This window comes from Theropithecus gelada, chromosome 10 (assembly GCF_003255815.1).
Source record: "Theropithecus gelada isolate Dixy chromosome 10, Tgel_1.0, whole genome shotgun sequence".
Classification (NCBI taxonomy): Eukaryota; Metazoa; Chordata; class Mammalia; order Primates; family Cercopithecidae; genus Theropithecus; species Theropithecus gelada.
In genome coordinates this window covers 48953931-49026019 of record NC_037678.1, presented here as the reverse complement: position 1 = coordinate 49026019, position 72089 = coordinate 48953931, and the positions used below count along the sequence as shown (strand labels likewise).

At 44.4% G+C, this 72089-nt stretch overlaps 1 protein-coding gene across 1 annotated transcript; it reads right to left on the bottom strand.

The window, feature by feature from the left end:
* Positions 1–15478: 15478 nt before the first annotated feature.
* ZNF217 (zinc finger protein 217) lies at positions 15479–42737 on the bottom strand. Its single transcript, XM_025400374.1, has 6 exons — positions 42635–42737; positions 30361–32072; positions 27234–27350; positions 24666–26219; positions 20399–20531; positions 15479–17672 (listed from the first exon to the last, which is right to left on the bottom strand). Exons 2-5 carry the CDS (start codon positions 31727–31729, stop codon positions 20422–20424), a joined length of 3150 nt encoding a protein of 1049 aa, XP_025256159.1. The 5' UTR covers positions 31730–32072; positions 42635–42737; the 3' UTR covers positions 15479–17672; positions 20399–20421.
* Positions 42738–72089: the final 29352 nt, after the last annotated feature.

The window sequence follows — 72089 nt, the reverse complement described above, 5'->3', positions numbered from 1 at the left end:
GTGTGTATATAGGCTGTGCACAGTGGCTCATGCCTATAATTCTAGCACTTTGGGAGGCCAAGGCAGGAGGATCACAAAGTCAGGAGTTCGAGACCAGCCTGGCCAACATGGTGAAACCCCGTCTCTACTAAAAATACAAAAATTAGCCAGGCATAGTGGCGGGCGCCTGTAATCCCAGCTACTTGGGAGGCTGAGGCAGGAGAATTGCTTGAACCCAAGAGGTAGAGGTTGCAGTGAGCCAAGATTGTGCCACTGCACTCCAGCCTGGGCGACAGATTCCATCTCGGGAGGATGGGGGCGGTGTTGGGGGAAAGTGTGTGTATAAAAACGTTTTGTGAGCTATAAAATGCAGCCGAGGTGACCTTCCTGTGGCCTCCTGGTCCTCTAATGACCTCTGGCCTGTTGCCACCTCTGCAGCCTGCCAATCCAATTTGCCTAAAGCTAATTCACTGAATAATCAAATATCAAATGATCATTTCACTGACTTTTCCAATTGTGTTTTTAACACCTTTCACAGCTTTTTTAAAAGCAAGAATATTTTAACAGCTTTAACAGAAAAGTACAATTTTGATTGCTGATTATGAAATGCAATTGTCTGAATAGTACCTAACCAAAGCTGATATGCTCTCTGAGAAGCTGCTGGAAGAATCCTGAACATGCTAGACAGTTGGCAAAATTGAAATCAATACAAACTAAAACATTCCCTTATGAAGTGTTACTTTTTCCAACCAAAATTCCAACTTTTTTAAATTTTATTTATTTATTTTTTTATTTTATTTATTATTTTTTTTTTTTTTAGACAGAGTCTTGCTCTGTCGCCAGTGGTGTGATCTCGGCTCATTGCAATCTCTGCCTCCCGGGTTCAAGCGATTCTCCTGCCTCCACCTCCCAAGTAGCTGGGACTACAGGCACCTGCCACCACACCCAGCTAATTTTTGTATTTTTAGTAGAGACAGGGTTTCACCATGTTATCCAGGATGGTCTCCATCTCTTGACCTTGTGATCCGCCTGCCTTGGCCTCCCAAAGTGCTGGGATTACAGGCGTGAGCCACCACACCCAGCCTTCAAATGCTATTGAATAACGTGTTATATTTCATTTATTAGGCAAATTTTAGTTCTTTTTTGTCAATTTCACCAATGGCCTATCAGCCTTGTTTTTGTTTTTCTAAAAATGAACATTTCTAATTAAGTTTAATTTACATAATTTGATTTATTACGCTATTTCTCCAGCTCCTACGACGTACTGGGCAGAATGTCGGGTGCTTGGCAGAGAGTTATGAACCAAACCGAAGTCATCCTTGACCTCCAGGAATTTGTGGTTTACCAAGGGCTGAGGGCAAATAAACGGGTGCTCACAACCCCGCAAGTACCAGGAAAGTGGGAGTGCTTCGGGATCAGGCAGGAGAGGAGGCCCTACATGTGCCAGCAGCCACAGCTAAAAAAGAACTGCCAGCTGAGATCTGAAAACTGAAGAGAAGTAACTTTTTTATTGTTATTTTTGACATGGAGTCTCATTTTGTCTGGTATCACTTGAGGTCAGGAGTCTGAAACCAGCCTGGCCAACATGGTGAAACCCTGTCTCTACTAAAAATACAAAAATTAGCCAGGCGTGGTGGCGCACGCCTGTAATCTCAGCTGCTCGGGAAGCTGAGACAGGAGAACCTCTTCAACCTGGGAGGCAGAGGTTGCAGTGAGCCAAGATCACACCACTGCACTCCAGCCTGGGTGACACAGTGAGACTCAGTCTCAAAAGAAAGAAAAAAAGAAAACCCAAAGCCCATCATTGTTTGAACCCACAAGATTCAAGTCTACTTTCAACAAGGAGGGGACCAGCCACCCTAAAATAAGATTTTTAGAGCATTTCTAATATTGTGGGATTCACATTATTGCAAATTGGGTACATACTGTGGAACTCTAACAAGCCTCTAATTCACAACTTCAGATTTGCACAATTCAGATTTGCAGAAAATAAGACCTCACCGTGTCAGCTAAAGTCCAAACAGACTGAATGCTACTTCTCAAGGTCTTTCAGCTTCTCAACTCCAGGTGTCTTCTGTATTGTAGATGAAACGAGGTCATTGCGCTGGTTACGACTTATGACTATTTGCTTTATATTAAGAATCAACAAAAATCAGGGCCGGGCACGGTGGCTCAAGCCTATAATCCCAGCACTTTGGGAGGCCGAGACGGGCAGGTCATGAGGTCAGGAGATCGAGACCATCTTGGCTAACACGGTGAAACCCCGTCTTTACTAAAAAAAATACAAAAAACTAGCTGGGCGTGATGGCGGGCGCCTGTAGTCCCAGCTACTCGGGAGGCTGAGGCAGGAGAATGGCGTAAACCCGGGAGGCGGAGCTTGCAGTAAGCTGAGATCCAGCCACTGCACTCCAGCCTGGGCAACAGAGCCAGACTCCATCTCAAAAAAAAAAAAAGAATCAACAAAAATCAGTAAGAGTCACTANACCATCTTGGCTAACACGGTGAAACCCCGTCTTTACTAAAAAAAATACAAAAAACTAGCTGGGCGTGATGGCGGGCGCCTGTAGTCCCAGCTACTCGGGAGGCTGAGGCAGGAGAATGGCGTAAACCCGGGAGGCGGAGCTTGCAGTAAGCTGAGATCCAGCCACTGCACTCCAGCCTGGGCAACAGAGCCAGACTCCATCTCAAAAAAAAAAAAGAATCAACAAAAATCAGTAAGAGTCACTAGAGTGTTTCACTCTTTTTTTTTTTTTTTTTTTTTTTGAGACGGAGTTTCACTCTTGTTGCCCAGGCTGGAATGCAATGGTGCGATCTCGGCTCACTGCAGCCTCTGCCTCCCAGGTTTATGTAATTCTCCTGCCTCCGTCTCCTGAATAGCTGGGATTACAGGCGCCCATCATCACCCCTGGCTAATTTTTGTATTTTTAGTAGAGATGGGGTTTCGCCATGTTGGTCAAGCTGGTCTCAAACTCCTGACCTCAGGTGATCTGCCCACCGTGGCCTCCCGAAGTGCTGGGATTCCAGGCGTGAGTCACCGCACCTGACTAAGGTTTCACTTTTCAATGCGCGCTGCACTCACCTGATCACCTTCAACTCTAACTGATAGTATCAAGGACAAACCAATAAAAGTTCAACCAAAAGTTTGTCTTGCATTTGATTTTAAATATTGCATGTCCACTTCCGGTCAATGAAATGGTAGATCTTGTCATTCTGCGACTTTGCACTCTTCATTGTCTTTTTTTCGTTTTTTTTTTTTCAGACAGGGTCTCACTCTGTTGTCCAAGCTGGAGTGTGGTGGCACAATCATGACTCACTGCAGCCTTGGCCTCCTGGGCTCAAGCGATCCTCCTGCCTCAGCCTCCAGAGTATCTGGGACTACAGGCACATGCCACCACCCCTGGCTAACTTTGTTGGTATTTTTTGTAGAGACAGGGTCTCACTGTGTTGCTTAGGCTGGTCTCAAACTCGTGGGCTCAAGCAATCCTCCCACTTCGGCCCCACAAAGTGCTGAGGTTACAGGCATGAGTCATCATGCCTGGCCTCTTCAGTGTCTTTTCATTGACCACAAGATAATGCCCAAACTTCCTTAACCAGCTCACCACCGCCTCTTCAGCCTCTTCATACCCTTTCCTGGCAGAAAACTCCCTACTCAACGGCATCCCCCTCCCCTCCTGATGATCCCCAGAACATGCCTTGTTGCCTTTAACCTCCTCCCAAAAGGGAAGTTGAGAGGAAACAGCAGGTGCAAACCCTCCCAGATCCTTGTGCAAGCCTGTGATTAGGCAGTTCTTCTTCCAGGAAGCCCTCCCAACCCTCCTCCTGGGGGTCAGGGGCACTGACAGATGAAGCGTTCCAGAAATGGCAATCAAGTTCAACGAGGTGGGAGGAGCAGCTCCGGTCAACCCCATTGGTGTCTCTGCTGTATAAATATTCAGCCTCATTTGGAGTTAACATCAATGATGAAATGACCCCCAGGTCAGACACCGTGATGGAAAACACAGCTGTGCTAAGTCCAGTCACTTAAATCCTCTGCTAAACCTCCCCACAACTCCCCATCACACTTAGAGCAAAAACTAAAAATTGGGCCGGGTATGGTGGCTCACGCCTGTAATCTCAGCACTTTGGGGGGCCAAGGTGGGCAGATCACCTGAGGTCAGGGGTTCAAGACCACCTGGTCAACATGGTGAAACCTCATTTCTACTAAAAATTACAAAAATTAGCCCAGCATGGCGGCACATGCTTGTAGTCCCAGCTACTTGGGAGGCTGAGGTGGAAGAATCGCTTGAAACTAGGAGGCGAAGGTTGCAATGAGCTGAGATCGCACCATTGCACTCCAGCCTAGGTGGCAAGAGAAAAATTCCGTCTCTAAAATAAAATAAAATAAAAACTGGGCTGGGTGTGGTGGCTCACGCCTGTAATCTAAGCACTTAGGGAGGCCGAGGTGGGCAAATCATCTGATGTCAGGAGTTCAAGACCACCTGGTCAACATGGCAAAACCCCATTTCTATTTAAAATTACGAAAATTAGCCGGGCCTGGTGATGCATGCCTATTTATATTAAGAATCAGCAAAAATCAGTAAGAGTCACTAGAGGGTTTCACCTCTAGTCCCGGTTTCTTGGGAGGCTGAGGCCAGAGAATCATTGAACCTGGGCGGCAGGGGGAGCGGCAGAGGTTGCAATGAGCTGAGATCATGCCACTGTACTCCAGCCTGGGTGACAGAGTAATACTCTGTTTCAAAAAAAAAAAGGAGGCGTATTGTGAGTCGTAACCTCAATTTGTTCATACTTCATTCTGCTACTTTTTCCTTTTTTAAATTGAAATATAATACAGCCAGGTATGGCGGCTCATGCCTGTAATCCCAGTACTGTGGGAGGCTGAGGCAGGAGGATTGTTTGAGGCTAGAAGTTCAAGACTAGCCTGGTCAACAGATCATCTTTACTAAAAAAAAATTTTTTAAAGATTTTTAAAAATTAGGCATGGTGGTGCATGCCTGTAGTCTAAGCTACTGAGGAGGCTGAGGCAGGAGGATCACTTGAGCTCAGGAGTTGGAGGCTGCAGTGAGCTATGATCACACCAGTGCACCCCAGCATCCCGGTGACAGAGTGAGACCCTGTCTGTAAAACAAACAAAAAAATTGAAGTATATATATACATATATATGTGTATATATATATACAAACACACACACACACACACACACACACACAGTGCCCAAATCATAAGTATAGACTTCAATTTATTTTCACATAGACCAGCACCCAGACCATGAAACAAAAGGTCTAGAATCCCAAGCGAGTCTGTACCCACTTTTGTTTGCCCACCACCACCCGCATAGCACACACCATCCTGACTTCCAGCAGCATAGGCTAGTGCCGCTCATTTTGGTCGTTTGCATGAGTGGAGTCAGACAGAACACACTTTTTTGTGTCTGGCGTCTTTTGCTCTGCATTATGTTTGCAAAGTTTCTCCATGTTACTTTATGATTGTAGATCATCTGTTCTTGTCACTGTGTACTGACCACTGCAAGGAGATGCCACAATTTACTCATCCATTCCATTCTTGGCAGGCTTTTGCACCTTTGCTATTTTTTACTTTGTTTGTTTGTTTTGTAGACATGAGGTCTCGCTATGTTGCCCGAGCTGTTCTTGAATTCCTGGGCTCAAGTGATCCTCCAACGTTGGCTTCCCAAAGTGCTGGGTTTACAGGCAAGAACCACCGCACCCAACCTATGCTATTTTAAAGTACTGAACTATCAGTATTATTGTTCATGTACTACCATTATTTTTGTACTTAACAAAATCTGTAACCAGAATAATTGGCATCACATGGCACACCCAAGGAGGTATTTGTGGCATTAAAGTTGCATCTGGGCTGGGCACAGCTGCTCACACCTGTAATCCCAGCATTTGGGAGGTCAAGGCGGGAGGCTCACTTGAGGCCAGGAGTTTGAGACTGGCCTGGCCATCATGGCGAAACCCACCTCTACTAAAAATACAAAAATTAGCCAGGTGTGGTGGCACACACCTGTAGTCCTAGCTACTCGGTAGGCTGAGGCACGAGAATCAATTGAACTTGGGAGGCAGAGGTTGCAGTGAGCTGAGATTGTGCCACTGCACTCCAGCCTGGGAGACAAAGTGAGACTCTGTCTCGAAACAAAACAAAAAACAAAACAAATAAAGTTGCATCTGAATAGAAGTTCCAGAAGCCTTGTGATCTCTGTCATCCTGAGTTTCATTCCCATTTGAGGCAAATGGTGAGTTGGATCAATTTTCCTTGCTAGTCATCTTTAAGTCCCACAAGCCACACTAAGCCTGGTCCATTTCCAGAAGTGTGTTTTTTTGTTTTGTTTTGTTTTGTTTTTGAGACGAAGTTTCTCTCTTGTTGCCCAGCCTGGAATGCAATGGCACAATCTCAGCTCATCACAACCTCCGCCTCCCAGATTCAAGTGATTCTCCTGCCTCAGCCAAACAAGTAGCTGGGATTAGAGGCATGCGCCACCACCCCCAGCTAATTTTGTATTTTTAGTAGAGACGGGGTTTCTCCATGTTGGTCAGGCTGATCTCGAACTCCCGACCTCAGGTGATCCGCCTGCCTCAGCCTCCCAAAGTGCTGGGATTACAGATGTGAGCCACTGCGTCTGGCCCAGAAGTTCTTGATGGATCCATTTGCAAATGAGGGATAGAGGAAAGAGAAGTGGGGAGACAAGAAGGCAGGAGGAAGGGGTGAGAGAACCAGGAGGAGAGGGGAACGGCTCCAGGCTCAACCCCACCCCGCCTGGAGCCTCAGCAACTCCTTCCCTTCCTTCAGGACTGGCTTTCTCCCTTTTCCCTCCAGGGCCAAATCCTGTCTCTGAGGACTTGACTCTTTCTTCCCAGGGTAATTTACTTTCCCCTGGGCTTTCTTGCCTTACAATACAAGCCCTGCCCCTGGGGCTCTCAGAGCCCAGCACCTGGGGCAAAGTGGAGAACACAACGGCAGTGAGGGTTCCTTTTTTCTTCTTCTTTTAATTAAATTGGGCTTTTGGGGCCAGGTGTGGTGGCTTACACCTGTAATCTCAGCACTTTGGGAGGCTGAGGCGGGCGGATCACTTAAAGTCAGGAGTTGGAGACCAGCCTGGCCAAGATGATGAAACCCTGTCTCTACTAAAAATACAAAAAGTAGCCAGGCGTGGTGGTGCATATCTATAATACCAGCTACTCAGGAGGCTGAGGCAGGAGAATCGAACCCCAGGAGGCAGAAATTGCAGTGAGCCGAGATCACTCCACTGCACTCCAGCCTGGGTGACAGCAGAGCAAGACTCTGTCAAAAACAAAAAAAGGAAGGAAGGAAGGAAGGAAGGAAGGAAGGAAGGAAGGAAGGAAGGAAGGAAGGAAGGAAGGAAGGAGAAAAGAAAGGAAAGGAAAAGAAAAGAAAACCCTGGGCTTTTGGCGTCACTGGAAATAAAAATCCAGATAATAGTGGCGTCATTTTGCTCTGCTGTTACAATCACTAAGCACAAGGACTACACTAGGTAATGAACATAGCTCGAGGAACTTTGAATTAAGAAAAATGTAAAGTTTATTAAAGGCATTACTAATAGAGTATCATATTTTCTGCAGCATTTGAAATAACACAGATGTTCCATCTTTGAAAAGTTGCTCCAACTATCAAAGTTGAATTTCAAAGCTGCTAGAACAAGGAACTGGCAAACTTAACACCCATTCCACCTGGAGGTGACACTTTATAGCACTAAGTAAAATGTCCCATCATTGGTCAGTTAGTTCCATTAAGAAAAATAGCCTTGAATAATTCAGGTGTTCAATTATTGATGGTCTTCAAGAATGCACTTCTCCCCTACGATTTGGTGGAAGTGTGTTGTGCTCATTGCATTCTTCATAACTAGAGACTGGTTTTGTTTCCAATGCAACCAAATCCTCATTACCGCTTTAGCTAAATTCACACAAATAACCATTTTGCAAAACTCGGGTAATGTAGCAAGACCCCATCTCTACAAAAAAAAACAAAACACACACACACAAAAATTAGGCGGGGTGCAGTGGCTCACAGCTGTAATTCCAGCACTTCGGGAGGCCGAGGCAGCAGAGCATTTGAGGTCAGGAGTTCGAGACCAGCCTAGCCAACACGGCAAAAACCTGTCTCTACTAAAAATATATAAATTAGTTGGGTGTGGTGGCATGTACCTGTACTCCCAGCTACTCAGGAGGCTGAGGTGGGAGGATCACTTGAACTGAGGAGGCAAAGACTGCAATCAGCCGAGATCACACCACTGTGCTCCAGCCTGGGTGACAAAGTGAATTCTGTCTCAAAAAAAAAAAAAAAAAAAAAAGATTAGCCAGGTATGGTGGCATATACCTGTAGTTCCAGCTACTGGAGAGGCAGAGGTGGGAGAATCCCTTAAACCCAGGTCAAGCCATGATCGTACCACTGTACTCCAGTCTGGGAGACAGAGTGAGACTCTGTCTCAAAACAAACAAACAAACAAAAAGTTATTATTATTTTTTCCATTGAGATGGTCTTGCTCTGCTGCCCAGACTGCATGGAGTGCAGTGGTACAATCATAGCTCACTGCAGCCTCCACCTCCTGGGCTCAAGTGATCCTCCCACCTCAGCCTCCTGAGTAGCTGGAACTACAGGTTTGCACCACCAGGCCCAGATAATTTTGTTATTTTATTTTATGTGCAGACAGAGGTCTCACTCTGTTGCCCAGGCTGGTCTTGAGCTCCTGGCCTCAAGCAATCCTCCCATCTCAGCCTTCCAAAGTGCTGGGACTACAGGCATGCACCACCATGGCCGGCTAATTTTTGTATTTGTTGTACAGATAAAGTCTCTCCATGTTCCCCAGGCTGGTCTAAAACTCCTGGGCTCAAGCGATTCACCCTCCTCGGCCTGCCAAAGTGCTGGGATTACTGGGATTATAGGTGAGTACCCCACACCTGGCTAATTTTTGGATTTTCAGTAGAGACGGGGTTTCACCATGTTGGCCAGGCTGGTCTCCCGACCTCAGATGATCTGCCCACCTCGGCCTCCCAAAAAGCTGGAATTACAGGAGTGAGCCACCGAGCCCAGCCAGATTTTCTTTATATTAACATGTAGTGGGATTATTGCTGTTCTTGAATTTGTAAATTATTTAATTGTTTTCCTTATCTAATAAGGTAAATATCAATAGCTATAACCTATATAAATAAAAACTTTTGAGGATCCTGAAAGCTTTTTAAGAGTGTAAGGGATTCTGAAACCAAAAATTTGGAGAATGGTCATTTTATGTTAACTTTTCCTACAATGAATGTTAATGGATTGGCATGAACCAAAGAATGTCTTTTCTGTGACTGATGAATGTCTCAGTTTCTCAAATGCACATAATGCCCTTTCCCCAAGGATCTGTAATCTTTGATGATCTGATTATGATACTCTGCCCTCCAGCCTCCTGTACTTCCTCCACCATCACTCACTCCCATCAAAAACAAAAACAAAAACCATTCAAATACTTCAGCTCTCTTGATCCCATCCACCTTTTATTCTTCTAAAATACTCGCCACACCCAACCATCATTCTTTCTCTAAAACTCCTTTGAGGGCCAGGTGCAGTGGCTCACGTCTGTAATCCCCGTACTTTGGGAGGCCGAGGTGGGTGGATCACCTGAGGACAAGAGTTCCAGACCGGCCTAGCCAATATGGAGAAACCCCGTCTCTACTAAAAATACAAAATTAGCCAGGCGTGGTGGCACACGCCTGTAATCCCAGCTACTAGGGAGGCTGAGGCAGGAGAATCACTTGAACCCTTTTTTTTTTAAGAAGGAGTTGCTCTGTCGCCCAGGCTGGAGTGCAATGGCACGATCTCACTACAACCTCCGCCTCCTGGGTTCAAACAATTCTCCCACCTCAGCCTCCTGAGTAGCTGGGATTACAGGCGTCCGCCACCACGCCCAGCTAATTTTTTGTATTTTTAGTAGAGACAGGGTTTCACCATGTTCGCCAGGCTAGTCTTGATCTCCTGACCTCAAGTGATCCGCCCACCTCAGCCTCCCAAAGTGCTGGAATTACAGGCATGAGCCACCACACACCACTAATTTTGAATTTAAGTTATAGGAGAAACTGTGTAAAAAAAAAATGGCTTGAATGCACAAAAGCAATATCCATGATTTTTCTGGTTTCTGTTTATCTCCAGTAATTAAGTACTAAGGAATTAGGATATTTAGCTCCACTCTGGCCCTCTAGAGTATTTCCCTACAGTATCCAGAGTAATCCTAAAACAGAAATCTGATCCCACCATCTGCCCAGATACATTCAAAGGCTGCCACTGTACTTAAACCCAGAAATAAAACAAAAAGCCCAAATCCCTACTGAGATTTAATGTGGCATTCTCCAAATTTCTCCAAACTTATCCAGGTCAGTCCTTCAGCAGGGACATTTTGCACACCCAAGGACATTGGGTTGCCTGATGACATTTTTAGTTGTCACCACTGGGGAGGGGCTGCTACTGGCATCTACTGGGTAGAGGCCAGAGATGCGGCTAAACATCCTGTGGTGTCCAGGACAGCTCCCTGCACCCAACACAAAGAATTATCTGGTCCCAAAATGTTAATAATACCAAGGTTAAGACCTCTGCTCTGTAGCCACGCTGGTCTCCATTCAGGTCTTCAAATCCATGCAGCTCTTTCTGACCTGAGTCAAGCCCTGTGCTTTCTTAAAGGGTGCCCTAGGCTGGGCACAGTGGCTCGCACCTGTAATCTCAGCACTTTGGGAGGCCAAGGCAGAAGGATCACTTGAGCCCAGGAGGTCGAGGCTGCAGTGAGCCATGACCTCCCCAGCCTAGGTGACAGAATGAGACACTGTCTCAAAAATAAAAAAAACGACAATTGCTTGAACCCGGGAAGTGGAGGCTGCAGTGAGCCGAGATAGCAACACTGTACTCCAGCCTGGGCAACAGAGTGAGACACCGTCTCAAAAACAAACAACAACAACAACAACAACAAATAATGAATGGAAAAACAAACAAAAAGATTTTTTTTTCTTTTTTGAGATGGAGTCTCGCTCTGTCGCCCAGGCTGGAGTGCAGTGGCGCGATCTCGGCTCACTGCAAGCTCCGCCTCCCGGGTTCACGCCATTCTCCTGCCTCAGCCTCCCGAGTAGCTGGGACTAAAAATTTTTTTGTATTTTTAGTAGAGACGGGGTTTCACCGTAGTCTCGATCTCCTGACCTCGTGATCGTCCCGCCTCAGGCTCCCAAAGTGCTGGGATTACAGGCGTGAGTCACCGCGCCCGGCCAAGATCCTTTACTAAGGCATTAATTACATGGCCACCTCCTTTCATCCTCTAGGACCTGTTAGGACCTGTCCTGACCACCCAGCTCTCATGGGTTCTCCTAATTATTCTTAGTCTCCTGCTGATTTCCTCCCCAGCCACTACAGCAGGGCCGTAACTGGTCTGTTGAACTCCCCTCCCCTCCCCGCCCCTCCCACTTTTCTTTTCTTTTGAGAGTCTTGCTGTGTCACCCAGGCTGGAGTGCAGTGGCACTCTGCAACCGCCTCCCACCAGGTTCAAGCAATTCTTGTGTCTCAGCCTCCCAAGTAGCTGGGATTACAGGCGCCCACCACAACACCCGACTAATTTTTGTAGTTTCAGTAGAGACAGGGTTTTGCCATGTTGGCCAGGCTGGTTTGGAACTCCTGACCTCAAGTGATCCACCCGCCTGGGTCTCCCAAAGTGCTGGGATTACAGGCATGAGCCACCGCACCCAGCCATGATGACCTGTTTTCAATATATCTTCCACCCCCAGCAACCCCACAAAGACAGCCCCAGAAGGGTAGGAAACGCTACCTGGTTCATGAGACACATGTCCCTGGCACCCAACCAGTACTAGCCTCGAGTGCCTGGTACTTAGTGAAAGCTCAATAAGGATGTACTGAGAAATAAAAGCAGGTGGAGAAAAGACCACCAACTTCAACCTCTCCAAAGTAGATTCCTTCGAGTCATTTGATGTTCAGCAGAAAACCGTGTTCTTTTTTAAACCAGAATTTTTTCAGCATTTGACTTTTCCTGACTCTGTGTGTGTGTGCGTCTGTGTGTGTGCGTCTGTGTGTGTGTCTGTGTGTGTGTGCGTCTGTGTGTCTGTGTGTGTGCGTCTGTGTGTCTGTGTCTGTGTGTGTGTGTGTGTGCGCGCATCTGTGTGTGCGCGTCTGTGTGTGCGTCTGTGTGTGTGTGTCTGTGTGTGTGTGTGCGCATCTGTGTGCATCTGTGTCTGTGTGTCTGTGTGTGTGCGTCTGTGTCTGTGTGTGTGTCTGTGTGTGTGCGTCTGTGTGTGTGCGTCTGTGTGTGTCTATGTGTGTGCGTCTGTGTGTGTGCGTCTGTGTGTGTCTGTGTGGTGTGGTGTGTGGTGTGTGTGTGCGTCTGTGTGTGTGTGTGTGTCTGTGTGTGTGTGTGTGTGTGTGGTGTGTGTGTGGTGTGTGTGCTGTTTCATTCTCCAGGAAAACAATGAAATAGTGCTAAAATCAGCCTGTGCTAGTGTAGACTGTAAACTCTTTTTTATATAAGAAAGGGAGATATAAATAGACCTGCAAATATGCCTGTATTTTCAAAAAGAAATAATGGAAAGATAAATCAAAAACTAATTTTTAGGCTGGGCGCAGTGGCTCACGCCTGTAATCCTAGCACTTTGGGAGGCTGAGGCAGGTGGATCACCTAAGCTCAGGAGTTCAAGACCAGCCTGACCGATATGGTGAAACCCTGTCTCTACTAAAAACACAAAACTTAGCCGGGCTTGGTGGCATGTGCCTACAATCCCAGCTACTCGGGAGGCTGAGGCGGGAGAATTGCTTGAGCCCGGGAAGGGGAAGTTGCAGTAAGCCGAGATCGTGCTACTGCACTCCAGCCTGGGCTACAGAGCAAGACTCGTTCTCAGAGAAAAAAAAAAATGATAATTTTAAAAAATGGTTACTTTAGGCTGGGCGCGGTAGCTCACGCCTGTAATCCCAGCACTTTAGGAGGCCGAGGGATCATGAGGTCAAGAGACGGAGACCATCCTGTCGAACACAGTGAAACCCCGTCTCTACTAAAAATACAAAAAATTAGCTGGGCGTGGTGGTGGGCGCCTGTAGTCCCAGCTACTCGGAGGCTGAGGCAGGAGAATGGCGCGAACCCGGGAGGCGGAGCTTGCAGTGAGCCGAGATGGCGCCACTGCACTCCAGCCTGGGCGGCAGAGCGAGACTCCGTCTCAAAAAAAAAAAAAAGGTTGCAAAAGAACAGAGTGAAAGGATGAAAAGCTAGATCTCTCTGAATATACCTGGTTTTCTAATTTTGACTTTGAAACTATGTAAATGTTTTGCATAACAAAACATGAAAAAGAGCACAGCAGTGTCTAAAGATGGAAAATGATGATTCTGCGTGTGAAGGGGTTGGCATAGCCACACACAGTTTCAACAGGCTCGGTGATGCCCACTCGGTATTCCTTGAGTGGAATCTGCCCAGTAGAAACCAGTGTCCACTGGAGGGCTTGACTGCTGGGCCCCACTTGCCGAGTTCCTGATGGAGAATGTCTAGGGCAAACCTAGTAATTTGCATTTCCAACAGTTTCTCAATGATTTTGCCAGTCAGGGACAACTTGAAAACTATAGGCAAACAGAACTCTAAAAAGAAATCTGAGGCCGGGTACAGTGGCTCACGCCTGTAATTTCAGCACTTTGGGAGGCCAAGGCAGGTGGATCACAAGTTCAAGAGATCGAGACGATCCTGGCTAACACGGTGAAACCCCATCTCTACTAAAAATACAAAAAATTATCCAGGTGTGGTGGCGGGCACCTGTAGTTCCAGTTACTCAGGAGGCTGAGGCAGAATGGTGTGAACCCGGGAGGTGGAGCTTGTCACTGCACTCCAGCCTGGGAGACACAGTGAGACTGTCTCAAAAAAAATCTGAAAAGTTCACTGGGCAGTGATGTGAGTAATAACATTGACATTGTTATATACAGGTTAAAGCCAGGTAACCCAGCTTTTCAGAAAATCAAAAAAACAAAAGAAAACTTAAAACAAAATGGCAGTATAATCCACGGAGGTTTCCTTTTTGATCATATTTCTTTTCCCTACATTAAAAAGGCCAGGAGCACAACCACCCAGGTAGGACTAAGCACCCCTTGCACCCAAATCACCCCGACCACCGCTTCCCATCAAAAGAATCCGGGATCCTCGGATAAACGACAGTTCCCAGGTGTGGGTCAGTACAGGTGGGATTTGGAACATCTTGGGTTTTGTTTTGGGGGTTTTTCTTGTCTGTTTTTAGAGACTGAGTCTCGCTCTGTCGCTCAGGCTGGAGTGCAGTGGTGCAGTCTCGGCTCACTGCAACCTCTGCCTCCTGGGTTCAAGCAACTGTCCTGTCTCAGCCTCCCTAGTAGCTGGGATTACAGGCGCCAGCCACCACACCCGGTTAATTTTTGTATTTTAGTAGAGATGGGGTTTCACCATGTTGGCCAGGCTGGTCTGAAACACATGACCTCAGGTGATCGGCCCACCTCAGCCTCCCAAAGAGCTGGGATTACAGATAACAAAAAGTTAAGCAGCCTTCAGGCTGTTGTCCTGCAAACATTGGGCCAACTTAAAACTCCCACTGACCAAAAATGAGAGACTCATCAAAATGATGACCACATGCTCTCAACGTATCAAGTGTATAAAGACTTGTGAGCTTGGGCAGGCGCGGTGGCTCACGCCTGTAATCCCAGCGCTTTGGGAGGCTGAAGTGGGCAGATCACTTGAGGTCAGTTCAAGGCCAGCCTGACCAACATGGCAAAACCCGTCTCTACTAAAAATACAAAAATTAGCGGGGTGTGGTGGCGCACGGCTGTAATCCCAGCTACTTTGGAAGCTGAGGCAGAATCTTTTGAATCCAGGAGGCAGAGGCGGCAGCAAGGTGAGATCGTGCCAGTGCACTCCAGCCTGGGCAATAAAGACCCTATCTCCAAAAAAAAAAAGTGTTTTTTTTTTGAGACAGAGTCTCACTCTTGTCGCCCAGGCTGGAGTGCACTGGCGCAATTTCAGCTCACTGCAACCTTTGCCTCCCAGGTTCAAGCAATTTCTCATGCTTTAGCCTCTTAACTAGGACCACAGGTGTTTACCACCACACCCAGCTAATTTTTATATTTTTAGTAGAGATGGGGTTTCACCATGTTGGCCAGGCTGGTCTCAAACTCTTGGTTTCAAGCGATCCACCTGCCTTGGCCTTCCGAAGTGCTGGGATTACAGGCTAAGTCACGTGCTGCCTTAAGATTGTGTTTATAAGCCAGGCATGATGGCTTGATACTCGGGAGGCTGAGAGCTGCAGGATCAGTTGAGCCCAGGGTTTCAAGGCTGCAGTGAGCCGTGATTGCACCACTGCACTCCAGCCTGGGTGAAAGAGTGAGAGCACATCTCAAAAAAAAAAAAAAAGAAAGAAAGAAAGAAAAAAGAAAGAAAGAAGACTAAAAAGTTAAACAAAACAAAATGAGAAACCAGAAACACAATAAACACTAAAACTCAAGATTGCAAAACACCAAATCTATATTTACACTTCCACATATAATAACATAACTTTAAGCTGAAATATATCATAAATAAAACAAGTAATGTCTACTGTTTGACAACTTAAGTATCAACAATTAAAATAAATCAAACTGGAATGAAATAAATACATAAACAAAATCCAACGAATTGTACCTCTATTATATGTACTGTTGTCTCAAAGAAAAAAAAAACATATAAAACCAGTAGTATACCAATAGTTAATACTGATGGACACAAAAACATATTTTGAAGTACAAAGGGCTGTAGGAAAATAATTGGTATTTTCATACATTCAGAAATGTGGTTAAAAAGAGAAATCTGAAAGCCCAAAAAATTCCAGCATAACACAAATTGACTTGTTTTCAAATAGATTTGGTGATTCTTTTTTTTAAATACAGGTTTAAATTCCAGCCCTCTATACATACCCCCTTTTAAGATTTATGGTTCTAGTTCAAGCTCTCTGTAACACTCATTGGATTAGGCAAAGATTGAGTCAATCATCTTGCAAATGTGTTAATCTTCAAAAATAGGCTATAAAAGTGCAAAACTATGAAAACAAAAATCTAGATTATGTACATATGGCTCAGCTTGTGAACAGGAAAAAAGGTCAATAGTGTACACTTTCCTGATACAAAGCACTTCATTGCAATGCCAGCAGACTGATCTCAAATTACTTCTCCCTTGTAACACAGGAGCTAAGACTTCTATCAAGGAGGACATCTTACGTTGCATAATTTAAAAAGAAAAAAAAATCTTCTAGGACTTTACCCTTGCTCTATGGAGAACAGCGAGGCCAGAAAAATGAACAGTGCAAATTTATTTTTGAAAAAGTTTCTTAATAAAATATTTTGTGGTCACTACGCCCATGTACTAATAAACTCAGCCATGGACAGCACATTAAAGAACAAAAGTTTAAAATATCTAGGAAGCCAGCTGGTGGCCATCTTCTCTAAAACCCAAATTGCATGTGCACTGAGAAAAATGCTACTGCTTCGTAACAACCAAAAATGGGAAGATAACTGAGGTCTAGAAACAGATTTCCTCTTTCTAGACTCCCAGGAGGCTCGGCCAGCAGTTCCTTATTCAGAATCAATGTGTCTATAATCAACTCTAGTTCGTATGTCCACAGTTCACCCAAATGCCAGATACATTAAGACTACCAAATACAAACCTAAAATGTTTCCCCAAAAATTTCCCTTAAAACTGTTCCCCAATATCTGCAATTCACAGGTATAATTTACCATTTTTGTTTTTATATACTAATTTAGGCCCCCCCCAATGAATCTTCCAACAAAAGTGATTAATTTGATAGAAACAAATATAAATAACTGCACATACAGTTTCTTATGTTTACACACTGTGTGGCTGTTCTACAGGGAAAACGCTTCTCTGTAGACACACACTCTTAAAAATCCTACGAGCCATCCCAAGCCCCTCAGTCAAGGATTCTGGAGGTTCCAGGACAACCGGAGAGGCGAGGAAGAAGGTGTCTTCCCCAGCTGAGATGCTGAAAGTTGCAATAAAATGCTGCCAACTTCCAAATGGCTGACTCAATATCTGCAGCACGTTATCATAGAGGGTCAATACTTCCATTAACAATTTTAAGACAACAATAGATTTCGGAGGATTCAACATAATACAAAATCATTGGCAGTTTAAAAAAAAAAAAAACATACATTTTAAATGAAAGAGCACAATAGCAGAAACTGCTCCAAGTGATGAGCTGTATTAGAGAAAAGGAATACACACAGTATTTGAACAAGCAGGTTTACAACTTAAGATATTTACAGATTTTTACCTGAGGTGCAAGCATTATATACTTTTCCCCCATCCCACCCCACCCCACCCAAATGATTTCTTTTCAGCAGCGCTCAAGTATGCAAAAATTCCACTTCTTATTTGGTCGATTCTAAAAAAAATATTATTCAGGGACAAAATAGAGATTTCCAGTCCCCATGTATGTAGGTTCCAACTGTTCCAACTAGTTTTTATTGCTATTTGGTACAAAAGTTAACAGAACAACTTTACAAAACTGTAGTGTTCCTTGCAGATTCCTTATATGTTTTATGTACAGTACAATCACAGCTTATTTCAGTAGCTTTCACCATTCGCTTCTCAAAGGATGAAGTAAAATTTAATTTCATGGAGAGTAAGCACTGACATCCACCAAGACCTAAGGAAAAAAAATTTTTTTAATGATTAAGATCAAAAATGAACACAGTTTAGAAAATTATTTCTTTAAAAAAGTATAATAAATAGAAACAAATTGGCATAGAAATGCAATGGGTTCTGTTTGTTTTTGAGATGGAGTCTCGCTCTGTTGCCCAGGCTGGAGTGCAGCGGCACAATCTTGGCTCACTGCAACCTCCACCTCCCAGGTTCAAGCAATTCTCCTGCCTCAGCCTCCAAAGCAGCTAGGACTACAAGCATGCGCCACCACACCCAGCTAATTTTTTTGTATTTTTAGTAGAGACGGGTTTCACCATGTTGGCCAGGCTGGTCTTGAACTCCTGACTTCAAGTGATCCGCCCACCTCGGCCTCCCAAAGTGCTGGGATTACAGGCATGAACCACTGCGCCCAACCCTGGGTTCTATTTAAGTTCAACTTTTGCCATGAAAGTATCAGGAGAATAACTAATTAAATAATGCTGCAAACTTTGGAGCTACTTTTAGTAATTTAACTGAGATGACTTAACCAAGAATCAGAATTGAGTAAAAGGCAATTGCCATGCACAAGAAAATCCCAGCTACTCAGGAGGCTGCGGTGGGAGGACTGCTTGAGCCCAGGAGTTTGAGGCTGCAGTGAGCCAAGATCGCACCACCGCACTCCAGACCCTGTCTCAAACAAACAAAACCAGTATGTGAGCTGGTCCTTAGGATCAGAAAGAAGAGGTTGAAAAGCAAAGACAGTGCAGGCAGGCAGTTCTCCAGATGAAGGAAACACAAGCAGAGAAGCTCAGAGTCCTAGAGAGACACCAGCTCCAGATAAAGGAGCATGGCCATTTGCTACTACTTATCAGTTGTAATGGATGTTGCAAGTAACCTGCTACTAAAATCTGCTCCTTATAATTCATAAGTTATTTTTATGTTTTAATATAGAGTGGACTGAATCTGAATCCTGTGATGACAAAGCTTTACTCCCTCGTGTTCTTCAGCTATTATCCTAAGTAGGAGAAAAGGCTGCAGAACTGTATAAGGCTCATGTTGCCCAGAGAGAACATCATCTCGGTTCCCATGTGAGTCCCAGTGAAAATATGACAGAAATTCCATCCTGGACCACGAGCATCCTTTCATCTTTGTATCCTAGCAGCCAGCAGGCACTCAGTAAAGAGGCTGCTCAATGAATATACAGTGATGGTTTTACGGGACAAGAGTTATCTGAGAGGCCGGGCGCGGTGGCTCAAGCCTGTAATCCCAGCACTTTGGGAGGCCGAGGCGGGCGGATCACGAGGTCAGGAGATCGAGACCATCCTGGCTAACATGGTGAAACCCCGTCTCTACTAAAAATACAAAAAACTAGCCGGGCGTGGTGGCGGGCGCCTGTAGTCCCAGCTACTCGGAGGCTGAGGCAGGAGAATGGCCTGAACCTGGGAGGCGGAGCTTGCAGTGAGCCGAGATCGCGCCACTGCACTCCAGCCTGGGTGACACAGCACGAGACTCCGTCTCAAAAAAAAAAAAAAAAAGAGTTATCTGAGAAACAACTAAATCTGCCCGTGAGCCCCAAGCTGTCCATTTAATCTTATTGTTGAATGAGTCATAGTATAACCTGTACACAGACATCACACCTTCTGCCCAAGCTAATTAACTAAATATAAACTAACAAAACAACACATGTAATTCTGATACTACTTGAGCCTTATGGGACGGGAGTGCACTACCATCAGACCGTTAACATGTGAACCGCATGCTCACATATACTTGCTCCTGTCCCAGTTCTCCTCCAACAGATAAGGACTTGCCAAGTCTTTGAACAAGCTCTTAACCTAGAACACTGGGCACAGAACCTGGATCTTTGCAGACCTAGGACAAAAACCAGGCTCCTGCCTCTCACAGGCAAGAGGGAGGCTTTGAGCAAACTGCATAATCCATGCCTTGGTCTCATCTGAAAAGCAGGCACAATACCTCCTAATGCTAGGCCACCAACTTTTTCTGTAAAGGGCCAGATGGTAAATAGTTTCAGCTTTGCAGCCACATGGTCTGTCACAGCTGCCCGAGTGCTGCTGCAGCAAGGAGGTAGCTACAGACCGTATGTTAACAGATGGGCATGGTCATGTTCCAATAAAACTTTATTGATGACGATGGGTGAAAAGCTAGTTTGCTCATCCCTTACCTAAGCCCTCTGCTGCAACTGAATTAAATGAAATCTTGATTATAAAACACCTCATTCAATGCCTAGCACAAAGTAAATGCTCAGTAAATTCCAGTCACCATGACTGTTTTTCCCATTATTCTCACTAATATCCAAAGATCCTGAGGACTCTAATTTTAAACACCTAAAAAAAATCAAAATCAAACTTAAAAACAATTTTGTTACATTAGACAAGTTAACTTTATTTCCAATCAAGTAAACAAACTCAATCCCCACCCCCCTCTTTTTTTTAAGACGGAGTCTTGCTCTGTCACCCAGGATAGACCGCAGTGGCACAATCTGCAATCTGCAACCTCCGCCTCCTGGGTTGTTCGAGTGATTCTCCTGCCTCAGCTTTCTGAGTAGCTGGGACTACAGGCACCCGCCACCACACCCGGCTAAATTTGTGTATTTTTAGTACAGACAGGGGTTTCAGCATGTTGGCCAAGCTTGTCTCAAATGCTTGACCTCAGGTGATCTGCCTGCCCTGACCTCCCAAATGGCCACCGCGCTCAGCCAATTCAGTGTTTTTAATTGAAACGTATGCTCACCTTTTTTCCCCCAAATTAGTGAATCAAGTTTTCTTGTCATTTGGTCGATAATGTGCATTCCCAATAAAATTCTCATAGTTTCTCTTTTGTACCATGCTGTTAGATAAGTGTTGATATGACACAGGCCTTTTTCCTGATTGGGAAAAAAAAAAAAAACTATTTAGAGTTAAGGTCAAACAATTAGGTAAGATATGTATAGGTTGTTAGAAGTCAATTTTCAAAATTCCTGACACTGATAATGTAATCACAACACATAAGTCACATAGTGGCATGCGCGTTTTCAGTTACAGCTGAATTGTGTTTATGACACTTGTTAGCACAAATGTGGTTGATGTCACTAAAACTAAAATTGTCTGTCACTAGAAAGAATTAAAAAGCCAGAAAAAAATTATATCACTAAATACTTGAAACCTATATGCATCATGAACCAAACTATGTAAGTGTTGCTTTTTTTTTTTTTTTTTTTAATTATTTAAAAGGGGATTTGTCAGCCTGGGCAACATGGTGAGACCTCTTTTCTACTAAAAATAAAAAAGTAGCTCGGTATGGTGGCATGCACCTTTAGTCCCAGCTACTCAGGAGGCTGAGACGGAAGGACGGAAGGATTGCTTGAGCCCCGGAGGTCAAGGCTGCAGGGAGCTATGATTGCACCACTGCACTCCAACCTGGGCAACAGAGTGTGACCCTGTCTCAAAGAGGGGGCGGGGGGAGAAAAAAAAGGAGGATCTGACTTGCAACACACAGAGCCTTTTCCCCCTTTAGGACAAAGTTTTGATTCCCGTCCATTTTAAGCACCATGGGGGGAAAATGAACCTTTTTAACCAAAAGGCAGTAAAAATTACTATTTCATCACAATTTTTATAAAATCTACTGAAGTGTGTGAAAGCAATTGTTTTTTAATTTGCTATCTCTACCGAACCAATCAGCATCAAGCAAATCTTGATAGAGTGTTGTCACCACACAGAAGCTGTCTCCTTGGGGAGCACAAACCAGTAGAGCCTCTATCTGATAAAGGCAGGCACTGTGGTTTGATCAAGTTTGCCAAAGGGAAGATGTCCCTGGGACACTGAGCTCCTTTTTTACACATACAGGTATGTGCCAGACACCTGTACGAAGTGACACCACCATGACACGTTTCCATGGGGAAAACCCCAGTCATCTACGAGGTCAACAATTTACCTACAGGGGAAATAAGGCTGGTTTTAAATTTATACAGTTGTCTCTAAGTATCCGAAGGGCACTGGCTCCAGGACCACCCCCCCTCCACCGCCCCTGCCGCACCGCCAACAGATACCAAAATCTATGGATGCTCACTCAGGTCCCGAATATAAAAGTGTCATATTTGCAGTATTCATAGTATTTATAGTACAATTTTTTTTTTTGAGATGCAGCCTCGCTCTGTCCCCCAGGCTGGAGTGCAATGGCACAACCTCAGCTCACCGAACCTCCGCCTCCTGGGTTTCAAGTGATTCTCCTGCCTCAGCCTCCCGAGTAGCTGGGATTCCAGGTATGTGCCACCACACCCATCTAATTTTGTATTTTTAGCAGAGATGAGCTCTCTCCATGTTGGTCAGGCTGGTTCCCAAAGTCCTGGGATTACAGGCGTGAGCCACCACGCCCGGCCTTGTAGTACTATTAATTTGTAGTATTCGTAGTGTAACCTATGCACATCCTCGCATGTACCTTTTTTTTTTTTTTTTTTTTTTTTTTTGAGACAGAGTCTCGCTCTTTAGCCCACGCTGGAGTGCAGTGGCACAATCTACACTTACTCACTGCAACCTCTGCATCCCTGGTTCCAAGCAACTCTCATGCCTAAGCCTCCCAAACAGCTCAGATTACAGGTGCCCACCACCACACCCAGCCAATTTTTGTATTTTTAGTAGAGACAGGTTTTCGCCAATGTTGGCCAGGCTGGTCTCAGATTCCTGGCCTCAACAGAGCTGCCTACCTCAGCCTCCCAAAGTGCTGGGATTACAGATGTGAGCCACCACATCCAGCCCCTCCCATATACTTTAAATCATCTCTACATTGCCGGGCATGGTGGCTCATACCTGTAATCCCAGCACTTTGTGAAGGTGAGACGGGTGGATCACCTAAGGTCGGGAATTCCAGACCAGCCTAACCAACATGGCGAAATGCCGTCTCTACTAAAAATACAAAACTCAGTCTGGCGTGGTGGCGGGTGCCTGTACCCAAACTACTTGGGAGGCCGAGGCCGGAGAACTGCTTGGACCCGGGAGGTGGAGGCTGCAGTGAACTGAGATCACGCCACTGCACTCCAGCCTGGGCAACAGAGCGAGACTCCATCTCAAAAAAAAAAAAAAAAATCATCTCCTTCATTATTTACAACACCTAATACGAAGTAAATGCTATGTAAATAGTTGTTACACTGTATTATCTAGGTAACGTGGACAAAAGAAGGAAATCCGCAGATGTTCAGTACAGATGCAACCATCCCAATTTCCCCTCCAATATTTCAGTCCCGCAGTTGGTTGAATCCACTGAGGCACAACCCAAGGATATGGAGGGCTGACGACATTTAACAGCATAACGGTTCACAAGACCATTTAACTGGAACTTCTTATGCTTTCTGCTCTTGCCAAGTGAAAGGTCCTCATGCGGTCCTTACTGGGCGCCCCCCCCCCCCCCCCTTCTGCCCCGTGTGGGGAGCATGTGGCTTGACGTGTACGTATAAAATGTGGTTTCTGCTCTTAAGAAGTTTACAGGCCAGCAGGGAATGGTAAAATACCCGAGGAAGAACTCCCAGGCTGGGCATGGTGGCTCACACCTGTAATCCCAGTACTTTGGGAGGCCGAGGCCGGCGCATCGCCTGAGGTCAGGAGATCAAGACCAGCCTGGCCCACACGCTGAGACTCTGTCTCTACTAAAAATGTAAGAATTAGCTGGGCATGGTGGCACGTACCTATAATCCCAGCTATTCAGGAGACTGAGGCTGGAGAATCGCTTGAACCCTGGAGGAGGAGGTTGCAGCGAACCGAGATCGCACCACTGCACTCCAGCCTGGGCAACAAGAGCGAAACTCGTCTCAAGAAAACAAAACAGGGGGCCGGGCGCAGTGGCTCAAGCCTGTAATCCCAGCACTTTGGGAGGCCGAGACGGGCGGATCATGAGGTCAGGAGATCGAGACCATCCTGGCTGACACGGTGAAACCCCATCTCTACTAAAAAATACAAAAAACTAGCCGGATGAGGTGGCGGGCGCCTGTAGTCCCAGCTACTCGGGAGGCTGAGGCAGGAGAATGGCGTGAACCCGGGAGGTGGAGCTTGCAGTGAGCCGAGATCGCGCCACTGCACTTCAGCCTGGGCGGCAGAGCGAGACTCCGTCTCAAAACAAAACAAAACAAAACAAAACAAAAAAACCCACAACTCCAGGTGGACTGGCAGTGACTACTGAGCACGCCAACAATGTGCAAAGGAAGAAAAAGGGCTGCGATGAAGTGAGGCAAGCTGGGGCCTAAATTGGCTGCATCTGGAATTTCAACAGCAAGACAAGAATGGACTAGATAGACCAGTGTTCTCACCCGCTGTTTCCATGATCACTCCCACAACAGAAAAATAAAATGAACAAGAAAAATTACTCAAGAATAAGGCTGGGTATGGTGGCTCATGCCTGTAATCCTGGCATTCTGGGAGGCTGAGGCAGGAGGATCACTTGAGGCCAGTGGTTTCAGACCAGCCTGGGCAACAAAGCAAATCCCTGTCTCACAAAAAAATAAATTTAAGTTAGCCAAGCGTGGTGGAGTACATCTAGCGTCTCAGATACTTGGAAGGCCAACACAGGAGGATCACCTGAGGCCAGGAGTTCAAGACCAGCCTGGGCAACTCCATCTCTACAAGAAAAATTTAACAATCAGCTGTGCATGGTAGCAGCACAGTCTCAACTACTTGGGAAGCTGAGGCAGGAGGATCTCTTGAATCCAGGAATTCCGGACTACAGTAAGCTATGATTACACCACTGCACTCCAACCTGGATGACGGAGCAAGACCCTTTCTCTAAAAATAAAATGAGACTAAACAAATAAAAAGAATAAAATATTCAGGGTGAGAGTTACACCCACAAAGTAAGCTTTGGAGGACCACAAACCACTGCCGTATCTAAGAATGCTTCTCTCCGTGACCCCCAAGAACTCTGTGCTGCCCACCCCCAACCCTTGGGAGTGGTACCATCTCCATTGAGAATGCATGGATTAGCTGTTAGTCACCGTAGGCATCAGTGCCATTTAAACACGACACCCCTCATGCAATACCTTCTAACGTCGAGCTGGATGCTGGACTACTAGCAGGCACACAAGTGTAAAGCGGCCCGGAGCCACCGTAGGGCTTCTGAACCGTCAGCACATTTGGAGAATCGACCTCGCTGGAGCTCAGGAACCTCGGTTTGGGAGGCAGCGCTGGCGACGGATACACGCAGTCCTGCGGTAACAGTGAGGTGATGCCTCTGACCATATGGTACTTGGGAAGGTCATAGCCTCTTCTGTAATTGGCCCCAGGCTGGTCAACGTCAAGGGCAACCACGGTGGACTTCAGTCTTTTTGGAAGGGGTTCACCAAATTCTGCTGCAGTGTTGCTGGCACTCCGATTACAGAAATAGTCTCTTCCTGGAGGTGTCCACGGGCTGTCATTCTTGGGAGGGTAGTCGATGGAACCATTGATGTTACTGCTGCCGAGGGTGGGCTGAGAAGGAGCTACTGGGAGAGCTTTCAATTTTGTCTCAGGTCTTTTTGTCTTATCCGGTGCAGGGGAAACACTGGTTTTAGGAAACATCTCAGATTGCTGTTGCCTGGTGGCGGCCCCTTGGACCCCCACATTCTGCTGTGGTCTGTGGGACTTCAGGTTACTTGGGGCTAAAGTGCTAGAGTCTATCCCTGAAGTCAGAGGGGCCTTGCCTGGCCCAGGAGGGCTCTGCTTCCCCTTCGCAGATGGCAGGGATTTGGACTGCGCTGGGAAAGCAGACTTCGGCTTGGGTTTACAGAAACTAGAGAGGGGAGGCACATCTTTTCCCAGCAACGCTGGCGGGCACCCGGTACGTCGACTTCTAAGTGAGGACTTGTTTCGACAGTTTTTATGAACGTCAGGATTGTATTTATGCTCCAGTCTCTGGTGCATCATTAAAACTTCTGGATAAAATGTCTTGAAGGTACAAAATGGACAGGTGATACTTGGAATTAAACTTTTGCCCAAAGAAATTGCCGGGCAATTGTGAAGAGCCCCCAGGGATAAATTTAAAGGTTTTTCGTGACAATCCACACTAGGCCTGTATCTGCAGTCAGCTGCAGTCTCCGTTTGCTTCTCTTTGGGGTTAACGTCAAGGTTATGGGTGGTACTGCCGTCCGGAGGAGGAGTAACATCCGCCTTGGTTCTACAGATGAGGTTATTTGCCTGAGTTTCAACTGCTGATCTCTTTTTTAACAGGTCCAGGTAAGCAGGGGTAGGGATTTTATTCACTTTATCAGCACTGTCATCAGCTGCATTTTTATGGAAATCCTGAGTATCTTTGTGTGCTGGTGAGAGGACAGCGCTGCCCAGAACATTCTGAAAAACAGAAGGCATCTCCTTAAGCTGCTTTGCAGGTGGACTGCCTGTAACATCTTTGGCACCATCAAAAAATCTTTTCAAATTTTTGGTTTGCGCACTGTCAGCGGTTAATAGTGCATCTTCAGTGTCCTGATTTTTACCATCGTTCTTGGCTTCAGCAGCAACATCGGTCTGTTTCTCCTTGTGGTGTCTCTCCAAGTGATACCTCAGAGACGTCTTCTGGGCTGCAGCATAGTCACAAAATTCACATTTGTACGGTTTTTCACCTAAGGCAAGAAATGGCACTTTATTATAGAAGTGTATGAAAAGCACTGAAATACAGCAAAGGGCTATTTACTGAGAAAACAGGCTTCTTTCCTCCGTTTGCTTTCTCTATCTGCTATCACCTAGTATTTCTCATCAGTTCTTTATCACCCTTACTGTAATGAATATTTGAAATTGTGAATACCTATCTTCAGTAGAAAAATTAACAGCAACACTTCTAACTCATTTAATCTTCCTAACAGCCCTAGGGAAATAGGTATTATACCACTTTTACAGTGAAGAAAACTAAAAGCACAAAAAGGTTAAATAACTTGCCCAAGGGTGCACAGATAGTAAGTGGAAGAGATGAAATTTCAAATCTACGCAGCCTCCTACACCATGATGTCATAGCTCCTTTCACAATCTCAAGACTACTAAATAGATTCTCATTTCATTCTCAATCATAAAGACGTAAGATGCAGCATTTTAAAATATTGTAGTTTTAGTAAGATGAGAGTCAGGATATAGCAGTCATAAACTAAACAAATGAACTTTGTCCAGGCACGGTGGCTCACACCTGTAATCCCAGTGGGTGGATCACTTGAGGTCAGGAGTTCAAAACCAGCCTGGCCAGCATGGTGAAACCCCATCTCTACTAAAAATACAGAAACTAGCCGGGTGTGGTGCCAGGCGCCTGTAATCCCAGCTACTGGGGAGACTGAGGCAGAAGTATTGCTTGAACCAGGGAGGCGGAGGCTGCAGTGAGCCGAGATTGCACCACTGCACTCCAGCCTAGGTGACAGAGCAAGACTCCATCTCAAAAGACAAAAAAGAAATGAACTTCAAATAAGAACAATGGCTCAAGTTACAATGGCACTAAAAAAATAGTAATAACCGCTGTAATCAACACGCTACATATTTATCCTTAAGCTAGTCCAAGGATCTGGCAGAGTATCTGAACACCACCACCAAAAAATCAGAGAGATAACTACATAATTTTTAACTAAATCATGGTTAAAAATATAAAAGTTCTTTACCTGTATGCGTTCTGAGATGAATATTGAGGTAATAATTTGAACGGAAAAACTTTCCACAATAACTACACTCTCTTGAAGATGTAAGATGCTTTATTTTTCCTCCATCATCATTTTTATCTTAAAGGAAAAACAGAAACATTTATATAAAAAGGTAGCTGAAGTACGGGAATAAGGCATGCTGACTTAAATGTTCTTGACAAACATTTTTGGAAAGCATGAAAAAATTCTTTAATATAATATCGGGTTAGAAAAGGCTAGACACACACCAAATGCTGTTTTGAGGTTGTCTGAAGTTTCAGAGTGTTGTAACGTGGTTTTGTTTTTTTTTTTTCTGGGTACAGCAGAGTACACTATTAAAGATCCAGTTCTTTGTTTGCCTTAATCACAAAAAAGATCATTTAATAGACCGAACTGCCCGGACAGCTTCCGGTTCTCAGTATCTCTGTGAGCAGGCAGGATCTGGCAAACTGAAGGTGGACACACATACTGGCGGGAAAAATGATCTTCTTCAGAATCATTTAGAAAAATGAGCCAATTACAAACCACCAACCACCATGGGAAAAAGAAGCCGTTTAAGGGTAAGATTAAACAAGTGACCACTAGAGGGCAGCAAGCACAACTTAATCTTCAACAGAAAAGAAAGTTTGGCATCGGGCAAGCACCTAGGAAAGTTTGTCAAAATTTAGCAAAGTTTTGGAAAGCAGGCTGTATTGTCCACAAACACTCATGTGGGCGAAACAGATCTGACGAATGAAAACCTGTCCCCAAATGACACAGTGTTTGGCTTCAGTCTCTGCAGGACAATAGGACAATGTGTCTCACGTGAGTGCATCAGTGAAGTCCACTCGAAGGAGGACAGAACTTCAAACACACACCAGCCCTCCCAAAGACTGAGAGGTGCCGCCTTTAAAATACCACCCCCAACACACATGAATGTTTAACTTTTAAATAAATGTCCCCTTACTGTAGATCATATGACTATCCACCTGTAAGACAGACACACCCTTGATCTATAGTCTAAAGAAAGACTTAAAAAAAATTTACCTGATCTTCTTAAATCTTAAAAAAGCCAAGGTGATAGTACAATATGATAAATCTAGACTACTAAGATAATATAAGTTTAGGAAAATCAATTCCCCAAAAACAGAATGGCCAGCTTTTTTTTCTTACAATCATACCCAAACTAGCTGGGTTTATAACTGGGTGTTGTTGCAATTTCCGACTCCCAACTATGTGTCAGGATTTATGGTATGTTGCGTCATATCCAAAAAGCTATGAAATGCCTTTTCTTTAGAACAAAGGACATGACATTTCCACATCTACCTGATTCCTGCTCTTTCAAGCATCACCTCTGACTTTACAGTTATATTTTTTAAAGGACTGTGATCTTTTTACAAATAGGCTGTTCAAATTGTCCTTGGGAGGTGGAAGACAAGGGTCAATGAACCATTTTGCAAACAGGGAAACAGTGGCAAAGAAAGGTTAAGCAACTCATAATTGGTCACAAAACAATGCAGTGGTAGAACGAGAATTCAGTGCCAAGCTGTGGTGCTTCCACCCACAGCCAGGCATTCGGTCCTGCCTGATGATCTAGCCCATGTTTTCCACACCACCTACCAGTAACCGGTCTTTTCCTTTCTTTCAGGGCACTGGGGCATCTCACAAGGCCACTACAACAGTACCGGCACTAGCAGAAACCACTTCGCTAACTGGAGTCTGTGTTTAAAGCCTCTTTTTATGATGCCAGTAAGACATCAGATTTGTAGTATGCTAAGTGCTAGGTTTCCTGTGTCCCAGGAAACTCAAAAACATTCTAAAGATGTGATATACAGACTACAGTTCTCATGTCAATCACATGATCAGAAAAGGAACTGGCACTGCCTGAAGAGCAGGTGAAGGACGAGTCTGATCAACTGTGTGGGCAAATTCACCGTGGGTCTCATATATACAGTTCTCCAAAGAATTCACACACACAGCCAAGTTACACTGAGAGGAGGAGGCACTTGTTTGAACCGAGGACCACTTTAATAAAGGCTTCCCCAAGACCAATTCATGTTCTCATCATTCACTTGTCAATTATGGCCTGCCCATCAGGGGTCTTTTCCAACTGTTTTAAGCAGCAGGATCCTCTATTCAAACAAAATATTAAACTCTGATAGGAGAAGCTCTGGCTACAATGAGGACGGGCACAACTCCAAACACAGGTGGAATCCTCTGCCCTAGATAACGCCCACCAAGGTTCAGGAATATTATGTGAGCATGCCTTCAGTGATCGCCTTCTGTTTCTATAAATGCCGTTAGTACACTGAAAATTTTGCTGAGCAAATGAGCTTTCTTAAAAATGTCTTGGTGTGCCCACATTCCTTGTATTTTTTGACAAATCATTCGGGTTCTTGAAGTACCAGCTTGCCAGACAGAATGGATAGGGTTTCGGACAGCACCAAATGGCTGCCCAAGTAATATTCCTGGCTCTAGTTGATCATCACTCCCAGTACCTTTTATGACCACTGGAAATTCACTACAGATAAGATCAGGAACACCAGAAAACCTTAGGTGAAGGCTAGGGTCTCTCAATGATGAAACTATTGATACTTGGGACCAGATAATTCTTTGATGATGGGGCTGTCCTGTGCATTGTACCATACTGAGCAGTGTCCCTGGCCTCTGCCCACTGGATGCCAGTAGGCACACAAGCACACGTGCATGCACACACCCCCACACACAGTATAACAACCAAAATGCCTCCAGACATTGCCAGATACTGACTGGGAGCAAAATCATCCCAGTTAAGAAGCAGTGCATTTGGACTGGATGCACAAGTTATTTAAAAAAAAAAAACACCATGTTTTGTGAGCAAAACGTTCAACGTTTAAAAAAAAAAACACACACAAGATTTTCAGAACAAGGAGACCTTTTAACTCAACCCTGTTATTACAGAAATGAGAAAATTAAGGCCCCGAGAAATTAAATGGCTTACACAGAGTGATACCAAAAAGAGCCTGGATTTGACTCTGGCTCTCCAAACTCCATTCCTGGCCAGCGTTGTCTAGAGATGGGAAGAGAGGGGGAGACAGACAGACAGACAGACACAGGCGGAAGAGCACGGGAGGGAGACAGGGCAGCTTACCCAGATGGATTCCTTCGGGAAGCCCATCCTCAGATCCGTCTTCAGAACCACCTTCCCCTCGATCCACGGCTCCATTTTCATCCAGAGGGGTGGCGAGGTCAGGAGAGCATGTCCCCGGCTGCCTCCCGTCCACAGACATGGTGGGCGACTCCGCGCCAGCCCTCCGGTCCTTCTTGTGGACCCTCGAGTGCAAGACCAGCTGGTGGTAGGTTCTGAAAGCTTTGCCGCACTCGGAGCAGTGCGTGGGCTTCTCCTTGCTGCTGGTGGGTAACTTGGGATCCGCGTCCACGGAGGGCGCGTCACCGTTGGAGTGTCTGCACTTCTCTTTCTCTTGCGAGACGCCTGTACAACTGCCCTTATTTTCTCCAAGCTCCTTCTCGGAACTCGAATCATCGTTGTCGGTGCTCCCTTCTTGTCCCGATTCCTTCACTTCTTCTTGGCAAATGGCAACTTTTCCTTTGGTAGCCAGATGCCAAGCCTGGAAGGTGGTGAACGGATCGAGCTGAGGTATGCATTTGACAAACTTCTTCCCCGTGTCAGTGTGAGATTTTGGTCTCAAGCTGAACAACCGCAGGAAGTCTTCCCTGGAGGACGGCATTCCTTCTTGTGGAGAGTCTGTCTGCGTGCTGCTGGTACCGGGAGCAGTTTTTTTGGTGTGCACCTTGCTGTGCTCAATTAGATTTTCTTTATTTGTAAATAGGAAGCCACAAACCATGCAGATTTTGTAAGGACAGGGGATGCGCTCAGCCGCGTGCACCTGGACGACCTCGTTGATCGTCGCGGGACAATCCAAGCCTTGCTGCAGTTTGCTCCTGGCCCCTGATTTGCCATTATGTGTCCGCATGTGATTTTTAAGAAACCAAGGCTCCTTGAATCTTCTTCCGCACATGTTACACCCGTAAGTGAAAGAATCTTTGTGTGTCCTCATGTGGATCTCAACATCAAAAGCCACTCTAAATGTCTGCCCGCATACCTCACAGCTAAATTCTTCATTTTCCTTGCAATTCTTTTCCTTGGGAGGTTCTGTTCGTACTTGACTTTTATCAAGCGGACTAAGATACTCTGCTTCAACCCGCAGAACTGCTGGTTCACAAAGGGTAGGCCGGTGTTGCATTAAGACGTGTTTATTAAGGTCTTCCGAATGTGTGAAGCTCTGGCTGCAGAACATGCAATCCAAGGGCATATACCCCTCTATTTGGATGACATTTTTCTCTTGCGTAGCTCGGAATGGAACAACAGCGGTCCCTTTCATTGACATGGCGTCCTCCATCTCCATCTGACTGCCAAGAGAGCTGCCAATCACTTCTGGCCCATCCATGTACATCAAGAGGGATTGAGTTGGCATGTTTCCTGTCACTTTCGATTGCATATAATCTCAAAGTTCCCTTGGGGAATTTCTGGAGTTGGAATAAGGCCACTTGTAAGACTTGTCACTCACCCCTCTAACAGCCCTGGGCTTCAAAAACCAGAACAAATATTTATTATAAAAGTTCAAAAGAAAGTGTCTAGTCCTCTAACTTCTTCGGAACTTTTAGGAAGCTCAGTGGTGGTGTCACTGGTTCTTTCCACAAACAAGGCATACAGACTCCCCAATGCTTTGATTCAAATATGAATCAGCACAAAGCATGAGTTCTCTTTGTCTCCATTGAATGAGTGTTTCAATTGAGCAAGAAGTCAATCCCAGCAACCTGGAGACAAGGGATTTCCAAACCCTAGAGGAAAAAAACAGAAACGGTTAGCTACACTCAGAGCAGAGAGAAGGCTGGTGTGGGTGAGTCAGACGGTCTTTTCCGTGCAGCAGAGAAGATACCTAATTCAATTGCCTCACTTTTAACTAATATATACAGCATCCTGTTAAACATGCTTGTTAATTAAATCACTGGCATTTTATCCAGTCAGTACACTTATTAAATCAGAATTCCATCCAGTTAAAATCCAGTTTAAATCAGTGCTTTACTGACTTAAATCTAAAATGTCAAGTTTTAGGTCAGAAATGGTTAAATTCAGCTGAATACATTTTAAATGTCACTAAGATGCACATGTGGATGCCATCAACAGCCTTCCTAAATCTAAAGACTGTAAGAACTGTGAAAATTAAGATGAAAAAATTTAGTAAACTAAAAAATTTTAAATCCAGGGTATATAAAACAATTTAAAATGTTTTGTATACAAGCAAATCTGCATTCAAGAAATCTAAGTGCCCAAACACACCCTCAGAGATTGCACATACAGAGATCAACAAAATGAGCACAGAAATACAGAAACTTTTCCTAAAATCCCCATTCAAGAAATATGAAACACCTCAGAACGGTCACTCATCTTGGGCAGGGGAACCCTGATATATTTTGGTTCACTGTATATTCCAAACCTCAATCCACTGTTCAAATCCCGGCTTGCTTTCAACAACTTTCTGCCTTCAACAAGCACTGGGTGGGGCTTCCTAGTCCAAACAACAAATAGGGAAAGACATACACAAAGCTCCTTTGTGAATGTATAGATTTAAAATAAAATCCTCAAACAGGGCTGTTTCAACAGGGCTTACATCAGAAAATGGGTCCTCTCGTTTTTTAATCTACCTTTCACATCATGCACTGGCCAGGTGGAAAATTACTTTATTTAGCTCTGCTGCTTCTGGTTTAGAAGCTAATTTTTCACTCCTGGAGAAGAATTAACTTCTAAAGCCAATACCCTCGGCCTTTACGGCAAACATTGGATAGGCATTGTTTTTAAATAGTCCCAACTACTTAAAACTTAAGTCAGTTAATTCCACCCAAGAAAATCAAAAGGGATGCAAACTACTCCCAGCAAAGTAACCATAAAAAACAAAAACATACTTTATTTTCCTCCCTCTCTCTACTTCCTTAAAGAGTAAGGAGGGCCTGTAGGCTCAGAGAAGGCAAGGAAACATCTCCTTTACACTCTGAAATAAATTCTCATACTCCTTGTTATCTTTAGTTTTGAATAAACTAGATCTTTAACATTAAGCTTTTCTAAATAAGACTGCAGATCAAGGATTAGGGTAAAAGAATGAATGTCCTGAAGTCTTTTCTTTGTTGCAATCACAATGGAGGATCAACACATGGGCTGGTGACCAGCTTGGTGTGATATAATAGAACACACCAGAGACCCGAGTTCTAGTCACAACCTTCAAGCTGTCACTGCCACATACCACCTCCTTCTATTATGTATTTAATGCAGTTGGTTGAACTATAGGATGGCCTTTACAGTTCCAATATTCTGTGATTCTGGGGATAGATCTACACACTGAAAAGAATATTCAATTACTCTGCTAATCAGAATGTGAAGTGGTATTTGGACATGAGTCTGACAACTTAGGTTTCTATACATAGAAGTTTAAGTTTTATTTGCTTATTCAACAAGTATTTAGTGAATGCCAGCATCCCAGGCAATATTTTAACTGAATAACAGCACATACCCTAGAAAAACAGTTATCAAACTCTGACAACGTTTTCCCTGGCCAAGAACAAAGACTCATTTATTTGAGGTCATTCCTACTTTTAGATGCTATAATACGCTTATTTTTCAAAAAATCAAATAGTGGCAATAGGCAATAGTGGAGTGTTTTTTTTTTTTTTTTTTTTTTTTGAATGTCCTTATTTAGCAAAATGAAAGTTAGGTGAGAATTTGGGGGAAAAAAAATCTAAGTTAGTCCCTATGTCAGCTCTCAACATTATTACTGTATTTTAGAAACTTGACTAATATGTGAAACTGTAATTTTGGGGAACTCCACTTCTCTACTGACATCCTTTCCAAAAACAGACACCAGCTCTACACTCAGTCTCGGGATTAGAAATAAGATGTGAGGCCGGGCACAATGGCTCACGCCTGTAATCCCAATGCTTTGGGAGGCTGAGGTGGGTGGATCACTTCAGGCCAGGAGTTGGAGACCAGCCTGGCCAACATGGTGAAACCCCTTATCTGCTAAAAATACAAAAATTAGCTGGGCATGGTGATACACACCTGTAATCCCAGCTACTTGGGAATCACTTGAACCCAGGAGGTGGAGGTTACAGTGAGCCAAGATCGCACCACTGCATTCCAGCCTGGACAACAGAGCAAGACTTTGTCTCCCCAAAAAAAAAAAAAAAAAAAAAAAAGAAAAGAAACACGATGGAGTGTAACTTTATTATTTCCCACTCAGGGAAACAGCATAACTTACTGAAAACATTTACTAATAGAAGAATGTTTTGGTTCCAATTCTCAATTATCTGAAGTTACCATCACTCTCCACCCAAGACCTTGTAGGATTATTTCACTGCAGTGAAGGACAATGAAGGAGGTTCAGTGGGAAACGATCTAAGAAGAGAGGAAGCTTCCACTTTGCCTGGGAGGGTGAACAGCCTGGGAGACCTGGAGATGAGGGCAGGCATTCTAGGCCAAGGGGTCTTCCTGTGTGGTCAGATGGGGAAGGAAACCCTCCTGGCAAAACAGCAGCAATTCTTTCTCCAGGGAAGCTTCTGAGACAGACTCTGACAATCAATTGTGCCTAACTGTCCTAAGCTCCCAGGGTCACAGGAATCCTTAGGCACCCCAAAGGTGCCATCCCTGACTGCCCAGCACACCCTACCCCCAAAGCATTGTGACGGCTCAGGGATGACTCCCGCTGAACCTCTGTCCAGATCTAAAACCATCATGTTTGCTTGTAACTGTCTTTTTCGAAAAGTAACACCTCAGGACCAAGACTCTGTTGCCTTGTCCACTGCTGCCCCCAATGCCTGGAACAAGGTGCTGGACACAGGGTCAGCCACTCAACACACAGCTGGTGAATAAACGTCATGGAATTAGCATACGTGTAGAATCAGTACACACGTGTTTGGCCACAGTCACTAACCGTAACTGATCAGAAATTAAAATTAACTTGCATATTCATCAGAACTTCTACATGGCTATCAGTGGCTGCCATCTAATTGCCATTCTGCAACTTCAAGAGTGCAATTTCAAGAGTGTAATAAAAAAAATTGCATTAAACACACCATAAAGTTGATCAGCACAAGCAAAAAAAAAACTGCACCATTTGAATTTATACTCACTCCACTTATGACCCTCCAAAACAAAAATGCTGGGCATCCTAGGGCTATCTCTGACAGCAAATGCCTTCAGCTCTTGGACTTAGAAACTGTAACATACTGGACAGAACACTTCCTTAAACTCTAAAACAATGAATAATTTTAAACCAGGTTTACATCGATTAAAACCAATTTGCTAATCAGTAATCAAAGTGGTTGTAACAATAAAGACGTTAATAACGGAATACAGCAAAATAGAAATTCTAATCTACTAACAGCAAATCACCATTCCAATTGAATGGGGTGTGTGCACAAACATAAGCCTTCCCAGAAGCCTCCAGCTCTCCACACTCCTGCACACATAAGGCAGCAGTAAACTGATGGCACTGCTGATACAGTCAATTGTCTTTCTTGACAAAGAACTGAAGGGGAAAAGGAGGATATTATAATCCAACACTATAATCTAAATGCTTCTAGTTTGCAAGGAAGTGAGCATTATGAACACACTAAGCTTACTGAAAAGTACTTCACAAAAATGTTTTCCAATGTTTAAAAACATTTTAAAATCTTTACTCCAGTAAACGACAGAACTTAACCTCCCAAATACCCCCTAACACCTAAGGCAAGTGGCTATGCAGTATAGCCATATTTTGAGAAAATACTAGGGTTTAATTTATATTGGGATTATTTAAGTAGACACTTTTACAATTTGCCAGAGCATAATCTTTGAAATCCAGTAGGAACCATATTGCTAGAAAAGGCTGGACTAGAAATGTGATGTTCTTCAGATCACTAATTACACACTGATTTGTGACTAAAGCTACCACTACCTGTAGATCTTGAAATTAGCAAATACGACACATTATACACTGCTTAAAAAAACCACAGTAATCTGTGCTTAAGTACAACTAATTAGGTACAACAGCCACTTTGCTGACAATTACTGTAACTTGGGAATATTTTTCTTTACATCCAGATGTACTCAAACTGTTAACTTTTAGAAACAGCACAGCTTCTTTGTTTCGGCTTAACAGGTTATCTTACCTTGTTAATATGAAATATGTATCTACCATAATATGAAGCAATAAGGTATTCAAAGTCCTCAAAAACACAGAAAAATTATATTTATACACAATCTGTCATACTGCTAATAAAGCTACTTTTTCCCGAGTTACTGAAGTGTCCAAATCAGGAGTTATTAAAAAATTCAACTTAAATATCTATTCTCTGGCCAATGCATTTGTACCCTGAAAACTACAAAATTGAATCTTTAAGACCTGGCTAGAAGTTTACACTTTTTCTGAAAGTTTTCCCTCTGGATTTTACACACAGTATTTTTTCTTAATCTGACAAGTGAAGAAAACTCTGTAGAGCCGTCTACTAACAATCAAAAAGCTACAGGGTTTTTTATTTTTTATTTTTAATGCTCTAAATTCTTCAACACTGTTTCAAGGAAATTACTAGGGGTCACACCCATGAGGCTAAATGGTCAACCCAACGTTCCTAATATAGCTGTGGAAAGATGCTTCCAAGTTAAGCAAAAGAAAAAGATTGGAATATTCAAAGTTTTTATTTAAGGTTACAACCTCAACTCTTCAAACTTGGGAAGCTCGTAAAGGAAATAACTTCATTTTGCTGAAATTGTTCATAAATTACCAATTATAACTAGGATTAGAGATCAAAGTACTATAAAAATATAATCATATAGCATATTTGAGTGTCATTAACTAGAAACTGCCTGATTCATCATAAAATCAGTTAAGGTCAGTTAAGGGATCTTAATAAGAACTTAAAGTATAACATAGTAGCTTTAGTTTCAATATTAACAGGTACTGTCATCTCCAAAGTAGTTTTTAAAAACATACTGATCTGAAAAAAAGTTATAAGGAAAGTGCATTTTTAAAAACTTTAATTAAGCAAGATTAAGCATTGCTATCCATTTCTCCTATTACTACTACTTAACCAGTACAATCTTGTATCTGTAAAAATTTGACAGGCCTAACTGCACCAAAAAGATTTCAGCAAATTAATAAACTGTTAATAAACTGTTCTATCTTTACCTGCACTAACTCTCTGCAATGAAAACACTGAACATGTGTGTATTACACACATATATATACACACACATACACACACACAAATAACTATGCCCATGACTAGACCACTACACCATACAGCTTTTTCCAGTGAGCGCTCTGAATTAAACACAATTCAAGTAACCTAGCTAAATACAGGCTTAGGCAATGCCTTTTAAGGCATAACATCTTTCTTCTCCAAGATTTAAATATTCCCATCCTATCTTTTGTTGACTACATACTAAAGTTGTGTATCTGGCTCTTTCCAGTCACCTGTTTGCTTTCAAAATCAGGGGGAAAAGTCTCCTTTCAATTAATAATACAATCACTGTTCAGTAGACTTATAAACTGAAAAAAATATATATATTGATTACAAAAGAAAGAAACACACTTCTTCAGTATAACTGAGATGCTTTATGTTGTCCTTATTTGATACAGGTAGAAGTATTATTCCTAAGGTTGATTCAAGAAATGTCTAGAGTCTACATTTCCAGTCCATTTAACTATATTTTAAATTTCAAAGGTTTCCAGACACACCCGAAAATAATGGAACACCAATACAGAAACACTACACGAATCCGTTAAAAACCTAGCTTCTGAGTCTAGGGGAGCTTTTCCATAGGAAGTACAGGCATGTGGAGGTCAGAAACAAGTTTTGTAAAGCTTAATAAGAACAAAGGCTAAGTAAGGAATCCAACTAACTCTCATACAACTTCTTCAGCTGTCTTTTCAGGTTTAGTAATTTTATTTCTCAACTTTATCATAAAATTACCAAACTGTCCCCAAATTTCCAGTAACTCAGTTATGCTGATACCCTGGGCAGGAAGTAATGGAGATGTTCAGAACAGTCAGTCAACAAATGTTCAAATGGAAAGCATTCCAACGTTAAATATAAAAGGGTAATATGTGGCGGCAGCTGGCTAGCAGGGGCTTCCCCCCTATTTATCTGGAAGATAGATGTGTACAAGAATTGAGCATGTCATCGTGAGCTGCAGATTTTAGGAAAGAATGGTCCCTGTTCTTCTACTTCCTTCAAGTCAGATTTCTATCTGCCCTCGTGGTCTAAATTCAAAAACCTTTGCCCCAGATACCACTGCAAATTTGTCTGTTATTACTGGTTGGGGAAAAATAACCCAGTTCACCTTACTCCAAAAACATGAGCATTTCAGGAAAGTTTTTATACTGCCTCTAAAATGAGGCCCTTAAGTGATATTCAATAATCAGGCTTCCTTCACCCGAATTTAAGAAATTTCCTGCCGTCTTTGTGTAATACATTTTTTCTTCCACGTGCATTTAAACTAGTTAACACCCCTCCCCGCCAAAATCTGGAGATGAGGTGTGCGGATCAAGACCCCCCCCCCCACCCGCCATTGTCTCAAGTTTAATTTACATGCTGTAACCAAACCCTTCACTCTTTAGAATATTTAACAAGATTGAGATTCCTTTAATTCCATTTTGGTAGCTGTTCTGTAAATACCTTTCAGGTTTTTATTTTTTAATATCCCAGTAATCTAAAAACTAATTCTGTATATTTCAATTGTAGTAACTGGATTTAAAATCTTATTACATTTATTAGTGCAATACTCAAGTTTATGCAACTCTCTCATGTTTTTCATTCCTACTTTCTAATTCTAAGGCTTGAAAACAGCCATTGCTCAGTCCTTCAGCTTCACCTTCCCAATTCATTCATTAAACATTTTGCTCAGGGATTAAACTGAAATGGGAAATTAGGAATGAACCATTTAAAACAAATCATACCCAGCAACCTCAAAATCTATAACATACAGGCCATACGGGCATACAGGAGATGGGACAATTTGGATTTTTTTTTAAGCAAATGGAAACAAAGCTTCATATAAAACATAAAAAGGGTCCAATCATTTACTTTCAAATAGCGTCAGATAAAAGTAGCTCCTTTTTTAAAGTGCCATCTTTGAGGCAGTCAAGAGTCATTAAAACTACTCCAAAGTTCTTACCAACCAATATCATGTTTGTGACAACTGTGAGAAAAGAATGTAATTTTATAAAGTGGGAAAACAGCACATCTTCTGGGACCCCCGAGGCTCTAATCAGGCATCTCAGAATTAGGAGTGCTCCAGGGTTGGGAAATGGCTACCCTGCTGTGGCGAAAACATGCCATTTCATAATAAATGTTGTTAAGAGAGAAAAAAGTGATTAGCATGTATCTGCAATGAGGAGATAGAAGGACTTAGTCATTGCCAGGCCATTATATTCCTTAATTATTTCATCAGTTTATAAGTGACTTGATGATTAAGTCTTATTTTCAGATTTCCTCCAAAACAAGTCCACTGGAAGGGGATTAGGAGCTCCTACTCCTCCCTGAAGTTTTCTGCCAAAAATGGAGGCTTACAAAGAAAATGCAAATTTACCCCCACCTTAAAAGTAAAGGCAGTCAAAGTCAAAACCTTCACTGCTCCTCCTTCCTCCCCTACTACCTGGAAAAAAATTTTGACCTATTACCAAAATAGATTCCTCAGGGTAAAGGGGAGAAAAGTTTTCTACACATTTTTTCTAAGTGGTGTATTAGTTCCTTTTTCTGAGTAAGAAGTGAAAGGGAATAGGAACCCAACAGAACTGCTAAACTTCGATCTCACAAGTTATTAAAAAACAGCAAAGGTCAAACTGCAAAGCGTTAGGAAAGTGTTGTGAAGACAAAAAGATTAAAAGAAGTGGGACACTAAAGAAAAAAGTGTGTGTCCTTCACCAATAAAAGTCATATCTTGTCCTCTACTTCCTCCTTCTGTAGGCAAATAAAGACACAATTCTATCTAAAGGACTAGCTTTCCTCATCACGCCAAATAATTAAAATTCCAAACAGATTATTAATCCTATTCTAACAATTAAAATAAATTATAAATCTGCCTTGTAACTACTGACAACTGAATTTTAAGTAAGTCACTGCCTCTTGAATTTAATCCTTATATAACCGATTAAAAATGGCAGCAACATCAGGGTTAGGAAACAAAACAAATCGAAACACTATTAGTCTCTGGAACACTGAACAAAACAGTATCTAAAATAAATATGACTTCTCAGAAGGAAAAAAGTTATCTACCATTAAGGACACACCTTAAAAGTTCTTAGCACACATTAACTAAGCAAGCACAAACTAGTGGCTTGCCTGTTATATTTTCAGAGAGAAAGAAATGAGGTTATTCCTCTACACTTGTCACTGCAGACACATAAAGGCTTTTAGAAACTACATCTATTACTCAATGTCTAAGTATCATAAAACTTAGCATTTTAATTCTTGATATCAGTCAAGAAAGAACATCCATTTCAGGGGAAAAAAGTACAGTAAAATAAGAATATTGTAAATGTCCTTCTTGACATATACAAAAGAGAAGGTAAAAGGCCTCCTAAGACCCCTACCTAGTGGCCAGGCCTGGACGGCAGCTGTTGCTACCTCGCCTTTTCTTTTGTTGAGCTTAATCTCATGTCAAGTCATTCAACCAACTCAAAAGCGATGAAGACATAATTGAATCAACCTGAACTAAATCAGACCTAGGCTTCTTAAAACATACAGCTTAATGCTTCCAAACGATCTAGAAAACTAAGAAACCTAGCTACGCTGTAGGACATACGGTGGCCAATAATACAGGACCCCCAAACTGGCCAATGGACAACTGCAACCGCCATTTACTTCCTCTGTGTTTAGGAATGTTCAACGCTTCAAGCCCCATAGGCTGATTCAAGAAGATAAACTGAGGCTCAAGGAATTTCGAAGTGGAACAATACACCAAAGCCTTAAACCTGAAATGACTATCCTTTTCTGGGGCGGGGGGGGGGGGGGAGAATAGAAAAAGAGAAAAGACTTTCTGGGGCTCCCAGGGTGGCCCGGATGCCAGGGTCCCAGAAGGGGCCTTTTCTAGCTCCTGTAACTAAACCTGGCGGAAAACTCCCCGCCTGCTTACCCCACCCCCACCCCACCCGCCCAAGAATGCGCCTTCCCGTCTTCGGTGGCCCTACCCAGAATCCCAAAATGTGGGTTTCCAACCGGGGCCCTGAACGTCTTCCCAAATCCCCGGGATCCAGGTTCCGGCTGCGCGCCCCGCGTGCCGGGTCTAGCCCCTCGGGCGGGACCGCCCAGGCGGCCCCAAATCCAGCCTCCTGAGCCCCCAGCAGCGCCCTCCGCCCCTCCACCATCCCGTCCCGCTCGCAGTCGGGGCCAAATCGAGAGACAAGAGGGCTGTGCATCTGAAACTGAGCGGTTTCACCACTCGGCACCTCCTGGCAGAAACTTCCCTTTAAAAAAAAAAAAAAAAAAAAAAAAAAAAGCAGCAGCACTTTTGGGCTAGCATTTCAATCCTTCCTGCCCTTTAGAGCTCCCAGTTCTACTTCCAGCTGGCTTTGGGTGTTCCACTACAATTGAGTTGTAAAGACATTAAGTGTTTTATACAACATTAAGACTTAAATAAAAATCTTTAAAATTAGAGGGAAAAAAAGCCACCTTATCGCACACATCCAGGAAACGCAGCCCGTGCATCCCTGCTCAGGGATGAGCAGGCGCCCCGAGACTCCCGGGGACAGATTTTTGGGCACCCGAGGGAATCACCGGGGCGCGCGTCGGGGTCCGCGGCGAGGCCCAGCCCCTCCCGCAGTCTCTTAGACGCGCCCTCCGCCCGGCCCGTGTGGACCGTCCCGGCCATTGTTTGCGGGGGATGCCCGTCCGGACGCATTGTTTTGGCCGTTTCCAACTTGCCCCAGCCCCTCCCGGGCATCGCGGGGGACCCCACGCCGATGTACCCTCTCCGCCCGCGCCCCAAGGGCCGAGTGGGCAAATTGGGAGACCCGCCCCGAGGGGCGACGCAACTTTTCGGAACAACCCCCTACCGCCCACCCCCGCAGCCCCCGGACCCCTGCTCCCGGCGGAGATTCTGGGGACACCGCACCCCAAGCCCTTCTGAATCGTGCGGCGTGAGTGTGACGGCCAAGAGCGGATGCAGTCCGGAATCGCCCGCACCTTCCCGCGGGCGGAAACGCCGGAGCCGGCTGGGGAGGGGGCGCCCTAGAGGAGCGGATAGAAAGCTGAGGCGGGGAACTGGGGTCATCCTGGGGGGGGACAAGACAACGAGCCGGGCGGCGCGGGAGCCTCCGCAGGACCGGGCGGGCGCCCCGGGTGGCGCGGGCGGGGGGGCGCGCCCCCTTTACCTGCGGCTCCGGCTCCTCGGCCATTTCCTCGCGCGGCGGCGGCCGGGACTGAGCTGACACCACTCGGGCCGGCCGGGTTTGAATGAGGAGGAGCGGGCGCGGAGGGGAGGGGGCGGGGAGGGCGGAGGGAGGGAGGGAGGCGTCGCGGAGTTTCTCTCGGCCTTTTGTGCGGACACCTCCCGGATTCCCCGCCCGCACCCGGCCCCCCCAAAAGACACGGGGAGCCCCGGACGAGGGGTGCAGCCATCCGCCGGGGCGCCTCGTAGCTTCGCGCTTCCAAGACCCCCCCGACAAAAAAAAGCGTCCCCCACCCCCAACCCCGCCCCCGCCCGGAAGATTTGGGGGCCGGGCTCACCTCGGGCGCGGGGCTAAGGTGAGCGGGGCGGGGGTGCGCACGGGGGGCAAAGGCGCGGGCGCCCCCTACTCGTCCGCGCGGGGACAGTGCAGGCACGGGGGTCCCTAGAGCCGCCGGGGCGCGGCGCGTCCGGCGCTGGGGGACTGTTGGGTCAGAAAGTGTTCAGGGAGCAGCTGTTGCGCCCTCCCTCGGCCCCGCCGCTCGGAGACGCCCCGCCCCCCGCCTTCACCCGCCGTCCGGCCCCGCCCCGCTCCGCGCCTGGCCCCGCCCCAGCGACCACGTGACCAGCATAGGCGCGCCCCCGCTCCGCCCCCCGCCGCGACTCCGCCTCCGGGAAGCGAGCGAGCGCGAGCGCGCGCCGTGCCACCCTCCCCGCGTCCTCCGCCCCGCACCCCTCCTCCCGCCATCCGGCTTAACGTGGCGGGCGCGCGCCGCGGCCGTAGCCGCGACAGGTACTAGGGGAGGGGACTGCGAGGGTGTGCGCAGGCGCAGACCCGTCCCCCGCCCCCCGTCCCCGTCGCCCCCTCCTCTGCAAGGTGTGCCCGGGCGAGGGGAGGGGCCCGGGGCCCGAACCCCTGGGTCACCCCGAATTACAAACAAAAACCTTAACGGAGTTGCGCGCGGGTTAGAAGGCAGCTGTGCGCGAAAAACACCTCAGATTTTCTTCAAGCGTGAAGAAGGTCGAGAAGATAAACAGTTTTTAAATGAGTATCTTCAGAAAGCTATTTAATTGTTCTGATTTTTTTTTTTCCTGAAAGGGCCGGGCTTGCGCTATTCTAACTTGAGATTTCTAAACTTAGTCTAGGTTCCAAGAATCTACTTGGTTTTGATAGAAATCCATTTGGAGGAAACCGGGGACAAAAAAAGTGGGGACAAAAAAAAAAACAAAAAACGCTACCCTTTCCCCCTCCTCCCTACGCCCAACTCATTTAAAGCGTTTCCCAACTGTTTTTTTTCCTTGCTAAAAAAAAGGACAAAAATAGGTTCTGATTCCCAAAGCCTGTGATATTTCCCCATTTTAAGTAAGCCTCGAGGAACCATAGACACAACAAGCACACCCCCAACTTTTCTGCCCCAAAATGGATATAATGCAAATGTGAAATGGATCTATGCAAGTCGCTACCAACAAAATAGCCAAATATTTATTTTTTTACTGGCCTTCGGCATATCCAAAATGAAACTTTAAAACACATCAAGAAAAGCATTTAAAATATGTATTTCCTAAATCAAAAGAAAGAACGCACTACAGAAATGATCCGGAGCTGGTGAGCAATGTAATCTTAATAAATAGGAAAAGGAATCTGAGAAGACAGCTAGCTCAGCAAAGGGGAAGAATTTGCCAAGTGTCATGTTTTGCTGTCATTTTATATATAACTACTAACCCCACATATGGTCTGGTTAGTCTTTTTTAAAAAGGAAGTGAATCAATTACTTACTCACACTTAATTAATTAGCAGTGCCAGTAGATTCTTAGGCCAGCACTAAAAACCTAAATTGGGTGATTTTTTTCACTCAAGTCCACTGATACTGATCACTTTTAGTATTAGGATTCCTTTTCTCACAAAAGATGAATACCTTTCTTTAAAATATATTTTTTAATCTTATTGTCACATTCTAAAACACAGTCCAAAAACACTCTTCATAAACAAGAAACTTCATTTAACTTTATGAAAACAAATGACTATGAGCCTTGCTACACAACAAAGAAACTGAACAAGTGGAACCAGGTTGAGCCTTAAGTGTAGCCTCATTCTACATGTTAATGGATAACCTTTGAACTCTGAGATCTTGAATGCTGTAAACACAATAGCACTGATAGTTAAAAATTCCAGTGTCAAAATCGAGCATAAAGAAAAGTCCAAACTTTTCAGGGGGAATAGGGAAACAATCAAATATTTTGACAAATAATCGTTTCAGTAAGAACAAGGAGATTCCTGGCTCTCAGACCTTGTTGCTACTGAAGTATTTTCTGAGCAAAAACGGTTGTGCTTGTTTTCCCCTGTGCCCTCCAAAGCTACCACTTTGTTCACATTATAGCATCATGATTTGTTACTGTTTCGCCGCCTCCCTCAAAAAAAGAAAAAAAGTGCCTTATTATATTGTAGCTTTTAAAATTGAAAGATGATTATATTCACTGATCTATCTTCTAAGAGTTTTATTTATATGTGATCCTCCTTATGTTTGAGCAAAGAATTACAAAGAACCTTCTCCTGGAGTCTTGCCAACAAAACTGGGAAATCGTTGCAAAATTCTGCCAGTGACTGACTGCTGGGTTGCAAATACATACTGTGTTTCCCGAAGGACATAGAGGGATCTGAATTCGCCCGGGAGGGCTTCCCTGAGACACATTCTTCCCTTAGAATGTGAGACTCATACTTCACATTTATTTGGAAAGCATGTATAGTTCAAACAACTAAAATATGGAAACTCCAAAAGTAACAGGAGAACACTGGAAACATTTGGTTTTGTAATAAAATCCAGGAACTCATATTGCACGAAGTGAAAATTGAAAATCGAACGTTGGTCTTCCTACGCTTAGCTCCACCCACAAGAAATCCAGCTTCGCCATCACTCCCAGCCTAGGCCATCTCTAAAGGAGTCAGGTGCTACTAGATGCCAGCAACAAAAACAAAGAATGGAACCCAAAGAAAAGCTCTGCATATGTTACTTGGAGAAAGGGCAGAAAAGCTCCACTTCACCTTGTTTTAATGCAGCAAACATCAGCTACACTTCATTTTTCACAATTATCCAAACAGACAGGCCCTCCTTAAGACGTATTTCCTAGTATGCGCTTATAAAATCACACCATTATCTCTGATTTAATTCTAGTGATATAAGGCCTCTTCGTTTAGTCAACATCTGATTTTCTATCCAGATCCTGCCAGTCCCAGCATGCTCATGCTCAGAGCTAGTAACATAACAAAACAAAAAAAAAAAAAAAAGAAGAAGAAAAAAACCAAAACTTCTGATTTGCTGTATTTAACACTTACTGGAATCATCTGTTAAGACTCAGCCTTAATTAGAAGAACAGAATGAGGTATGATCTTATTTCACAAGTCTTTATTTTACTGTGGAATTATTATAGAAAAACTATTTGGAAACTGTGTGTAAATCCCTGGAGCTGAAACAGAGCCAACATAGATACGGGACGTAAAAGAATTCAGTGTTCAGAGCAGGAAAACCTGAAAAACTGCAGCGAGGAGTTAGCAGGAAAAGAACATGAAAAAGTTAGGCAAACCTGCCAGCATCTGCAAACTACAAAGGACATTTGAGAAGGAAACAGGGACAGCCCTTTGAACAAGACTGAATGCACTAAAGTAAGTAGGAATAACAAACAGCTCGAAGGAGCAACACATTGCTCTCTTTTCTATTAAGTTTCTTGATCCCATGCAACTCACTCCTCTGTAAAGTATCACAATAATATACAATTAAAAAATATATATATATGTGTGTATATATATATATAGCAGAACTTACCTTTCAGAAGAGAAGGCAGGGTCTGGAACCTGATAACTCTCTAGGACAGGACTTCACTCTACCTGGCTCTAAACAATACTGGAAGAGATGTGATTGCTGGTTTTTATAAGCACACCAAAAAGGGAGGGGTCAAGAATAAGGCTCAATTTAAATAAAGGTTTTAGTACCCTCCCAACTTGATTGGATTAGTCAATCTTGATAACGTTGACAGCATTTTTTAACTGGATTTGTCCCATTGGTGCGTTTGATGAGTGCCCTCCCCCACTGCAAACACAACTCATGACTCCTAATATTCTGGATCGTTTTGTGAAATTACCTTCACTCAAAATGTTAATGTAAACTCCCTTAAAAATGGCACACAAAACACAACACTGGGAACACCTCTTTAAAGTTTTCTGCCTTCATCAGATATTCCAAACGGGTAGCTTTGGAATGAGGGATGGAGGGGAAGAAGAAGGTAACTAACATTAATTGAAATTCAATCATCATTATAATCTCCAGCCAAAATCTTAAAATCTAATCAGGATATTTAATCTCCACCCTACTCCACCCTACACAGACCTTGCATCTGTCAGCAAACCCTTATATGTCTCAATTGTGTCCATTTACCTTTATCTGTAACAAAAGCCTACACCAAGGTGCCACTGGCAGGTGCCATGCACGTGAACATGGAGTCTGCTGTTGGAAATGCGTTGGGAAGGGCAAGTTCCCAGTGAGAATCATACACATTTAGGAGTTTTCCAAATACTGATGGCATGTTGAGTCATCAGACTGGATAAAATTGCCCAAAAGAGGTGCTAGTATTGGGCCCTAGAGTGGTTCGGCGCCCGGAAGTCAAGGAGAAGAGAAAGAGAGCAAAGGGGACTGAGAAGGAGCAGGCAGTAAGGTCTGAGGGACCTCAGGAGAGCATGGGGGCCCAAATGCAAGGGAAAAAAGGGTGTCAGTGCCACCACATGTTCTCCTCCAGACACAGACAGTACTGTATGTACAGGTTTCCCTTAATGCTTTCTCTACCTATAATCCAAGATTTTTACCCAGAAAGACCCAAGTCTTTTACCATGCATATCAAATAAGTTCACTACCCCTTAATGGCTTCCTATTGCCTTGAGGGAAGAAAAACTCCATAGCTTGCCCCACCAGCCCTGCAGATCTGGCCCCTGCCTAACTCCAGCCTCAAGTCCTGGCAAGCCCTTCACTTAGGCATCTGAACTCCAGCCTTCTCTCTGACCTAGAGCCTTCAGCCCTGGGGTTCCCCTAGCCTAGCACCCCTTTTCTCATTCTCTTCAAGAACTTGGCTTCTGTTCTTTCTGAGAGTGGTTTAAACTCCCTGGTTCTCTGGGAGGGGGAGGAGAGGGGGAGGCTCTGACATAGTGTCCTGGTTATGAACATTTTCTCTCCAATAACTTGGGCTCAGATACTCAAATTCTACCTCTGGAGAGCTGCATAGGCCTAGAATATTATTTAATCTCTCTTGGGTTTCAGTTTCCTTATCTATAAAAGGGAAATGATGAAGATGATGAAGAAGACAATTAAAATAATTGTTTGTGTTACTTATATAAGTAGTAGTCACATTTCTTCAAGACTCTGGAGAATGAAATGAGACACACTACAGAGCTTGTGAGCCCAGAGTTTTGGGGGCCCCGGCACTGTTCTAGGCATGGGAGATAGAGCAGTAAGCAAAACAAATGAATTCCTTGTCCTGTTGGGGCTTATCTTCTGGAGGGAAGCAGACAACACACCGGTAGTTATATTTGCAACCTACTGGGACTGGGTCATAGGAGAGGGGAAAAGCCTGCTGTTTTAAATTGAGGCTCCCTGAGGAGCACAGACCCTCCAGGAAGTCAGGTGGCAAATCATACCAGGATGGAGAGGGTTCCATTCACTCAGAGGGAACAGAAGGGGAGAAGGACCAGAGAGGAAGAGAGCCAAGCTTGGAGAAAGAACTGGCGGGCAGCCAGTGTGTCTGGGGGCCATGGAATGAAGACAGGGTAGGGACAGAGGAGCAAGAAATCATGGCAGGCCCATGTGAAGACCGGAGATTTGACTCTCGTTGCAGCAGGATATCAGTGACCAGTTCACTGTTCCCTGGTATTTGCCACATCTGCAACACTTGATAGAGCTCTTTTCTGCCTTGCAGTTGGATCCCCATGCTCTCCTGATCTCCATTAGTCCTCTCTGGCTGCTCCATCCCAGACCCCGTGGCTCCTTCTTTAGACTCTTCTCCTTGACTTCCAGGTGCTGACATGCCCAATGCTAGCAACACTTTCTTATTCATGTGATTTTATCCAGTCCGAAGGTTCAACATGCCATCAATATTTGGAAAGCTCCTAAATGTACATATTTCCCACCTGGAACTCTCCCCTCAACTCCCAAAACACATTTCCAGCTGCTGATTTGTCTCTGCATGCAAGGTCCCTGTGTTTACAGGGCAGAAATGTAGGCAGTCCCATTCTAAGTGGCCACAACTGACCTTTTCAAAAGCCGTCGTCTGGTTATGTCATGCCCTCATGCGTCTTAGAATAAAAACAAAATTCCCGATAACACAGCCCTCATGCGTCTTAGAATAAAAACAAAGTCCCCGGCTGGGCGAGATGGCTTGTGAGATGGCTCATGTCTGTAATTCGTAATTCCAGCACTTTGGAAGTGTGAGGTGGGAATAGTGCTTGAGTCCAGGTGTTTGAGAACAGCCTGGGCAACATAGCGAGACCCCCCTATCTACAAAAAAATAAAAAATTAGCCGTTGTGTGTCTCTACTCCCAGCTACTCAGGAGAATGAGGCAGGAGGATCACTTGAGCTAGCGAGACAGAGGCTGCAATAAGCCAAGATTGTGCCACTGTACTTTAGCCTGGGCAACAGAGTAGGATCCTGTCTCAAAAAACAACAACAAAACAAAAGTCCTGAGAACATGGCTGGCAAGATCTGGTGGACCATGCTAAGACTCTGGGTTTTATTCCAAGAGCACTGGGAAGTCACTAAATGAAACGGAAATAAAACCAAAGGAACCATCGAACGTCAACTAAGTCTTTCTTTCCCAAGAGATACTAGTATCTCCTAAAGACCCCATCCTGGTTTAACAAAGAGGACATGACAAACTCTTAAGAAGTTGGAGTCCTGGCCGGGCGCGGTGGCTCAAGCCTGTAATCCCAGCACTTTGGGAGGCCGAGACGGGCGGATCACGAGGTCAGGAGATCGAGACCATCCTGGCTAACACGGTGAAACCCCGTCTCTATTAAGAAATACAAAAAACTAGCCGGGCGAGGTGGCGGGCGCCTGTAGTCCCAGCTACTCGGGAGGCTGAGGCCGGAGAATGGCGTGAACCCGGGAGGCGGAGCTTGCAGTGAGCTGAGATCCGGCCACTGCAGTCCAGCCTGGGTGACAGAGCGAGACTCCGTCTCAAAAAAAAAAAAAATAAAAATAAAAAAAATAGAAGTTGGAGTCCTGCTGGGCGCGGTGGCTCACGCCTGTAATCCCAGCACTTTGGGAGGCTAAGGCAGGTGGATCATGAGGTCAGCAGTTCAGACCAGCCTGACCAACATGGTGAAACCCTGTCTTTACTAAAAAAATACAAAGGGAGGTGGAGGTGCAGTGAGCTGAGATCACGCGACACCCTATCTCAAAAAAAAAAAAAAAAAAAAAGAGAGAGAGAAAAGTGAAAACTAAGGCTCAGGATCATTAAGTAACCTGCCTGAGGTCACACAGCTAATAATTTGTTTCCCTACTTTCCCGACTACAGTGAAGCCAATGCACCAACTGAACCCAAAGTCAGACTCCCCCTTTAACACCAACCTAAATTTCCTCAATTCTAAAAATTGACACTAATGCATATTTCTCGACCCCCTATTTCCAGGATGTTTACCAGTCAGTCATGTGTGGCTCTGGGGCAAGGTTGAAATGTCCTCACCCACTGTCCTCCCCTCCCCACATTCTGGAACAGCAATAGTGTTTCACTTGGTTGCCTGAGGGCTAGTTTCCTCCCACCTGTCACTCCCTTGAGTTCTTGGTATACCTGTGTACAGGACCCTCTTCCTCACCAGACTCTAACAGACTATAAATCTTTTTTTTTTTTTTTTTTTTTGAGACGGAGTTTCGCTCTTACTGCCTAGGCTGGAGTGCAATGGCACAATCTTGGCTCACTGCAGCCTCCATCTCCTGGGTTCAAGCAATTCTCCTGCCTCAGCCTCCTGAGTAGCTGGGATTACGGCGCCCGCCAACACGCCCGGCTAATCTTTTTGTATTTTCAGTAGAAACAGGGTTTCGCTATGTTGGCCAGGCTGGTCTGGAACTCCTAACCTCAGGTGATCCGCCTGCCTCAGCCTCCCAAAGCGCAGGGATTACATGCGTGAGCCACCATGCCCAGCTGAAATCTCTTTTGAAAAGGAAGCCGGGCACCGTGACTCATGCCTATAATCCCAGCACTTTGGGAGGCCAAGGCGTTCACCTGAACCCAAGAGTTCAAGATCAGCCTGGGCAATATGGCGAAACCCTGTCTCTATGAAAAATTAGCTGGGCATGGTGGCTGGCGCCCGTGGTCCCAGCTACTCAGGAGGCTGAGGTGGAAGGATCTCTTGATCCCGGGGAGGTCACGACTACAGTGAGCCGAGATGGCATCACTGTACTCCAGCGTGGGCCACAGACCCTGTCTCAAAAAAAAAAAAAAAAGAAAAGAAAGCGGGGAAGAAAAGGTAATACAAATTAATATACCAACAGCAATTAGTGAGTGCCTCTTCCATGGAGCTGGGAGAGAATAAATGTTTGTAAAATTAAAATGTTCTATGCTAGATATCAACTTTCCTTCTATGCCTTCTTTATTTCACACCTCATAGCTAGTTAGTAAATCTCACAAATCCTATCCTTCTAATCTCTCTGAAATGTACCGTTTCCTTTCTATTCACACCACCCATGTTTCTTTGTTTCCTTCTGGCCTGTGTAATAATCTCATAATCGCTTCTCCTGTACCTGCCTTCTTTCTAGTCCAGAATACTTTTTCCTAAATTCCACTAATAACCATCCTGCTACTGCTTTGTGTGAAATTCTCCAAAAAAAAATTTTACTTTTCCAAAATAAGTCAAGCTCCCTCTCTTGGGATACAAGAACCACACCACGGTCCCAGCCAATCTTTCAGCCTGATTCACTCAATATATATTTATTGACCACTCCTTTCTCCCAAGCACTTAGCTAGATAGTAATTCAAGAGTGAGGCACAAAACAAATTGGATTCCTTCCCTCATGGAGCTTATATTTTAACAGAAAACATAGGCATTAAATAAATTAAAGCACAAAAAATAGAGAAGCATATAATTACAGTATCCTAGAGAATTATCACTCGTGCAGAAAGCATACACAAGGATGCAGCACCGTTTACAATAGTGAAAGGCTAGAAACAACCTACATGTTCATCAAAAGAAAATGGCCACATAAAACATACCATATCCAAATTTTAGAATATAGACAACAGGCCGGGTGTGGTGGCTCACACCGGTAATCCCAGCACTTTGGGAAGCCAAGGTGGGCGGATCATGAGGTCAGGAGTTCAAGACCAGCCATGGCCAACATGGTGAACCCCGTCTCCTCTAAAAATACAAAAAAAAAATTAGCTGGGTGCGGTGGCAGGCACCTGTAATCCCAGCTACTGAGGAGACTGAGGCAGCAGAATCGCTTGAACCCGGGAGGCAGAGGTTGCGGTGAGCCAAGATCGTGCCACTGCACTCCAGCCTGGGTGACAGAGCAAGACTCCGTCTCAGAAAAATATGTATATATAATATAGACAACAGGCCGGGTGCAGTGACTCACGCCTGTAATCTCAGCACTTCGGGAGGCGGCGGTGGTCTGATCACCTGAGGTCAGATGTTTGAGACCAGCCTGGCCAACATGGTGAAACCCCGTCTCTAATAAAAATACAAAAATTAGCTGGGCATAGTGGCGTACGCCTGTAATCCCAGCTACTTGGGAGGCTGAGGCATGATAATCACTTGAACCCGGCAGGTGGAGGTTGCAGTGAGCTGAGATCACGCCACTGGGCAACAGAGAGAGACTCCCTCTCAAAAAAAATAAAAACCCCACTGTGTTAATTACTGTGCAGCACAAAAACTTAGGAATAAAATGTTTACTAGTTCCATATCCTGCTTTTGGATAAACATTTGATAAACCATTCTATACTTACTCCTCTCTTTGCTCTATTCCAACAGCCTACACCCCTCCCCTGCCACCCAATCCCCCAACATATATGCCATATATATAAACATCAACCTGTAACCACCCTAGTCAGCCTCAAGGTCACTCCAAATGCCACCTCCTTCAGTTACTCTCTCCTTTGTTCAATGCCTCCTTTATGACACTGTCTGCATTATGCCTAGCCCTGGGTATGTTGTTTCTCTTACCACCTGTATAGGGTGGAGGCTTTTCCAAGGGAAGACCGGTTTCCTCCATGTTGTGGAATGGTCAACACACAGTAAGTGCTCCAATCAATATTTAGCTGTCCCAATACTTAGCTGTTCTGTGCTCCTTGGATTTTCTTTTTTTTTTTTTTTTGAGACAAAGTCTCACTCTGTCGCCCAGGCTAGAGTGCAGTGGCGCGATCTCAGCTCACTGAAACCTTTGGGGTTCAAGCGATTCTCCTGCCTGAGCCTCCTGAGTAGCTGGGATTACAAGCATGCACCACATCTGGCTGATTTTTAAATGTTTAGTAGAGACGGGGTTTCACCATGTTGGTCTCCAACTCCTGACCTCAAGTGATCTGCCCGCCTTGGCCTCCCAAAGTGCTGGGATTGATTACAGGTGTGAGCCAGTGCTCCTGGCCTCCCTGGATTTTTTTTTTTTTTTTTTTTTTTTTTTTTTTTTTGAGACGGTGTTTCGTTCTTGTTGCCCAGGCTGGAGTGCAATGGTGTGATCTCAGCTCACTGCAACGTCTGCCTCCCGGGTTCAAGTGATTCTCCTGCCTCAGCCTCCCTAGTAGCTAGGATTACAGGCGCCTGCCACCACACCCAGCTGATTTTTTGTATTTTTAGTAGAGACAGGGTTTCACTATGTTGGCCAAGCTGACCTCAGCCTATCCACCCGCCTCAGCCTCCCAAAGTGCTAGGATTACAGGCATGACACACCTCGCCCGGCTCCTGGATTCTTTAATACACTCTTTTTTTTATTCTCTCATGTGACACGTACATAGTAAACACCCACCACGTACCAGGCATTGTTCTAGGTGCTGGAGATGCCACAGGAAACCAAACAGATCAAAATGCCTATCCTCATGGAGTTAACATTTGATATTATAGTCTGTTAGATATTATAATAAGTACTATGGAGAGAAATACAAGGGGCAAAGGGGCTACAGAGTGGAGGGATGGGGAGGGAAATGTTAAATAGATTGGCCCTGAAAGGCTTCATCATAGACATATCTAAATAAAGATCTGAAGGGGGTGACAGTGGGAGCCACAAGAGGTTCTAGGGGAAGAGCATTCCAGGCTCAGGGACAGGCAAGCGAAGTCCTTGAAGCAAAGTGCGCCCAGTGTTTCAAAGAACAGCAAGGAGGCCAGCATGGCATTGTGGTTGGTGTGGAGACAAGCCAGGAAATTAGGATGGGGGCCGGGCGCGGTGGCTCAAGCCTGTAATCCCAGCACTTTGGGAGGCCGAGACGGGTGGATCACGAGGTCAGAAGATCGAGACCATCCTGGCGAACACGGTGAAACCCCGTCTCTACTAAAAAATACAAAAAACTAGCCGGGCAAGATGGCGGGCGCCTGTAGTCCCAGTTACTTGGGAGGCTGAGGCAGGAGAATGGCGTAAACCCGGGAGGCGGAGCTTGCAGTGAGCTGAGATCCGGCCACTGCACTCCAGCCCGGGCGACAGAGCGAGACTCCGTCTCAAAAAAAAAAAAAAAAAAAAAGAAATTAGGATGGGGATGGTGCATTTTGATTGCACGGATCTTTCTGGCCATGATAAAGATTTTGGATTTCATTCTGAATGGGCCTGAGAGCTCTGAATAATTTGAGCAAAATGACCTGGCTTAGTTAGTAAGTGGCGTATTAAACGGGTTGACACAGTCAAGAGCACTCCTAAAATAGTAACGCAGGGTCTCTCTCCTTTGCCGAAATCACTCAGATATTTAAATGTATCTATTTCAGGTACTTTTACAACCATAACAGTAATAATAATAATAATAGTAAGAAGAGGGCTGAGCGCAGTGGCTGGTTCATGCTTGTAATCCCAGCACTTTGGGAGGCCGAGGCCGGCGGATTGCTTGAGTCCAGGAGTTCAAGACCAGCCTGGACAACATGGTGAAACCCTGTCTCTACAAAATACAAAAATTATTACAATATTAGCCAGGAGTGGTGGGAGGCGCCTGTAATCCCAGCTACTCAGGAGTCTGAGGCAGGAGAATCACTTGAACCCGGAAGGCAGAGGTTGTAGTGAGCCGAGATGACGCCACTGCACTCCAGCCTGGGCAAAACGGGTGAAACTCTGTCTTAAATAAAATAAAAATAAAAATAAAAATTAGCCGGGCTTCGTGGCACGTGCCTATAATCCCAGCTACTCGGGAGGCTGAGACAGGAAGATAATTTGAGCCCAAGAGGTCGAGGCTGCAGTGAGCAGTGTTTGGGCCACTGCACTCCAGCCTGGCCGATACTCTCAAAAAATAAAATAAATAAATAAAATAGGAAGAATGGGGAGGAGAAGAGGAGGGATAAGAAGGGGAAAAACAGACCAGGCTCGGTGGGAGGCCAGCACTTTGGGAGGCCAAGGCAGGAGGATCACATGAGGTCAGGAATTCCAGACTAGCCTGGCCAACATGGTGAAACCCTGTCTCTACTAAAAATACAAAAATTAGCCGGGCATGGTGGTACACGTCTGTAATCCCAGTTACTTGGGAGACTGAGGCAGGAGAATCGCTTGAAACCCGGAGGCAGAAGTTGCAGTAAGCAGAGATTGAGCCACTTCACTCCAGCCTGGGCAACAGAGACTCTGCCTCAAAATAGTAATAATAATAAAAGGGAAAAAACAAAACGATTTACTGCAGCCCCGCTATGTGCCACTCTCAGCTCCAAAGCTGATTTATATTATGGTGTTACTTAGTTCTCCTGATAACTTTCATGCTTAAATCCATTTGCAGATGAGGAAACTGGGGCCTGAGGTTAACTTTCTGACTTAATTCTCTTACTTGAAGATCTACAACTAGAAGAAAGTGGGGTTCTAGCCCAGATCCAGCGCCAAAAGCCATGCTGACTCATACCATTCTTTTGTGTCCTAAGTGGTTGACCTTGGCCTTAGGAAAACAGAATAATAATAACGATCACTGATTGGGCATTGACTCTGGGGCAAGCACACCATACTCCATTTCGAGATCCCCCCGCAGAGTCGGAATCCAAGTCTCCCAGAGTAGAAAGTAGTGCCTAGGAGCGGTGACCCCGCAGCAGGTCAGGGCTGAGCTCTTGAAAATGGCTCTGTGCCGGGCGTGGTGGCTCACGGCTCATGCCTGTAATCCTAGCACTTTGGGAGGCCGAGGCGGGTGGATCACAAGGTCAGGAGATCGAGACCACGGTGAAACCCCGTCTCTACTAAAAAAAATACAAAAAATTAGCCGGGCGTGGTAGTGGGCGCCTGTAGTCCCAGCTACTCAGGAGGCTGAGGCAGGAGAATGGCGTGAACCCGGGAGGCGGAGCTTGCAGTGAGCCGAGATCGCGCCACTGCACTCCAGCCTGGGGGACACAGCGAGACTCCGTCTCAAAAAAAAAAAAAAAAAAAAAAAGAAAATGGCTCTCTGGGTTCAAACCAAAACTCGATTCCCCAGATGTGCTGCTTTGGGGCTTCCTCTGAACTCTCTTTGACTCCATTTTCCCCATTTTACAGATGGGGATAATAGCACACCCTAATGGCCGGGCGCGGTGGGTCCCGTTTGTAATTCCAGCACTTTGGGAGGCTGAGGTGGGCAGGTAACTTGAGCTCAGGAGTTCAAGACCAACCTGGGCAGCATAGCGAGACCCCCCCCCCCCTTCGCCATCTCTACAAAAAATACAAAATTTAGCCAGGCATGGTGGCTGCAGCCTGTAATCCTAGCACTTTGGGAGCCCGAGGCGGGAGGATTGCTTGAGTCCAGGAGTTCAAGACCAGCCCTGGCAACACAGTGAGACCCCCATCTCAATTTATTTAAAAAATAAAAATAAAAACTAATAGGCCGGGTGCGGTGGCTCACACCTGTAATCCCAGCACTTTGGGAGGCTGACGTGGGCGGATCACGACGTCAAATCGAGACCATCCTGGATAACAAGGTGAAACCTTGTCTCTACTAAAAATACAAAAAATTAGCCGGGTGTGGTGGCACGCACCTATAGTCCCAGCTACTCAGGAGGCTGAGGCAGGACAATCGCTTGCTTGAACCCGGGAGGCAAAGGTTGCAGTGAGCTGAGATCGCACCACTGAACTCCAGCCTCGGCAACAGAGCGATTCTCTGTCTCAAAAAATAGATAGATACATAGATAGGCCAGGCGCGGTGGCTCACGCCTGTAATCCCAGCACTTTGGGAGGCCAAAGTGGGCGGATCACTTGAGGTCAGGAGTTTGAGACCAGCCTGGCCAACATGGTGAAACTCTGTCTCTACTAAAAATACAAAAATTATTTTTTTGTATTTGAGACTCCATCTTAAAAAAATAAAATAAAATAAAATAAATAGCCGGGTGCAATGGCTCACGCCTGTAATCCCAGCACTTTGGAAGGCCAAGGCAGACGGGGTGGATCACCTGAGGTCAGGAGAAACCCCGTCTCTACTAAAAATACAGCCTGGCGTCGTGGCCTGCGCCTGTAATCCCAGCTACTCAGGAGGCTGAGGTAGGAGAATGGCGTGAACCCGGGAAGTGGAGGTTGCAGTGAGCTGAGATGGCGCCACTGCACTCCAGCCTGGGCGACAGAGCAAGGCTCCGTCTCAATAAATGAATGAATTAATTAAAATATAAAAATAAAATTTAAAAAATAGTACTCGCCGACAAGTGAATTTGGGAGAAATAAGCAAGCCCTCACTGGTGGTAACGGGCGCAGGGTGGGGGAAGTGGGGGGGTGGCACACAGCGCTCAATTAAGTCACGCTATTTTGATCACGACCATCGCCCGCGGCCGCAGAACATGCCCGCTCTGAACACCGGGGCGGACACCCACAGACGCGTCCTTCACCCGCGCAGGGACCTGCCAGGGCTCTTATACCGGAGGGTGTTCAGAGTAGGGAAGGGAGAGATCAGGTCTGAACCCGGATCCGTCTCCTCCAGAACTTGAGTCGCTCAATCATCAGCTAGATCACCCAGTGTAGACAAAGCAAGTGGAATTCTTTGAAGGGTATACCTTGAGTTGGGCAATCCTCATAGAAGGTGGGAGACGACCTGCCCTTCAGTGTTCCTGGGGCATCTTCTCCAAAGTGGAGGTCGAGCCAGGCCTAGGAGGAAACAGAGGGAAGGTGTGGACGACCCCACCGCAGAGACGGAGGTGAAACCGACGAGCTCCAAGTAGGTGTGTCCTCCTCAACCACACCCTCCCACAGGGCCCTGAGACTGGGGAAGACCGGAGATGAGATTAGCATCAGAGCCACACCCCTGACCGGCTTACTGGACAACCTGAAGCCACGCGTCTACACTGGCGCTCGGAACTGAGTTGGCCCAAAGCTTCTTCACCGCTTCTAGCGGAGGGCTTAATGCGGTCCCCCAGCACTCACACAGCGGGTTTTCTCAGAACCCAGTCTCCAGAGACCGCCGGGACTCCAATCCTGCGCCGCCCTCAGCCGCTGGGAGACCAGGGCCTTGGCCTCACCTGCTTCCCAGCCTCACCTGCAGAATGGGCGGTCCCGAGGGTTAAATGCCCTCATCACCATGAAACCTTAAAACGGTGCCTGGCACATGGCGATCACGCAATAAACGTCCGCCAAAATGACGTTAGCCAGGATTCGCCCCGGAAGGCTGCCTGTTCTCAAACAGCCCTTCAATGAGGGCTAATCCCTTTGACTCCTTGAACAACTTTTTTTTTTAATGTGGTTAGCATATTTTGTTGATTTTTTTTTTTTTTTTTAACAAAGACCAAGTCAGCATGTTCTCTTAAAAATGTTTTAAGAGATTATGTTTTGTTCCCACTTGCTTTGAGGAAAGACTTCGTCCTGGTTGAGTGGGGTGAAAACAGTGAAATGCGAACAAGGATAATGAGACCATCTTTCCTGTACTGTTTCTTAAAAAAGGAGGGGAGGGAGGAATTAAAAATTCAGATGCTGGATTTTAAAGACCGTCATGCTAAGTATTATCAACTTCCTTCTCTTTTTTTTTTTTTTTTTTTGCCCTCATATAAACATAACAGTAGTGAGTTTTTCCTTTTTTCTTGACTCAAAAAAAACACAAAACTGACACATAAACTTCTCCAAACCAATACAGCTGAATTTTCTACAAAGATTTGTAACTGATAGGATATATTCCTTAAAGAAAATAAGAATGCTCTGAACAGAAATAAACAGTTTCTGCAGCAGTTTTATTTGAAGCCCACAAATAAAAACAGCATGTCCCCAAGGAAACAAAATAGAATTTGGAGTTGCAGCTAAAATGGCTCTGCTCTAATCCTCTCTTACCCAGTACTATGGGGTTTGTTTACAGGAAACCCCTGCCACGAGAAGTTTGCTGCTAGTTTTCAACCGTATTTTGGCATCATCAAGTCAGGCATATGGAAACAAATGAAATATTCAGCTTTAAAAAAAATTACAAAGTAAACGAAGAGAACGCTGACCTGTTCCTTTCTACCTTCTTCAGGATGGGTAGAGGCATGAAGAAATGCAGGCTCCCCTCCCCCTCCGGGCCGCGCTTCCCGGCTGGGTGGAAACTATCTCATTACCACACTTTCAACAAGTAGACCAGTTTCCTCCTTTAATCAAAGTTACTTTGTGGTTGTTTAGCAGTCTGCGCATGCCATGTTTTTATAGCTATAGAAAATGCGTATTTATTTATTTTGAGATGACTATGACCATATGACAAACCTAAGTCAGCCTCTTATAGCCAATGATTTATAAGAGCTCTGAAAAACCCGGCCTTTAAACATTTTAATAGAGGCTCTCTCATCCTTTGTAAGTGGAAGTGTAAATTGGTACAGTCCTTTTGTAAACAACTCAATGGGACAAGTCAAGGGCCTTACAAATGTTCATACATTTGGATGCAGCAGTAACACTCCTGGAATCAATCCTAAGGAAACAGCCCTAATGTAGGAAAAGGTGTTAGGAACAAAGATCTTCGTGGTAACAAGATTTACTCCGAGGGGGAGAGCAATACATGTTCACTCTCCATACATGTGTGGAGGCACACAAATAAAGGAGTGGTTAGTCACCCAAGTTATGTATCCCCACACGATTACACACAGTCATTTTAAAATTAGAACGTTTTGAAAAATAGGCCATTGGGAAATATTTATAATAGCAAATGAAAAAACCGAGATGCAAAGTTGTATTTTTAATGAACTCTAATTTTTTCTATTAGTAACAAAAAAAGGATATAATATACATAAAAATACTAAAATAAATTTTATCAGAAAAATGTTAGTACAGACTGAATATTATATGAAAACAAAAAAACTTAATTTCATTAGCTGCGATAATGGCATGGATTATTACAGAATATGTATACATATATATAAAGATATATACTGAAGCATATAGAAGAATGACATGATATATGAGAATTTATAATACTTTAGTAAATAAAAAAAGAAGAGAATTGAACCAAATGCGGTTAACATCTTGAAACCAGAACTGGGCATCAGTTATGGGGGGTTACTCATTACACTATTTTTATTGTTCTCTCTACTTTTGCATACATTTCAAAATTTTTATTAAAATTGTTTCCTTTTTTCTTTTTTTTACCCTTAATCTTATGACGGGTTACATTTAAACATTTTTTGATGGTTGTTTTTCAATAATGGAATATGTATGACCCTTTTTCCACTTTCTATTTTTCTCTATTTTTCATAATATACTTGTATTACCTTTGAAATAAATTAGCATTTATTTTACCAAAAATAAATTAAAAATAAGAATAGTAAACAGTCCCACAGAAAAGTTTTTCTTGCCGTGTAATTCTAGTGAATCCTCAGAATGCTATGATAAGCCTGTGTACCTTAAAATGTGAGCTCCTAAATGGTCCAAATCTTTTGGGACGGCACCATGCCATCTGAGACTGCTGTAAATATGATCAACTGATAAAAAGGCCAGCTGCAACTAACCATTTTAAAGATTAGAAACCATTTAAAAACACACACACACACCACCTCTTGCCTCTTGAGTGTTAAGTGGCAAGATACTCTGGTTTCTTTCTAAAGTTTCATGCAATAATCATGTAAGCACTGAGTGGGACAGAATTCTACATACTGCCAAGCTGACTCAGAAAGAAGGGTTCCACATTCCTTAATTAGCAGCATCAGAAAAGCACCACTTCCTGCAGTGGAGTTCCCATTTCATCCAGCCACTCCACTGGCTCAGTACATCCTCAAGTTCACGTAAAAGATTTTCATAAAGTCTGGAGACATAGTGTTAGTTAATTTATTTCATTTTACTCTGTTTTGTTTTATCCTACTTTATTCTATTATACTCTATTCTATTGTATGTATTCTAATTTTTACAAATTAAGGATGTTTGTAATGACGTAGATTCTTTGTTTCCAGACTTTATGGATGCCCGTATATACTGAAATCACAGCTGGAGGCAGAGTAGAACACCTGACCAACTTGAAAGGACAGCTTTCACTTTGGGAGGCCAAGGTGGGAGGATCACTTGTGCCCAGGAGTTTGAGACCAGCCTGAGCAACATAGTGAGACCCCCGTCTCTATTTTTAATCTTTCTTTTTTTTTTTTTTTAAGACAGAATCTCACTCCGTTGCCCAGGCTGCAGTGCAGTGGCATGATCTTGGCTCACTGCAACCTCCCTGTCCCAGGTTCAAGCAATTCTCATGTGTCAGCCTCCCAAGTAGCTGGGACTACAGGTATGCACCACCACGCTCGACTAATTTTTGTATTTTTAGTAGACATGAGGTTTCTCCATGTTGGCCAGGCTGTTCTCGAACTCCTGACCTCAAGTGATCGGCCCACCTAAAACTCCCAAATTGCTGGGATTACAGGCGTGAGCCACACATCCCCCCACCCCACCCCCCGCCAGCCCCCACCACCACCAGTCGTCTCTATTTTTTAAACGAAAGAGAATACAGCTTTCTTGATTATTAAAAGTCAAAAGATTCAAAGTCCTGGACCAGAAGTTTCTTTTTTAGTACCTATGACTTAAATTTATGATTTGCATTAAAGTTCTCTGGCAGAACTCCTACAGGATGCCAAAGCCTGAGGAAGACTTCCAAACAAGATTACATGGTTTTCTAATAGGATATATTTGATCACGTGTGAAAACGTGGTGGCAGCACTACTGCAACCTGAAATGAAAGGGCAAATTCTCAGGAAACACGTTCTACTTGTAAATATTGGATGTAACCATTGTAACAGTTATTTACTTTTAACTTCAGAGGTTTTAAAGAAATGTAGCTGCGCGGTGGCTCACCTCTGTAATCCCAGCACTTTGGGAGGCAGAGGCGGGAGGATCACCTTGCACTCCAGCCTGGGTGACAGAGCAAGACTCAAAAAAAAAAAAATTATAGCCTTTTTTCCTTTTTCCTTTTCTAAGTTTTTAAAGAGTTTATGTCTGTCTTGGTTTTCAAGGTATGCAGCAAAACATTGTGGATCCATTACAGAAACACTACAATTTTAGCGCATAAGAATTCAAAGCTTCTGTTATCTAGAACACAAGGGCACCCCTCATTGCCAGTGTATCCTATTGTGTTCTGTTTGCATAGAATCCAGCCTAAATGCTGCCCACCTGGAGTGAGTTGCTAGATGGACTGAAATAATCCTAGCAAACTTGTAAGGGTTTGGGCACAACCACTGCTCCTTTGCCATCTAGCTGGTACTGCTGCTGTTACCAGGTCTGTTAGATAGCGACCAATGAGGCCTCCTGGCCTTGTTGATATTTCTTTGCCTATCAGTGAATCGTTAGCTGGAGTGTTTCCTTAGTCACAAACCGGCCATTTATTGGATGTTCTCAGTAGGAACTACATTTGCAGGTAACAGATGGTTATTTAAATAAGAATGTGAAAAATGTATATACTCTTTCTCTTTGGGGACCTAAGATGGTTTTTGCTGATTCTTAAACTTTTAGCTGTTTTTATGAGTGGATATCTGATTTTTAAAAACTCTCTTATGACATTTAATTAAGTTGCTTGAAAACATTTACATTTTCTGACCAGCCAGCAACACTTAAAATCTTCCATAGTTCCCAAGATTAAGAAAATAGGAGAAAGCTAGAGAGATTTGGCAAAGTATGTAATAACCTAGCAAGGAAATTCTTGAGCAAGAGTATACGGGTTTGAATTTATTGGAACATTTGAAAGCAATTAAAATTTTTTTTCTCCAAACTTATTTTTGTCCTTTTTAAAGCACACACAGGCACACAACTGAAAAAGATCACTGCAAGTAAAATGAATCATTAAGCTGATCAAGCCTAGAAACCACCATCAGAGGTATTTATAGCATTATTAGGGTGGAGTATCTATAATCCATTCTCAGACTTATTATAAGTCCCAAGATCAACCCTTTGAAAAGCTAATCCTATCTTCAATCTTCAAATTTAATTAGTATTTATTGATCTCATACAGAACAGCCCGCACAGTGTTAAAAAGGACCATCTTCATCAAAAAAAAAAAAGAGAAAAACCAAAAAAATTGAAGGAAAAAAAAAGAAAGAAAAAGCAAACAAAACAAAAAGTACCATCTTCGAAATGTGAGGATAGGTGCTCAGATGATATCTGTGGTTCAACTATACATGCGTGTTGAGCAAATGTAAATAGCATATAGTAGAAGCCACCATAAATGAATCAGAATGATTCAGGTTAACTTTTCACTAAACTTGAAGAACATTACTATTAGGTTTGCGTATCTGCCATATTTCAAATACAAGAGTCCTCACATTTTATAAGGTCACTTAGGAAAGATTAGCGGACACGCTCTAATATGCGATGTATAATTTTTTTTTTTTTTTTTGAGATGGAATCTCACTCTCACCCAGGCTGGAGTGCAGTGGCACAATCTCCGCTCATTGCAACCTCCACCTCCTGGGTTCAAGCAATTTTCTGCCTCAGCTTCCCAAGTAGCTGGGATTACAGGTGCCCACTACCACACCTGGATAATTTTTTTATTTTTAGTAGAGATGGGGTTTCACCATCTTGGCCAGGCTGGTCTTGAACTCCTGACCTCGTGATCCGCCTGCCCTGGGCCTCCTGAAGTGCTGGGATTACAGGCGTGAGCCAACACGCCCACCCAGTTTTTTTTTGTTGTTGTTTTTTTAAGTCTTCTTTCGTACTAGTCATGCAATGTTTTTTTTTGTTGTTGTTGTTGTTGTTGTTTTTTTTTTAAGACGGAGTCTTGCCCTTTGCCCAGGCTGGAGTGCAATGGTGTGATCTCAGCTCCCTGCAACCTCTGCCTCCTGGAGTCAAGCAATTCCCCTGCCTCAGCCTCCAGAGTAGCTGGGATTACAGGTACCTGCCACCAAGCCCAGGTAATTTTTGTACTTTTAGTAGAGACAGGGTTTCACCATGTTGGCCAGGCTGGTCTCAAACTCCTGACCTCAGGTGATCTGCCTGCCTCAACCTCCCAAAATGCTGGGATTACAGGCGTCAGCCACCACACCGGGCGGCAATATATAATTCTTAAAGAATACTTTTTTATTTTTATGATTAGAAAGCCTTACTTGGCTGGGTGTGGTGGCTGACATCTGTAATCCCAGCTCTTTGGAAGACTGAGGAAGGAGGATTGCTCGAGGCCAGGATTTTGAGGCTGCAATGAGCCATGACTGTGTCACTGCACTCCAGCTTGGGCAGCAGAGCAACACCCTGTCGCAAAAAAAAAAAAAAAGAAAAGAAAAGAAAAGAAAGCCCTACATATCATTATAGAAAATTTGAAAGCCGGGCGCGGTGGCTCAAGCCTGTAATCCCAGCACTTTGGGAGGCTGAGACGGGCGGATCACAAGGTCAGGAGATCGAGACCATCCTGGCTAACACGGTGAAACCCCGTCTCTACTAAAAAATACAAAAAACTAGCCGGGCGAGGTGGCGGGCGCCTGTGGTCCCAGCTACTCCGGAGGCTGAGGCAGGAGAATGGCGTAAACCCGGGAGGCGGAGCTTGCAGTGAGCTGAGATCCGGCCACTGCACTCCAGCCTGGGCGACAGAGCCAGACTCAGTCTCAAAAAAAAAAAAAAAGAAAATTTGAAAATTGGCCAGGCGCGGTGGCTCATGCCTGTATCCCAGCACTTTGGGAGGCTGAGGTGGGTGGATCACGAGGTCAGGAAATCGAGACCATCCTGGCTAACACGGTGAAACCCTGTCTCTACTAAAAACAAAAAATTAGCTGGAGGTGGTGGCAGGCACCTGTAGTCCCAACTACTTGGGAGGCTGAGGCAGGAGAATGGTGTGAACCCAGGGGGCGAAGCTTGCTGTGAGCCGAGATCCCACCACTGCACTCCAGCCTGGGCGACAGAGCGAGACTCTACCTCAAAAAAAAAAGAAAAAGAAAAAGAAAATTTGAAAATTGCACCCATAAACCCAATACATAACATGCAGAAATAACCACTGTTCCAATTTTGCTGCCTTCTTGCAGCTTTAAAAAAAAAAAGGCCATTTGTGACATTTTGGTCTGGATGATAAAAAAGAAAAAAAATGGCCATATGTATCTTCAAAATATGTACAACCCTTATGTATTAATAAAAAAATTAAAATGGCATAGTACTTAATTGACCCCTGCTCTTTATCTGATACTTTACAATGATCATTTCTTTTAGGTGTCAAAAATAATGTAAGACCAGGCATAATGGCTCACACCTGGAATCTCAGCACACTGGGAGGCCAAGGCTGAAGGATGACTAGAGGGTAGGATTTCAAGACCAGACTGGGTAACATGGCAGAACCATGTCTCTACTAAAACTAGAAAACATTATCAGGGCGTGGAGGCATGTGCCTGTGGTCCCAGCTACCTGGGAGACTGAGTTGGGAGGATCACTTGAGACCAAGAGTTAGAGGCTGCAGTGAGCCATGATCATGCTGCTGCACTCCAGCCTGGGGCAACAGAGCAAGACTCTGTCTCTAATGATTGATAATAATTTTAATAATAATAATAATGTAAAGTTTTTGGTTTTTTTTTTTTTGAGACAAGGTCTTGGTCTTTGCTTTGCACTGTCGTCCAGGGTGTAGTATAATGTCGGGATCATGGCTGAGACTAAAGGAGTATGCCACCACGCCCAGCTAATCTTCACTATTTTTTTTTTTTTTTGGCGACATCTCCCTCTGTCGCCCAGGTTGGAGTGCAGTGGTACAATCTTGGCTCGCTGCAACATCTGCGTCCTGGGTTCAAGCAATTCTCCTGCCTCAGCCTCCCGAGTAGGTGGGGCCACAGGAGCGCGCCATCAAGTCCAGCTAAATTTTGTATTTTTAGTAGAGACAGAGTTTCACCATATTGGTCAGGCTGGTCTCAAACTCCTGACCTCAGGTGATTCACCCGCCTCAGCATGCAATGTGCTAGGATTACAGGCTTGAGCCACTGCACCCAGCCATCTTTGCATTTTTATACAAATAAAAATAAGTAAATACGGGCTGGGCGCAGTGGCTCATGCCTGTGATCCCAGCACTTTGGGAGGCCAAGGCAGGTGGATCACCTGAGGTCAGGAGTTCAAGACCAGCCTGGCCAAATCGTGAAACTGGGTCTCTATTAAAACTACCAAAAAAACTTAGCCGAATGTGGTGGCTGGTGCCTGTAATCCCAGCTACTAAGGAGGCTGAGGCAGGAGAATCGCTTGAACCTCCGAGGTAGAGGTTGCATTAAGCCGAGATCACGCTAATGCACTCCAGCCTGGGCAACAAGAGCGAAACTCTGTCTCACAAATAAATACATAAATAATCTTTACTCTGGTCCTAGGAATGACCCTGTAAGGGGAAGAGGACTCGACAGTCAGGGGAACCACAGGGGGTGGGAGAAAGACTGACTTCTCTGTGTACCTTTTGATATCAGAATTATGTTTTAACTTCATAAAAGATACATATGTCAATTTTTTTTTGAGACAGAGTCTCGCTCTGTCGCCCAGGCTGGAGTGCAGTGGTTTGATCTTGGCTCACTGCAAGCTCCGCCTCCTGGGTTCACGCCATTCTCCTGCCTCAGCCTCCCGAGTAGCTGGGACCACAGGCCCCGCCACCACGCCCGGCTAATTATTTGTACTTTAGTAGAGGCGGTGTTTCACCGTATTAGCCAGGATGGTCTCAATCTGCTGACCTCGTGATCCGCCCACCTCGGCCTCCCAAAGTGCTGGGATTATAGGCATGAGCCACCGCGCCCAGCCCTTCTCTTATTTTTTATTTTAGAATCTTTTTTTTCGGGGTTAGGGCAGTGGTGGGGTGAAGGGCACAGTAACTAACCTGCTCTATTTTGCTTGCCCTTGAGTAAAATCTCAGAAAAGCCTTGACAACATCCCCAGAACTAGATGGCCTAACCAAATAAAATGGCAACACCTAAAGATACTTATAACATAAATCTTTCGGCCCGGCACGGTGGCTCATGCCTGTAATCCCAGCACTTTGGGAGGCTGAGGCGGGCGGATCACGAGGTCAGGAGATCGAGACCATCCTGGCTAACACAGGGAAACCCTGTCTTTACTAAAAATACAAAAAATTAGCCAGGCATGGTGGCGGACGACTGTAGTCCAGCTACTCAGGAGGCTGAGGCAGGAGAATGGCGTGAACATGGGAGGCGGAGCTTGCAGTGAGCCGAGAATGCGCCACTGCCCTCCAGCCTGGGTGACAGAGCGAGAGTCTGTCTCAAAAAAAATAAAAAACATAAAATAGGCCGGGCGCGGTGGCTCAAGCCTGTAATCCCAGCACTTTGGGAGGCCGAGATGGGCGGATCACGAGGTCAGGAGATCGAGACCATCCTGGCTAACACGGTGAAACCCCGTCTCTACTAAGAAATACAAAAAATAGCCGGGCGAGGTGGCGGGCGCCTGTAGTCCCAGCTACTCGGGAGGCTGAGGCCGGAGAATGGCGTGAACCCGGGAGGCGGAGCTTGCAGTGAGCTGAGATCCGGCCACTGCACTCCAGCCTGGGCTACAGAGCGAGACTCCGTCTCAAAAAAAAAAAAAAAAAAAAAAAAAAAACATAAAATAAAAATAAAAAAAGAATCACCCCTGACCTAACACAACAGACATGAATGACAAAAAGTCTGATTGTGCAATTTTCTCCATAAGAGGACCTGAGGCAGGTTCTATGCTTGCTGTCTGCATTTTAGAAAATAATTTCAATGTATTTTGGATTCATCCATACTAAGCAGTTTTTGCTTTGTTAACGGTTTCGCCTTATGAGATTTTTATTTTGAGAACGTGTGGTGAACGTTGGGATGTTTTTTTCTTCCTCCTCTTTTTTCCTTCTGCTTTAAAAACAAGATAAGCTTGTATGCAAATGAGTTCAGGGTGACCACAGTAACATTCTCAGCTTTATTTACTGAATTACAGTCTTCCTTCACTTGATTAAGTGCCATTTGCATACTTTTAACATGAGAAACACTTTATTCCATTAAGGAGTCATTTGAGACATCTTCAGAGTTTATAGCTCTGAAGCTAGCTTCAACCATACCAATGCTGAAAGAATGGATATCTTCTGTATGAAAACTTAGGGGTTGTTTATGTGCAGAGAAAGAGAGAGACAGACAGAAACAGAGGTTTAAAAAAAAAAAAAATTCTAAAACTGAAATGTGCTCAAATGAATTAAAGATATTTGAAATATATTTATGTATGTATTTCTAACTAAAGAAATATACAGTATAACATTCTTATTCTATGAATAGGCTATTTCCTTTTGTGCTGCATATAATTAGTTTTCAAAGAAGAATAATAACTCTATATGTTTACTATTTTTTTATTTTAATTAATTTTTTTTTTTTTTTTTTGAGATGGAGTCTCACTCTGTTGCCCAGACTGGAATGCAGTTGCATGATCTCGGCTCACCACAACCTCCACCTCCTGGGTTCAAGCAATTCTCCTGCTTCAGCCTCCTGAGTAGCTGGGATTACAGGTGCCCACCACCACACCCAGCTAATTTTTGTATTTTTAGTAGAGATGGGGTTTCACCATGTTGGCCAGACTGGACTCGAACTGCTGATCTTGTGATCCACCTGCCTCGGCCTCCCAAAGTTCTGGGATTACAGGCGTGAGCCACCTCGCCTGGCCTATTTTATTATGTTTTATTTAATTTTTGGAGAGCAGTGGCGCAATCTCAGCTCACTGAAACCTGGACCTCCCAAATTCAAGCGATTCCCTTGCCTCCCGGAGTAGCTGGGACTACAGGCACCCACCACCATGCTCAGCTAATTTTTGTATTTTTATTAGAGGCAGGGTTTCACCATGAGGGCCAGGCTGGTCTTGAACTCCTGACCTCAAGTGATCTGCCTGCCTCAGCCTCTAAAAGTGCCAGGATTACAGGCATGAGCCACTGCGCCTGGCCGAATATTTTTAAATAGGAAAACAAAAGAGAGAGAAAGAGAAAGACAATCTCAATGCTTTTCTCAGAAAGAACAGGAAGCTTCAAGGAGGAAGTAGGTGACAGTTTATTTTTCAACAAGCACACGTTATCAAGTGAATGAAATTCCTCTGGAAGCTATAAAATTGAAGATTGGAGGATGGCAGTGTTCAGATAGCATAAAAGGCTGCTCACTATTTAGGAATTTTTCTCAAAGCTAAGTTATTAATGAAAGCCAATTATTTGCACTTTTCCAGAAGGAAACACTGAGTCATTCATGAAATGATCTAAGATTTCGAAACTTGCTTACACCATTTTTTTCCCCTCCTCCTTTTTTACCTGTGCCAAAACCAGAAAAGCCAACTACTCACTGGGGCCTAAATCCAGGGAACCTGCACCAAATTAGTTCAAGGCTGGAGTAATTTAACAGACTTGTGATGCCCCGAAGGCGTAGGTCCTTACCAGGATGGTAAACTCTGAAGCGCCTCCACTGCCCCCACAGGGTGCAGAGCACAGGGGTCTGGTCCCCACCTCTGGAGGGCCTGTGATTAACTGGTTCTGGCTCAGTAATTATTTGGCCATATCCCTGGCCTGCCTCCAAGTTTCAAGTGGAACAGCAAAAGGGCGTGGGCCGGCAGATAGGCAGGCCCGTGTTCCTAGGAGGCATTACTTATTTACAGCCAGATCCCTACGGAATTTGGCCAGAGATGGGATACAGATGAGAATGTGTTTGGCTAGGAAATACTGACTTCTTGATTCATTTATGGAAAGTTTGTGAGCTTAGGCCAGTAAACCATGTCAAAAACACAGTCAACAAATGTTTGTTTCAGGAATAAACTGTGAGTTAGGTGGTTTTAACCTAGGAACGGCTTCATACTGTTTCTTTCCTGGTGAGACAGAATATTTCTAGGTACTTTTTAAAAAACGTAAGTTGAGGCAAATTCACTAAAAATCAAACCACTGAAGTTTCTGGTTAGGCAGGCCATCAGTGGAAGCTGCTTAATTTCATCCTCACAAACAACTGTAAGTCCATGTAGATAAATAATGTAGACAAGGAAACAATGTTTTGATCCAAACAATACAGTAAAGCTTGGAATTGTGCCTCCTTAACATAACACCTTATGTTTGCATTGTTCTCTTAAAAGGATTTTACAGATAACATTATCTTCAAATATCACTGCAAGGCACAGAGGGGAAGTTGAATGTCCCATTTCACAGATTAGAAAATGGTGGCTCAGAGAGACCATGACTTTCCTAAGGTCACAAAATTAGTACATTGCAAAGTCCATGCTTAAATCCAGAGCCCCTAGCAAGAGTGCTGACCTTGCCCCTTACTAACCAGATCTGAATGTTCCCTTCTGGACACCTTCTGTATCCCTGGACTCTGTGAGCTTGTATGTCCTGTGGTTTTGCATTAAACCTGAGCTTTTAGCTCCTAGAATTCACAAGGAATATTCAAGTCTATTTCCACTCCCTAGGTTGAAGCTTCTGGTCTGTTTTCACAACAGGGGATGTGCCTATTTGAGAAGGAAGTGGTCTAGAGTCTGGTATTAGTGTAAAACGGCTTCCTCTTTTTCTCCTTGAATTTATTCTGGTAGTATTTTATCCCAATACTCCTCCCCCGCACCAAAAAAATCCCAAATTCTGCAACACATTTGAGGAACTTAAAAAAAAAACCTTTCCCATCCACTAAGATGTTTCTAATGATCGCCAGTGATTTTCCCTTTGTATATGTGTGTATTTTTCAGTTTTTTTTTTTAAACAATGATATACAGGGTGGGGTTTTCTGACATTTAGGGAAAAAATTATTTTTAAAAAATCTTATGATTTTTGTGTAATTCACATGGTGTACTTCACACAATGGGTGGTTATTACTAAAACCAGTAGGAAAAAATATCACAGGAGCTTCATGACAAATCCTTAGGCAGGGTTTAAGTCTCACTAATTTAGAATATGCCTGGTAAGCACTGGTTAAAAATTGATGATCCCGGGAAGTCTTTCTCAAATGATTTTTGTGAAATACCTAGGAGACCTTGAACATTCTGTTACGGAGGTTTACAATCCTGGGGAGAAGGACGGAGGGTGGCGTTCACGAGGGATACTGCCTATTACTCAGCTAAAAGTCCCCTTGGCTCTGCCCTCCTCCTCCTCCTCGTGCTGCGAGCTGGGAGGAGTCAGCGTTTTGTCTCCCTAACTGGCATTTTTACTAGGCAGAATACTTGTCTTTTGTGAACGTTTTCATTTTCAAGATATATAAAAGAAAACTTTGTTCTTTAGTAAGTGATTTTCTCCCCTCACTGGTTACAAATCCCTCCCGCTCCAGCTTAGTTTTCTTATCTCTTCATTACAGAGCAGTAGCCATTTTGGGGAGGGGGAAAAGCTGTCAGCAACTCACAGCCTAATAATGGCAGATATTTTTCTTAAACACTCACCATGTCCCAAGCACTCTCCCAAGAGTTTTACATGTATTAACTCAGTTAATCCTTCTTACAGCTTTATGGTATATGTGCTATTAGGATCCCAATTTTACAGAAGAAGAGACTGAGGAACAGAAATGTTAACTAACCTACCCAAGATCACACAGCTAAGCACTATGCCCTGACCTATTTTTCTTTGCTGCCCGGAGGTATTCATGCAGTCTGCAAACCTTCAGTGAAGTCTCCACGGCTGGGATTAGCTCTCTGACCTCTGTCCCAGAGGCAGAATTTTTTTCTAATCTCACGAGTATAGGTGAAAGTCAGAGTCTCATTACAGACTGAGACTGAACAGAAAGTTGGAATTCATTGAAAAAGAGGTGTGTGTGACATTGATCAAGGCCAACACTTTTATTTTTGCCCATTTATACTTCCTTAAAATCGATGACCCAACTCTGTTGTTACAACACAAACACGCAGTGGTTCCCTAGCCAGGTCAGCTAGAAAACACAACATACGCTTTTGAACAACTAGATTTATTTTAATCCATTTTCAGTGTTTATATAATTCAATTTAAAATGTTAAAACTTGGAGGATTTTATTCACCAGCTGAAGGACTCATAGTTACTATC

Bases quoted from the DNA above. Each gene is read 5' to 3' on its own strand.
- ZNF217 (XM_025400374.1), bottom strand. From the start codon at position 31,729: ATGCAATCGAAAGTGACAGGAAACATGCCAACTCAATCCCTCTTGATG. The intron at 27,351-30,360 runs GTAAGCTGCCCT...TTTTCCTTTAAG, and splicing joins TCCCGAAGGAATCCATCTGG to ATAAAAATGATGATGGAGGA. The intron at 26,220-27,233 runs GTAAAGAACTTT...TTCTTGCCTTAG, and splicing joins TCATCTCAGAACGCATACAG to GTGAAAAACCGTACAAATGT.